The 72,089-nt window shown below is 36.1% G+C and overlaps 1 long non-coding RNA gene across 1 annotated transcript; it reads right to left on the reverse strand.

Moving 5' to 3' along the window:
• Positions 1–41,140: 41,140 nt before the first annotated feature.
• On the reverse strand, positions 41,141–51,637 carry LOC145681907 (uncharacterized). The gene is made up of 3 exons (XR_014130870.1): positions 51,514–51,637; positions 48,682–48,802; positions 41,141–41,244 (listed from the first exon to the last, which is right to left on the reverse strand). It is a non-coding gene; the product is annotated as an uncharacterized LOC145681907 (long non-coding RNA).
• Positions 51,638–72,089: the final 20,452 nt, after the last annotated feature.

Raw genomic sequence — 72,089 nt, forward strand, 5'->3', positions numbered from 1 at the left:
AACTTAAAAACTCATATTATTAGTTATATAATGTACCGTCAAATAATATTAAATTTTTAAATCTCCAAATTCATTAAAACCCAGAAGTAAATCATAATATATTAAAATAAAGGAATTAGTCATATGGTTCTTATAATTTGGAAGATAAAGTATAGAAATGGAAATAAATTCCTTCCCGGGAATTTATAGGCCAGGGAAAAAACCCGGGAATATTCCCATTTTTAAATTCCTTTCCACCGGGAATATTCCCACTGCCCATCACTATGTGTGACGCGATAATACTCTTATTTGAGAAAAATGATGATGATCTCAATAGGATCATAGGAATCGTTAAAGGAATTAAACAAACCAGTTGAAAATAGCCTAACTATAATCACTTTCCATGGTGGTAGCCGAACACAAATCATCACATTTCTCAACCCAAAACACATTGTTCTGTTTTCGAAGTTTCTCTTTGAATTTCTATCGGATTCGATTAAATAGAACTTCGAATAGAGACCACGTTGAATTCATTTATTGACTAAGCCTGAAATTCTGATAAAGGTATAGCTATGATTTTATTATTATTATTATTATTATTATTATTATTATTATTATTATTATTATTATTATTATTATTATTATTATTATTATTATTATTTAAAGTACGAAGTTTCAAATGAGGCGATGGAGTATTTACGTAAACAAAATGATAATTTATTTGATAATATTCATTAGTCCACTATTCATTTGCGAAGTTTTGCTTTGGGACATGTAGTGTATACAACATTGAATTGTAAAAGTATAACAATAAAAAAAAATTATTAAAAATATTGATTAAGTAATTGGAGTTAAACATACTTTCCAGTAAGAATTATATATAGAGAGAATTTACTTTAAAGTGCGATGCAAACGAATATTCGAGTTTTAATCTGATTAGAAATCGATAACTTACACAAGAATATTTACTTCATTAGTTCTATAAATCTTTATGCTTATCATATTATAATTCACTTTAAAATTATGATTTTTCCATTTCAAAACGTAGAACGAGAAATAAATGTAAATTCTATTTGTTAAGGAAACCTTTCAAACTGATGATTTCAGGGCATGACCTGTGCGAGAATTTGAGACTCTGTCGACATAAATTTTCACCTTCGTGAACATAAGTTATCTTCGATCATGCTCAAAGTAGACTAATAATGTTTTATCAGTTTTCTCTCATTCATATATTGACCCTTACCGGGGGAGAATCTTTTGAAATCGTCAATGCTTATAATTAGTTTTTCATTACAAATCAAACGATAACAATGAGATATTGAACATAATATTTTGTTCTCAGCTGTGGATTTTAGATTTGCAATTCATATAATGTTCCCTTCTAATGGAATTTGAGAGAAAAGTAGTTGCCAAAGATTTATTTAAAGAAATGTTCTCAGACCTCTGATGAAAATAGGAACACAAAAAAACAAAAAAACTAATACTCCCTTCAGGGTTTGAACACATAAACTTCTAATTGATAGACTAGTGACCCAAAGCTCTCGACCAGTTTTTTTTAATAACTTTATTTCCATCAAAATACAGATAAATTTACAAGGATATTTACTATTCACAGCCTCACTGAAAGTGTAAAATATTATTCAAGATAAAACATTATTCAAGAAAAAAAAACTTACTGGTTCAGTTCATTTTTGTTTGTGGGTTACATCATAAGAAAGTGTGGGAGCTATTGCAGATAAGTAGTTGGCAAAATACTTTCGTTTACATACAGGAGAGAGCTTCATAGAATGGTATGTTAAATACATTTCATACATTTCAAGACACAATGCTCGTGCTGTTACAAGAATAAACATGATAGTTTGTACAGTAAACCAGATCACAGCATTATGTTTATAGCTAGGAAAGTAATGAAAATCTGGAAATAATATTACATTATGTACGCTAAAAACAGTTTGTGAGGTACGACATATTCTACTAAGTATAGTGCTAAAAGCCTGCTAAATGGGTGGTATGTCAAAACAGTTATGGAATCGATGTTCAAGAGTGTCTATCTGATTACAATAATAGCATACATTTGTAGAGGAGATTCCTAGATTAAAGAGCCTAGCAGACGTTTCATATACAGTATTAACAATAAAATACCACATTTCTTTCTGTTTATGAGTTAAAAACTTGGCAGTTCTGTTTTTTCAGATGTTACTCCAGTTTTTGCATGGCACGTGAAGCATGACGTGTGGCGTAACAGATACGCACGTGCTCTGATAGTGGCAGTATATTTCTGTGACTGACCTAATTTCGATCTGCTGTCGTGCGACTATTGCATACGGCATATCAAGTACTACATCGCGAAGGTGAGGGAATTTAATCGCCTAAGGAAAGATAGGAATCGGAAGCACAAGGTCAATACACTGAAAACAGACATTGAAAACCGTAGCAGTAATCGATTCGGGGTGGGAACAAACCATACGACAACTTCTATGCACAAGGTGAGCACGTGACTGAATTCCAATATCCATAAACTCTATTCCTCCTTCTGCTGCAGGCAAAACTAGTAGTGTTTGACCTACTCTTAAAGCTTTATTATGCCAGAGAAAAAACAACGCCTGACTGTTTAAAGACTTATAGATAGGCTTTGGTAACGGGAAAATCTGTGCAGAATGCCATAGTAAGCTAAACACAGTAGTTTTAAGAAACAAATTTCTATTGAAAATACTAAGATTACGTGATTTATGCGTTATTAAAAGACTTCGGATCTTAGAGGCTATGACCTCATATGTTTTCGTGATAGTCTGTTGTAAAGTAGGATACCATACAATACCAAGTATTTTGATTGATGGAACAGTTTCAAACGTTCTACTATACAGAGACTGATATTGTTCATGCAAACACAATATTTTTGTTTTTGCTTTATTAAGTTGCGCGCCTGAGGCGTGTTGATAAAGGCTTAGTAACTTCTGTATACATTCCAGATCTGCGTCATTGCGTAATATATAGTGTGTGTCATCAATGTATGATTGCACTGCTAGACTGTTGTTATACACAGGAACACCAGGGAGTAGGCGGTGTGCCGCATATACAAGAGGCGCTAAAGATAAACTAAATAAAATACTAGACATTGTGCCCCCTTGTAGAATACCATTACAAATAGAGATGGGAGCACTTAAACCTCCATTTAGCTTTGACCTGGTAATTCGTTTCGTATATATTCCTTTGTTAAGAGAAATGAAAAGGTCACCAAATCCATATTTAGCTAAAACTTGGAAGAGATAATTGTGATTAATTCTGTCAAAGGCCTTGGAGTAATCGGTGGATAACATTGCTACCGAAGAAGGATCAGCGGACTCATGAAAGGAAATAAAATCTCTGAGATTGGATAAGGCCTTACAAATAGGGTTATTGTGGCCAAGACCGTATTGGGATGGACTTAACAGCTTCTCAAGGTATGTTTTCATTCTGATCGTCAGACAACGAGTTAATAGTTTTAGGTCCGTGCACAAGAGACTTAGTGGCCTGAAATTTGTAACACTAGATGCTGATGAATGTTTGGGGACCAAAACAGTAATGCCCGTTCTGAGAGACTGGCCTAAACCAAAATGTATGCGGTATTCATTAAAAAGGTCAGTGAGAAAAGGAGCGAAAATATCTATAAATGTAACATAGAATTCTAGTGGTAGAGAATCAATACCTGTGGACTTTCCTAGTTTGCCTAATCGGATGGACTGTTTGACCTCGTCTACTGTGAACGGACCCGATAGACACTCTCGATCATCATCCTTTAAAACAGAGGGAATATACTCTAGTATAGAAAAATCAGTACAACAAGTAGGAGGTTGAGCATATAATTGTTTATAATAATCAATAAAACAAGTCATGACGTTTGCGCCCTCATACACACGGCCATAGTCGCCCTTAATTTTAGAAATCAATTTTTGTCTGCCTCGTGTGCGCTCCTTGCGTATTTGATGGATACTTGCCTGTTCAGTGTCATCATATTGACGTGTTTTGCTACGAATCATAAAACCTTGCATACGTCGTTTATGCAGCGCTAATAAATGAGCTTTGATCTGCTGAATTTGAGGTCGTACTTGACCCCCGCGTTGTTGTTCTATCATGTAATCTCGCAATAGACCAGTATAATAGTGATATTGCTGATAATGATTGGCGTTTCTAGTTCGACAATATTGTTTGGTCACAGAGCAAAAAGTTTGTTTAACACGGTTTTCCCAAAATTGCATGAGAGAACATTTGTAGCGTTGTTTGACATGAAGGAGGCCTTTCTATTCAGCATGTATCAGAGCTTCATATTCGGGCTCACGTAAAATCGACGTATTAAAGTACCACAATGGGCTACGTTTGAGAAATTTGTGGGCTGGTAGTTTGATGGTCATGAGTACAGCATGATGATCACTAAAACAGACTGGGACCACAGCCATGTGTTGAATCTGATGTATAAGAGTCCGACTGATATAGAATTTATCCAATCTTGCGGAACTCGTCCCTGTAAAGAAAGTATGGCCAGGCGTGGGTGGAAATAAGTGTCGCCACACGTCGACTAGATCATAGGTGGCAATTAAATTGGACAGGCTGGCTGAGAAGGTATAATTTGGGGTCATATCTATTGGTGCCAAAACAGCATTAAAGTCTCCGGCTAATATACAAGGAGAAGAACCATTATGTAACGCTTGAGCAAGCTCAGTATTAAAGAAACTATTTCGCTCTCGTGCATGATTCGAACCTCTTGGAGCATATGCTGTACACAGGCGTATATTTTCTAGTGCTCCTAAGGTGATACGTTCAGTAGGCATTTGGAGAAGCGCTTGAAAGTCAATATCACTGTGGTATAGAATAGCAGTTCCTAAACCATTTTCAGTGAAGCGTGAAACACATGAATAATTAGGAATGTCTGGAAAATCGGGTACTGCCACCTCTTGAGCAAACAGAATATCAACTTCTTCCTGATATATAAAATCTCGTAGTGCGTGTAATTTGACCGGAGAAGTAAGACGATTTAAATTGACTGTGGCAAAACGAAAACTAAACATTACAAAAAATATATAAAGTAAATACATGAAAGTAAAGCAATGCGGGAATAAGAACATGTGTAAAGTAGAAACAAGGAAGAAATATATAAACAATATAAATTATTGATACCAAAGATGGGCAATGCACTATTCGCCGTCTGATTGAACAACAGATTTCAAGTTTTTGGTCGAAGCTCGTGTTTTCCTAACATTGTGACCACTTGTTGTTTCATCACTACGGTTACCTTTAGAATTTTTAGACACTGCACTACTGCTAAACTGAAGTTGAGTTAACTTGCGCTTTTCGCAGGATGCTACACTCAGATCGGAATCACTTATGGTATCACTAGTAGCATCTTCAAAACCAGTGGTGTCAATGGAACCAACTGCGAGAGGAACGCTTGAAGGGGTAGCACTGTGCCCCTCTATTGTATTTTTATCACCTACCTCAGAGTTTAGTAGAAGTGGCTGGTCAGTCACAGGAACTGGAGATGGAACACCTGTCTCGTCAGCATCGGGAGTAGGTGTCACTTCCATACTATATGAGCTGTCAGCAATGGAAGGGTGGACGGTATGAATGTCGGGAACACTGGATGCAGCACTTGCAAGTGACAAAATCGGGGACGACGCGGGTATGTGGGTATCCTTCTGTAGAACAGGAAATGCACTGTAACAACCGGTATCGGGAGCTGATGTTTCCACTGGAAGGTTGCACGGCATGCGAACACCTGGAGACACAGAAGTAGACCTGGGTAAAGGTGGAGTTCTCTTCTTAGGACAATCCTGTACAAAATGGTCCTGAGAGTTGCAAACCGCGCAGGTCTGGATTTGACCGGCGTAACTGACAAAAAGACGTAAACCACAAACAGTAACAAAGGATGGAATGTTACGTTTAACAGTCATTTTGACTAGTTTGCGACATGTGCGGGTAAGATAAATATGATCAGTAGAGTACTGTTCATCAGCAATATTCTGAATATCCCCTTACTGGGAGAGTACACGACTTAACTGGGTATCACTAAGTTCCATTGGACATAAAGAGACTTTTGCAACAACAACAGAGTTGTCTGCCAAATCAATGGGTAACACATGATCAGTATTGGTATAAGTCACGGTGCCGTTGGTACCATAAAGAATACGTTCACATAGCACTTTACTCACTAGTTTGATATATAAAGGTTTACGAATAAAGTCCAGTTCTATACTTAACACTTGGTCAATTGTTAACTTGAAAACACTTCGAATCCATTCATGAATATGAATAGATGTAGGCTTTTGACGCACAGTTACCAAATTAATTCGGAGCGTATTAGACCTCATACAACTCATATTTCTTACATTCGACGTTACACGTCAACTATAGAATATATATATATATATATATATATATATATATATATATATATATATATATATATATATATATATATATATATATGTTGTTGCTCACAAGTGAAACAAAAGACTTGTAGTACACACTTCATCAAATCACTAACTCACAGAAATAAAAAAAAATCAAATGTACTATTCGACAAACAAATCAGAAACAATAGTACAGCACGGACAGAGACGCGATGTTATGCGCCCCGTGTCTCAACGCGAACTGACCAGTTCGTATGTGAGTATCTTTTGACTTTTGGGTAAAGTAGTTTCCTGCTCCACACTTCCTTTTGTTTATGTCGATACGACTATAAGTTTGTGGTGAATATTTGGCAGTTACAGGTCTTGCAATACATAAAAGTCTTTTTCGTATAAATTATGTTCAATTTTACGTTCTAATAACTTATATGCAACAGGTTGAATCTCGAAATGATTGGGGTTAGAGTGATCGTAAATGTTTTCATAGTTAGGAGCCTGGATATGCAAGCCCGCTTAATGTGGGGATTTACTTTTGAGAAATTTGGTACACTGAGAAAAATCTGTTATCCGGACATATATTGAACAAATATTAGTGGTATATTGAACAAATATTCGAGATTCTTATGTTTACTACACAAATCAGTATGGAACATTCTTTATCCATATGCTACGTAACATACATACTGGCCTCTTTTCCGTTTATATGGTATACCATGCCGTTACAAGATATCTGACATCTAATATTATCTTATGTAACATAGTATCATATATACTATGTTACATATGTCAGCTACATTTGTATGTGAGATCCTGACTGCCTATATATAATTCTTTCCTTTGTGCGGAAAGTGCGTTTAATCGAACACTTATACAGAAAGAACATATAAATCATACCTTTTGAATTATACGCTTGCTGAACATTAAGTCCAAAAAAAAAAAAAAAAAAAAAACTACAGGATTAACATGTGTAACCTACGATTTTACATACGCTACATACGTTTTCTTCCTCAGTGTATACGGCACATTGAGTTTTTAGCAATATAACATTATACAACAATAGACTAAATAATCCATATTCACAAGTGAGAGTGATTTTGTGAAGTTATTTCAAATAACTTGTAATTTGATGCCGCTATTTTGTACTTCTAATTTCGGTCAAAAGGTTTATATAAATTAAGTTTACACAAAAGACATGGACAGTTGAGTCGCTTTCAGTTTTCGCTCAAATTATTCTAAAATATTAAGATGTTTGATTATAGTCATTATTATTTTATTTTTTCTCTCCCTTTTTTGGCCAATATTGCTAAATATATCATCATCCTCATCATCATAGCTATTCTGCCATTATTGGCAGGTCACTTGGCGCAAAATGTACGGTGGTCCGTCGATAGTTTCTTCATCTTGACGTAGCATTTTCTTCTTTTAATACTTTCCTTTAACTATAATCTCTTTCGCCCCCTCCCTTTCTTTCCTTCCACCACACCCTCTAGCACAGTTCCTCCTCAACCAATGTCCCAACCAGTTCCTCTTTCTCCTCTTAATTACATCTAAAATTCTTGTTTTCTTCCCTACTGCTACTGTTTCTACCACCTCATTGGTTTTCCGTTCAACCCACCTAATTCTCTCCTTTATCCTCCATGCTAACGTTTCGAAAGCCTTCATTTTTTTCGCTTTTGCGTGATGTCCACGTTTCTGCCACATAGAGTACGTATTTGAATCAGTAAAACAAAGTCTTAATATTTTATTGAAAGTTTGTTCAATAAAGATTAACCAATCTTGGTTGAAAACAGAATAAAGGGTCTTTCCTAGTAAGATAGTGAAATCGGCCCTTGATCCAAATTGGGTCGCTATTGAGCCAAAAGGTTACTTTTGATCTAAAACTACATCAAAAAATCTTTTTACCCCCTCCCCTTTCAAATTATCGTATCATGCATGCTTAATATTGAATACTTTTTTAAACTTTGGTGGGGGTGGTCGAAAAATTTTGAAAGTTTTACAGATTGTGGACACTATCTAGTAGTAAATGTTTATTTTTTTATCATCGATGCATATTTTCATTTTTTTTTTTTTGCGTGTTGAAAATTTCAAAAAATTGTAGAAAAAAAATTTGGGGGAGGATGGTCGCTGATTTTTTGGTCAAAAATTTGTTATATCCTTAGGTACAACATATATTTTTTTCGGGGTCTGAAAGTAATGGCAACATTGTCAAAAAGAAATAAAACGGAAAACAATCATTTTCGAACAGTTTTCTCACCATTTTACAGCCCTCAAGGTGAGGGCCCCTTCAAACAATCCTTTGCCAAAGTTCACAATTTTCCTTTCTCTTGCCTTCATTCCGATTCTATCGTTCTTCTGCTGCTTCGATTATGTCCATTTCGGAATAAAAACACCAAATATATCTTCGTAACAGTGCTTCCACTGCAACCGACTCTTGCACAACGAAGTTAGACACACCTCGCGTCGGCTCCTCGTATCTCTCAGTGATTGCTTCACTGGCCGCAAACAGTTGTGATCTCTATCGGTAGCTCTCTCTACCGCAAGCTGTTTATATATATGGGAATATACCGCGCTTCCCATACATGGACGTATATATACATAAAATGGACGTATATATATAAAGTAAACAAATATATATTTTTTTTAACTGAAATATGTACCACTTTCGTTGCAAAATGTGCACACTCCTCTGCCCGTGTTGCATTGTACATACAAAGCAAATCTTTTGTTCAGAATAATAACCAACGTGACAGATAGGCAGTTAAAAATTCTTTAACACAATTATACGGACTGATCATCAGAAGACTGTGCGTGCAGAGCCTCTATATCTTTCAAAAGAATGAGTACAGCTGGAGACAGTTGCTTTTTCCTATGCTTCTGTGCCATGGGTTCGCGAAGCGTCGAGATTTTGGGATCACTTGTGACCAGGAGACGCAGAAATACATCTCGCAACGTGTCCCCTCGTGTGCACTTACTAGAATGATGTTCCCTGTACTGTTTGATATACTTGTTTCGGGCCTCCTGGGCCTCTTCGGACATCTGCCCAATCGGTAATATCCAATGACTGATAATGCGGATCCATGAATAAGAACTTTATGCACTGAAGCGGGCATGTAGAACCACGAATAGTGTTGAAGGTACAGTTCCAGTATATCATTTGACCAAGCATCAAGTTTACGTGGATCTATCTGCAGCCCACAAGATAAGGCGTGAAGCAACACAGCACATTTCTCGATAAGATCCCGGTTCAGACCTGTTATAAATGCAACCTTATCGGAATGTTGAAAGAAACGACGGGCAGTGTTTCCGTCATTTGAAGTACCGCTTCCGCCTTTCCTTGGATCATCGATGACCAGCCCTAGCTCGGCCTTCTTGGCCTTTTGGATGTTGGCTTGCTTCTTCTTCATGATCGGTTTGTGTTCTTTACGAATTTGCCATCTTCGAAGATCCAAGCGGTATGCAACATGAAGCAGCCACTCCATAAAACGGATCCATGTATGATGAGGAGACAGTCCGAAGCCAAGATTGTTAGGTTTTACTGGCTGAGGGCCCTTTGTCAATGTGTCATCCCCTTTGGCGTTGCGCCATACACATAGCAGGTCTGTGCTTATTTTGTGTGCGTAATCGCGTTACAGACTTTGCCGTCAACCATTGTGAAATGCAGGCTGTGTGTGACCTCAAATACCTTTCCTGCGATGGTGATTTGGCTAGGCGTCAGTTCTCGTATTTGTCCCTGCATACATTCAAATTCTTCTCGTATCAGTTCAGTTGTTTCCTTAGTAAACTATGAACTTATGGGCCGGCAAAATCTCGGGGATTATGGCCACTGATTCTGCCACACTACGACTCGTAATCCCTTCTTTTGACAGAACAGTTGAATTGGTATAATTGTCGTGAACACAATGTCAGTGTCTGTAAAGCCCTTCTCTTTTGCTGTGGGCGGGGGATTAATTCCTTCTGCACAAGCACCACATAACGGAAACAGTAGTTTTTGTTACATCGATATGGGAGGACACCGCGATTGAGGTGCTGACATGGAAGGATAGTCATTTTTATCCGACAATTTACTCTACTTATTTTATTACATTAGTATATTTTCATACCACTGGAGATAAATTCCTGGGAGCCTTACGAAATAACGTCCCCACCTGTCGGTGAAAAGATACATACTAGCAATATCCAGATCTTTTTTCTCCATTTTCGTCGACTTCATGGTACAGTTTTATACAATTGGACCTGCCTCCATCCTCCAGGAGTTTTTTATATTCACACTCCCACATTCCATGACCAATGTATCCCAATTCACGCAATCGTGCAGTGTGTCGTTGGGTGCCTCGTTCAAATTCATCGTGTCTTTAGGTTTGCCGTAGATAGGCTGATAATGTAGATAGGCTGACGTAGCACACACGGCTACGATTTTATAGAAGAAGCTACACGTCATACCACCAACCTTAGGTAATTTTACATTACCCTCAATCAAACCTAAGGGCATTTCCACAATTATCGTCAAGACCAAGATTTTTTTCCAGTAAAACTATGAATTTCATCAATTTTCGCCCACTCTCCAGGATGAAGACACGTCAAGCGGCTTCCTCGAGCCAGGAATGCTCGCCCTCATTGGTCAGTCAGAAGCCATAGGTCCAGTTCAAATTTCTCCAGCTTTCTACACACTCAGCTTGCAGGCCATTGGCTTCTCATCTTGCCCAATCAACGGCCTTGGATTTGGTTTCAATACAAACAACAATCTCCCAGTTTCATTATACATTCAAGCTCTACGTGTCATCGGATGCTCAGATTTCATCTTCATCTACAAAAACAAAACCATTCAAAACTTTTCTCTACAAACAAAGTAGCCTGACGGCTAGACGTTCTGGCCTCACTTCGCTGGGACGAACCAACACTTGTCTTATTTTTTTTTTCTGAGCTAAACTAAATTATTGTTCAAGTAAATAATTTCATAAACATTGAAACAAGTAGTATCTCCTTTTCACATATGATATACTAATATTGCTAGTTGTAGATTTACGTATATACAATTGCATATTGATATGTACCTTGTTTATATTTTGCTTAGTCTGTTAACTTTCACGCACTATTTAATTGCTATTCATTCTGACTGCAAAATCTGTATTAAATTTTTGAAATGAAATAAAAATAGTATGTTTTTTTATTTGGAATCCCAAGATTTGTTTCTAGGTGGATGCTTAATGATATGAAGTGTTTATAAAATTAAATTTTGTGTGCTCTCCAACTGGGAATCGGGCTCGAGACTATGTACAGCCTGTCTCATAAAGCTCGGCCCCACTCTTTATTGTTGTTTTTGGGCAAATATTTTGTAAGTCCAACTTCGGGTATCTTCGGAAGAAAGTAAACAAGGTTCGAACTTCCAAGCCAACTTTTGCAATCGGGAAAAAATTTGCAGATGTGTTTTTCTTTTAAATATAATAAGACTTGTTACCAAGTGTAGAAAAAAACATTGATTGAAATACTAAATAATATAATATTTCGAAAACTTGTATTAGTGCCAGCACATGCTTGTTTGTCATTTAGCTCTCCATACGTAGTGCAACATTTAGATATGTATACGAATCTTTCCATATGTAAAAGAATGCTGAAAGTTAAGACATATAACATGTCTCGCCTGAGTAGTAAAATAAAAGACAAAGTAGAACAAAAACATATCATCGTCTTGAGAGTCCGTTATACATCGCTAGAAGCATGTTACGAATAGTGCTTTTGTTAGCTCAGTGGTTAGCCGTTGGATCTCAAATCGTAAGGTTGTGAGTTCGATTCCTATCTGGGTAAATGCTTTTTTAATGAAATTCTATTTTCCGCAATGCATGAAAAATTATATAAAATACGTACATTAAAATACATTATGTATATATATATATATATATATATATATATATATATATATATCCCAGAAAATAGTTGGGAGAGTGTGAAATAGCCCAGTCACTTTAATGCGTCCTACTTCTCAACAAGAACAGCATTAATTCTTGGAAATCATTCATTAGTAAACTCGAGGTCAGCTCTAGTTCCTAATCGTATTTTCAAGATTTGAATGCATTTGCAATACATACAATATGAGGTAAAAATACATTCTAAGTGGGAAATGGCTAAAGGGAGTGACATTGTATCCGGGATAGAAGTAATACAGCTAGAAGCCACAAACACATATCTGACGCTATTTCCAATTTATATTTAGCTTTTATCAGATATCACCTTCATAGTATTTCTTTATTAACTTACAATTATCTTTTTAAATTTACAAAGCACTTTGCTTCATATTGTGTATTGTAAATATTCAATTTATTTATTTGCGCATATTTCTTGGCATCACCAGCATCTATGAAATAAACTAACGCTATCACTTTTCTAGCGAAGATAATGCATTATGGTCTTTTTCGCAGCCGGTTCGGTTTTGGCGATTCATTGTATTGATTTCTGTATCGTTTCCGGGATATAATAGAGTATCCATGTTTCCTTCATTGTTACAAAAGACACAAAAACTTTAGTTAATTTTCTGTACCTCAAAAGCATTCCAGACGTTTAATACGCTTAATCAAGCCTTCAATGCTAAGCTTCTATGTTTGCAGAAGCTTGAATTTGCATGCCTGCAGACCTGATCAAAGCTGCAGCAAACTTGTAATTTTCGATTGCAACATTGTCTCAAACTTCCCAATAACTTGTAATATAAGACTATCCTTAAATCCTTTAAATTGATACATCTATTAAGTACGACTTAAAATTTACAGTTCGTAAACCCATTCCTAGAGAGAGAAGCTCTAAGGGTAAGTCTAACGCGCATGAGTTTTTGTAGAGTCTTCATTCTTAATTGGCAGCATGAACTAAAATTAAAACTTGGCAAAGCTATACATGGAAAGAATCTCTAAGGTTAAGTCTATCAAGAAAAATTAAGGGCAAACAGCCTCGCGGTAGATGCTGCTGGACAGACACTCACAAATTTTCAGCAGATCCAGATGCATATAGTTTTGCTCTAGAATGAGCAAACGCGGCACTCATCTCAAACAAAGTGTTTTCATATTACAGATATCAATTTATTACTTAAATTGAAGTGAACCCGCTCAGTTAAAAGGCTCCTGGCTTCTGGTAACCCGTGCATTTTCAGTCTTCTGTTGGTTAAAACAAAATAATGAAATTTATGGATGATTTCTTGCATCGCGGCTGACTTACGTTCTGCAGTACGTATTCATCTTCAATGTTTGTTGCACCACGCTTAAATTCGTTCACCCATAATCGAACAGTCTCTGAGGAGGGACGTAAGGATTGGTGTAGGCAGAAGTTTTTTAAAAGAGCCCAAGACTTTTTCAGGAAGGCCGGACTACTGTATGCTCAAATCCTGTTTCATAATGCGAATGCACTATGAGTTTCATAGTTACTCACCATGAATAGAATACGTTAATGTAACACTTATAATAATAATAATAATATTAATAATAATAATTATTATTATTGTTATTAATTATTATTATTGTTGTTATTATTATTATTATTATTATTATTATTATTATTATTATTATTATTGCTGTTGAAAAATGGATTTCGATACCCTGAGAAAAGATTTTTTAAAAATTCATTTAATTTACTTCGACTATGTGAGTGGAGATAAAATGTATGAATCACCGTACTAAATTTCCTCGTTGTAACTTATTGAGAAGTTCATTATTACTTAGAAATTCATTTGTGAAATGCGAACAAAATTGTAACGTGATTTCAAAAATTTCATCCGAGGTAAACTCAGAAGTAAAAATAAACTACTTTTGTGGACTATTCAAAGAGCACAACAAAAGTGCATAAGTCGTATTGGAGGAAATAGTTAATGTTAATTAAGCTCCCTTATAAATATAGGGGATATAGGAAAATATGGAAACACTTGGTATAAAAGAGATAGCCAATTTAATCACGATTTGCTTCTGAATGGTACGTTTCACTGTGATTACCGACACATCCTGTGAGGTATACAACCTGGCTAATCAAACTTAAGTTGCCAGTTACAGATCAGCGACCGGTCCGTCCAAGTTATCGTGAATAATGTCTGAGCTTGAATAAGTTTCAAAAAGTGCAAGTTGTGGGTGCGTGTATGTTGGGAGCTTCCGTGGCGAAAGTACCGGGAATGTTTGTTGTATCAAGAGGCACATTCTCGAAGATCATAACTGCCTACGAGCATATCGGTTAAAACGAATTAGCGAAGCACCAACGTGAACGCAAGTGCGTGTTGCGTGACAGAGACAGACGTACATTGGGAAGGGTTGCGACCAAGCAGAATATCAACTCGGCACTAAAAGTCACAGCTGAGCTGAATACAATCTGAGTTTGCGTGAAAACAGTCAGAAGAGAACTCCACAAGCAGGGAATTTATGGCAGACCTGCAGTTTTCAGACCACTCGTGACTGTTGGTCATACTGCTGTACCAAGACTATGGTGCAACACCCATAAGAACTGGACAATGAAGCAGTGGAAGACGATCATTTTGTGAGATGAGTTTTCGTTTAGATTGTTGCCAACTGCTGGCTGAATTTACGAGTAGGGAACGCCAGAACAAGTATACGATATAGACTGCCTGTTACCGAGTGTGGAGGTAGCGGTGTTTCAGTGATGATTTTGGCACCCATATCCTGATATTCCGCAGGACCCATCATCACCCTGCATGGGCATGTCATTGCCACGAAATATGTAACTGCTTTCAGTGACCAACTGCATACCATGGTACAAACTTTGTTCCTACTTGGTAATGAAGTGTTTCAAGATGACAGAGCCACTGTTCATACGGGTCGCATGGTCTAGAACTCATTTGATGAGCACGAAGATGAAGTGTCACATCTGCCATGTCTTCCACAATCGCCAGATCTCTGTATCATTCAGCCTTCGCACTTAGATTTGGAGACGAAGATGTGGGTCTGCTACCCACCACCGTCGTCCCTAAAACAACTTACAGGCGCTTTGACCTAAAAATGGTACATCCATTTGATAATCATACGTGACCAGTATTTCTTTATTCTCTGTTGACTGCAGTCTGTTCTTCGTGTTATAGGTGGACCTACTCGCTATTAATAAAGCTTTTGTGCCTTTTTGAGATGCTTCCATCTCATGTCCTACCCTTGCATATTCGTGGAAAAATGTTTGAGAAAACTTATGAATGAAATACAAACTAAATGGTTTGAGTCGTTTCTCTTTATTTTATTTTTATTGTAGACAAACTTACATTCAAGAAGAAACTGCCCTTTGTTATTTTTTTAGAGAAAATAAGTTATGTCATATCGTTAGGTTACTATTAAATCATATATTAATGAAATATGAACGAAATCGTCTTAATTCTTTTCTGAGAAAATAGTACGGGAACTAGACGTACATAAACTTAGATGGTTATTTCGAACGTACTAGTTTTCGAATTGTGGACAGACTTCCATGTGAGTGCCTGTCGGGGATACGTCTCCTGAGGAAAATGGAATCAGTAATTAATTATACGAGCGATATATTACTATTGAATAATGGCAGGAAAATAATTCGTATAAATTTCCATAATGTGGTGAAAAATAAGAAAAGATGGTGTAAATCTGGTGGAGTGGGTGACCATTTTTATAATAGGAATGGAACCTCGAACTTACCACGGTTTTCAAGTCAACGATCTGAAATAAAATCTATATTTATTAAAGAAGATTCGGATTCACTGGGTTTTTAAAATAAATAAGTCCAATCCTATCTGGATTACAAGTATGTGGAATCCATATTGTTAAATATTGATCATCCATCTTTGTCACACTCGAATGAATTGCATGTTGATGATGAAAGGGAATGTAGGAGTGATGCTAGAGAGACTTTTTTGGAGTCTGCTTTTGAGATCTGCAAAGACAAGAAAGACTTTGGGTGTGAACGAACATCGATTCAGAAAAATAAATATTTGGTGCGAATTGATTTAATGCCTGAGTCAACGTCGATAAGAAGAATAGAAATAGAAATTTCATCTAATCTTACGAAGAATTTAGCAAGTTTTTCGACGGGTGTTAAGGATAGTCTGAGTGATGTGCAAACTTTGACAACTTTGGATCATAGTGAACATCAATTCCTTGTTTAAGGTGAAACACATATGAAAGAAGACTTTTCTTAAGTTCCAAAGGGTCTGATTTTGAAACCAGCCAATACGAATAAGAGAAAGCTGCGGAAGAAGAAAGTACATAAAGATGAGATTGAGGAGATTGAGATGAATAGTGAGAAGGTGAAGCCTGAAAAACCAAAGGGAATGGCCAAGACTTCTGATGGTCATCCAGTGGTGATAAACAATGATAAGCATAGAGAACGAACGGTTAAACTAAAGGATGGATGCTTAGTCGAAAGTGATTCAAAAGGTTTGAATGTGGATTTAGAACAAGTGAAAATTATCCATGCCCTGCCTAAGCGTAATAGAAAGTTTTTCTTCCTGATAATTCGGCTCTGTGTGAGAACAAGAATAAGATGCTGGAGAAAACTATTTGGGCACACAGATTGTAAAACCAAAAATGGATCGAGACGACTGTAGATGTCAGGATTCAGATACTTATCTTTCATTGAAAAGATGAGCAATAATTATTCTGATGTTATTACAGATAGAATAGCTTGTATAAAAGACTTTGTATGCAGTAACTATTTAAAAGTGAATAAGAATTTAAAGAAGAAACCTATCCCAGTAGCGCGTAATAAAGAGAAGATATTTGAAGAGCAAGTTGAAGAGTTTGTTCAGCAATTGATCTTGATTGCGGTGGACCATTCAAACAATACGAATAGTTGTTTTCTGGTTGGAAATAAGAATAATACTTACAGCATCGTACGAAAGTATATAAGCCCCAACGAGCTGATAGTTAACGATGTGTATCATTCTCCTAAACTTGAAGACAGTTTAACAGCTTTGGCATATAAGCTCGTGCATTCTAAGCTGGACCTCCGAAACGCTTATAACCAAATTTATTTACATGAGGAGCGGCGAGATACTACAACAATCGTTACTCCTAAAGATTGTTATGAATATACGAGGTACCGTTTGGAATTAAGATAGGAAGGAATATTGAAAGTAGATTTATGAGAAAGATACTAAAGAAGCTATAATCGGAAGGTGCAAAGCTATATTTTGATGATAACCTAATCCCATCAAGATCATTACAACATAAAAGAACAAACGAAAAATTATTAGATTTCGCAAATTTACTTACACAATATCACCAGATAAATATTTGACGTTCTAAAGAAAACCTAATTACTTACGATTCATAATTATTGGAGGCCGGATGGAAATAGATCCAGTGAAAGTGTCAGCCATAAGGAAAATTCTCTCTTCTAGAAATAGAAGGAATATAATGAAGATATTAAAATTATTTAGTTATTAGTCTAAATTTGTTCCAGAATTACAGGATATTATAGGTTTTGAGTTCTTTGAGGTCCTTTAATACGAAATTTGTGTGGACTTAGAACATCATACTATCTTGAGTACGTTAAATAATATCTTGATAGATAATTTAATCTTTAAAACTTGCGATTTGAATAAAAGCTTCGTCGTGAACGTCGACTGAATGGAAAAGAAATCTCGGGATGTGTCTCGCAGGAAAATTGAAACGGGGAGCTTCCACGTGTTTGTTTCTATAGTAAGAAATTGTTAGAGGCCAATAACCACAAAATGTAGAGTATGTATGAAATAGAATTCGTAAGCTTTACGAGGACTATTTATTTCTAGGTTTAAACATTTAGTTAACGAATTCGATGTCTTAACTGGTAACATGGCTCTGACTTGGTGTTTGGATAATTGAAAACGTCTTCTGAAATATGGACCTTTGGTTAAGACATTGTGCCAATTTAATTTTAAAATTAAACATGTTCGCTCTGGGGAGAACTTAGTGGCCAATGTGTTAACCAGTTTCAATGGTCCTATTGAATTTAATATTCAAGATAGTCGTCTGGCATACCTACCTTTAATAATAATTTAAGGATAGTTAATACTTGGAGATTACCTTTAATTAAAACACTTTAGATATATGAGAAACAGAAGCTAATCAGTTGGCCGAAATAATTGGTAAATTAGATAGTGTGAAGTATGTGCTGGTTGTATTCTTGGTTTTGATGAAAAAAACACAATCAGCGATAAACCCATTTAAGATAGTTAGATCTGTAAACTCTAGGAGAGTGATGACTAAATATCACCATGATGTTTGCCTAGATGGTGGATATTCAGGTACATATAAAACACTGAGAAACTTATGAAATGATTTACATGAGATAATACGATGAAAGACGTGAAGGAGTACGTTAGACCTAAAGATTTACATGAGATAATACTACGAAAGACGCGAAGGAATATGTTATACCTTGACATGTCAACTTTCGAAAGAAGATAATCGCAGGAAATTGAGACAGCTGTTGTCTAAATTTAGTAAGAGGGTAAATTCCCCTTGATTTTATTTTTTTATTGGTGCATTACCTGCCTCTAAGGTTTATAAGTTAATTCTCATTGGTGTTGATAACGCTAGTCGTTGTCTAATATTGGAGAGATTGAGGACGATTAACTCGATTGTTATCGCCAACAAGATGTTAGAATTATTAACCCATTAACGCCGAAATTATTTTTTGTTTTTATTTTCGGTGAAATCTGTAATTTTGAGTTATTTAGGTGTAAATACCATTTACGAGAAATTTTGACTTCGTGACGTAAGCGGTTTTGTTGGGGTGCCTCGTGATCATATGAACACGCTAGGCGTTTAAGTACTTTCGTATATCATAATTAAGTGGATGCCCTGTTAAATTATTAACACATATGGAAAAGAAAAGAGACATTTATTGTCTTAGAAATTGTTACACTTTAGAAGACAAAAATAAACACAGTATTTGGACTATGGAATTGTCAGGTTATGGAGCCCAATATCTATGGGACTTTATGGAAATTGAAAAAAAATGGTAGGCGCACAAACCCATGCTACATTTGAAACATTTCGTAGGTACTGTGTTTGAACACAGTGTACTTGCACAACGTTTACGCTTAGACCGAACAACTAAGTGGTTTCTCCCATAAAGACAAACGTCATCCCTTACATGGTGTTGTTGACTGCTGGACTCAGAAATATCTGGAAGCCCTGCATCTAATAGAATGGCTTTATAATTTTGCAAAATTAGTTTCTACAATATGACTTGCAAATTCTAAGTGTAGATGCCTATTTTGGCTTTTCTCAACATTAGCCATGCGATTCCTGCGATACATCAACCATCCAAGAGAGAGGCGCCCACCACCATATTTTGGACTTGATTCTAATTCTAATTCTATGAGATATCCTGGTCCATTTGATCAGTAAGTTTCATGTGCTTGCTAATATTCTCCGAATTCATACGAACGAGTACTTTCTATTTTCATTTTGGAAATTTTGCTCATTAAAAACAGGTTGAACTCCGTTACACGTAATGCAGTTGTAACGACAGAGTTGTTACATCATCTTCACCAAGTCGAGTATTACCTGTAAAAACAACTTCAGCATGACTGGTAAGTTGGCGCCCTGTAATTTTGTCCATTTCCATACCCCTTTCCCGAATCTTCATCCGAAAAGACGTTAGGTCTCGGAGGTTCAGCATGTCTTGCATGTCATGCACGTCATCCGATTTTAAAATATCAAGAATTTGTTGAAGTGAAAGACCTGTGTATCTAAAGGGAAAACCATACAATTACCAGTAACAGGAGTTGCAAAATAATAATAATAATAATAATAATAATAATAATAATAATAATAATAATAATAATAATAATAATAATAAAGTAAAAAGAATAGAGTAAGTCAACTGAAAGCATGTACAAACTGTTCTAAATCGATATACCTACAAAATTGTACTGTATTATTAACACCTATACGTACGTACGTAAGAAAGAAGAAGCTACTTAAACGCCTTGCGTGTTCATATGATCACACTGATGGAAAACGTCAATGGCCATCACCCAAATATTTTCAGATGAGTGAAATGTAATCTGTAACAACTTTTGGCATCTCTAAAACATAAGCCAGCCGAAAATAACTTGAAAGAATAAGATATAAGATTGTATTTTAATACTTACTGCGAGGACGATGCCATTTTTCTTGTATTTCTGGCGCGTTGCGGGTATCTGTACCTCTTGGTTACATTCACGCCGCAATGTGGAATTTGTTTTGTCTGTATATCGTTAACAGAACCTTCTCCTAGTAGTCAACACACAAAGCGTAAAGAAACTACTGAAAGTATGTTATACAAGGCTTATTTTCATAAATACTAACTGTTTTGATCATATGATCACGCACGGCGTTAATGGGGTAAGGGACGAAAAGACATGAAAGTTTCGAGATGAGATGAAAAGATTTCAAAACTAGTGCAGAAGAAACTTCCTGAGAATCGAGATGAGACAAGAAAGAACCCTTCGAGATTCGAGACGAGACGAGACTTCTGCAAAAAAGAAAGATATGAAAACTCGTCTAATCTCGAGGGCAAAACTAGTAATTAGTCAATCCAGATAACACAGCATAGGTTTCTACAATAATTTCAATACAACTCAATCCCAAAGCGCAAACGAGAAATTACATCAAAGCACAAATGTAATAACTCGTACCTTTAATCAGCTCTTCAAAAAGCATCGCGAATATATCAATATATATTACTACTTTACACAACTCGCTTGGCTTTAAAAAGCAACCTTCAAAACTCGGACATAAACAAGGGTCATTTTGAAATGGCAAAAATATTAGAATCCACCCCGGCATCCTTCGGGGGGGACAAATTGAACATTTATATAGGTAGAAAGATAGATATATAGGAATTCTGTACTCTTAAAGCAAACTTCCAAATTTGCAATTTTCACAAACAGTAGTGCATTTTCTTGGACTTTGTCATGTGTCCACACTTTAAGCGAAAAGGAAGTACATATTAGATTACATGCGTAATTTTGTTGTTTGTCCGAATATTTTTAATATCCGCCTTTCCTCCTAGAGTTATACGAGATAAATGTATGTTTTCAAGTTCCTTAACACAATTCCTATCCCCTTTTCCTTTCAATTACAATGTGAAAGAGAAACGTAGTGTGCAACTCGCCGTCGTACGCAAATACGAAGTATTACTTGTTTACTAATGATTACTGGTTGAAAATTAGTTGAAGTCAACTGCTTGTAGTTTGCTTTTAATGTTTGTTCTGTATTATTGCGCTTTCTTCTTTGACTATTTTTCTTCGAAATTAAACCCACAGTTATTGTATACGGCATGAAAAGTAGTCAATCATGTATCCAAACATGGCCCCGAGTTGAACATAGCTGTGGATTTTGTATGTATTTAAAAATAAGCCTAAGAAATTTGACAGAAAGCCCCTATTAAATGCTTGTAGACGGTGCCCATGAGAAAGTGAAATCAATTTATAGGTTCACTATATTTTTATTTACGTTTTGCTACAAAGTAATGTAAGCAAAATGAGCACCACTTTTTATAAGAACTTCATGTAAGGAAGTAGACCAAAATTCATTACCATTTTTTTAAATCCCAGTTTGAAGAGCACCCTGTGGAGTTTGCACGTGTCTCATATCATATTTTGCAAATAAAAAATCACGAGATGTACAAGACACTAAAATAATAACATGCACACGATGTCGACATACGAAGTTTCATTTTGTTAAATATACACAATTTTCTGTAATCTATATTTCTTTATATATAACACATTTGCAGTTGTTGTGTAAATAGTAAATGTATTGTTATATAAAGAATTGATTCAGTTATTAACAGCACATGTGATTAGACTTTGTAACAACTTTCTGCTGTGGAATCACGGACAAGAAAGAGTGAAAAGGTTTTGTATGAAGAATAAAAGGGATCGGTGCATAAGGATGAAAAGTTTCTTCTGCATCCAGAGTGAATGAATGGGTCGTTGGCAAGAAGATGAAATATGGTTTATAAAACCTATTTGTATGAGTGGTTTACTCAATAGCTGAATTCCTCGGGGAGTTTAATTATTTCTCAAATTGCCTGTACATTATTCTAACCCTCAAGAGATCCGAAAGGAATCGCAAAAGATCAGTTTCGCAACACAAAACTGCCATTTAGACGAAAAGACAAGGATGTTCTATAGAAAAACTACATCAAAATAACGAATATTCAGCCAGTTAATTTCAGTATAGTTAAAACTAAGTTGAGCAAAATTAGTATACCGTTGCCAACAATTATATATAACCTTTCACACATCCGAATTTCTTGGATCTATCTGATTGGTTTACTTCCAATTGTAAAGTAGAAATTACCTAGTGTTTCCTTGCTTTCATACAAAAACCTCTAACAATGCTTCTTGTTGGTAGGTGAGAAATCACGATGAATCACATTTGTGTAAACTATTCACGCACATTCATTGACATCTCTCACACAATTTGGGTCACGTGATAGCGGCAGAACGTATAAATAGAGTCCTACAATTCTGAAGGAGATCAGTCCACTCGGAAGTTGAGACAAAGAAGATCGTAATATAGTGAAAGGAGGGGAATACACAATCGAGGTGTTTCATTAGTTTTCTAGTTTATGTGATATTGTTGCGGTGTACCGGAAAAGTGATTATATTATATGACAACTGTTCCATCACAAATTTTGGACATAGTCTAATTTTCACTTGGCACAACTGAGAGATAGCTGCTGACAGATCGGTTTCGTCAGGACTTGTATTTTCAACAGTTTTCTTGCTTTTTACTCTTTTCTACTTTTTATTCCTTTTACGAAACTCTTCTAAACAGAATAAGTTTCTTTTAACTGGACTAAATCAATATAAGAGATTTTAAACAAATCATATAGTTTCTAACAACGTGTTGTATTTCATGTAATATAGCAAACGAGGACTTGCTTTCTAAAACTATTGCTTTCCAATCATGATTAATAAACTATAGAAAAAACCTTAACTGGATTTCAGTCATTATCTTCTTTGTAATTCAATATGAAATTGGAATGTAAAATATGTTTATCTGAGGGTTGAAACTGCCGAAGGGCTGAAGACTGCCGAATGTATACTCATTTTGCCTCAGTAACTCATAATTAAGCTGAAATTGCCTTATTCCCAAATGTTTCGATGTATGCAGAAGCTTTGCTACAGAGTACCATTGTAATTATATCTAAAAGGCATCTTTGTGGAGCGTATTGCAAGATCTTTGGCGATTATTTTCAGATCCCTTCGGAATCTCCAAGGAATTATCCAAGATAATCTCCGAAGAATTTGCAAACACAACTAATAAATCGCGCCAAGATTTATTCATTGATTAAGCTCCGCATCTCAGAAAATAAATTATGTACATTTTTGACGAAATTTACATTGCTACATTAATTACTACATGTATCCTTAAAATGTATTTAAGCAATTTCAGTTCCCACTTTACACTTAGGTGAATATGACTATAACTTGATTTAGATGACTATGACTACAATCATAATATGAGTGAATGCTGATAAAGAGTGAGTCCTATTTTGAGGTAATTGGACTGTTCCCTATATTTAGGGAACTGGAAATCTGAAACTTGCATACTATTCTATACATTTCCCCTGTGGGAAAATCTAATTGCGAATCTCCAAGAAATTGGCAGACCATCAATGCCAGGTCACAATTTCAATTTCACACGTCGTTAGGAGTTTTGTTAGTGATCGTTAGTGCAGCAAACCACATCGTTAGTGCTACAAAAAATAAATTCTCAATTCTCAACAGTTACTATTGGCCTGCTAATTCCATGCCAACAGGCCAACATATCAAAATCACCCCATTAATAAATTTGCCGGTTCGAGCAGTGTTAGTGTTCGTTAATGCTACACACATTATCATTAGTGCTTCTATATACAGTTTTTAGGGTAGAAAATTGGATCCGTTTTATGAAGCTGACAAACCACCTATGGCCGACCACGATTTCGACCTCACATATCATTAGTGCTTCGTTAATATATATATATATATATATATATATATATATATATATATATATATATATATATATATATATATATATATATATATATATATATATATATATATATATATAAATCCCTTTTCCCATCTAATTTTATATCAACACGCCACACAAAACTTACAGCAGATTACAATATTGTCTTCACCCATCGTTATTAAATTGTTAGTGGTCGTTAGTGCCGCATGTCTCATCGTTCCGTAAATAACGCCTGCAATTTTGAAGAAAGAATTATTTGCCTGCTAATTCAGCCAGTAGACCAGACGCGAAACCTACTCCAGAGGACAATTTCGATTACCGTCATTAGAACTTCTTTAATGGTCATTACTGAACCATATTCCATCGCTAGTGATCTACAGATAGCAGCTACATTTTTTAAAGAAAGCCATTATTTGCCTGCAAACATCGTGCCAGCAGGCCAGGCACGAAATCTACGTCAGATGACGCCCGTCATTAGTGTTTCGTTAGTACTCGTTACTGCCAAATATTATGTCGCTAGTGCTCCATAGAAAATGGCTACATTTTTTAAAAAAGCCATTACTGGCCTGTTAGCCTCATGCCAGCATGCAACGGACGAAACATACGGCAGACCACAATTTCAACGACAAACATCATTAATGTGTTGTTAGTTCCGGTTAGTGTCGCATCTTTCACCGTTAATGCTTCAAAGATGACGGAAATATTTTTCAAGAAAGTCATTCTTGCCCTGATAACTTCATTCCAGCAGACCAGGGACGAAATCTACGGCAGACCACAATATTTATTACACCCGCCATCAGTGTTTCGTTAGTGGTCGTTAGTGCTGTATATCCCATCATTGCTGGTCCACAGATAACGGCTGCGTTCTTAAAAAAACAACTATTCGCCTGCTAATTTCATGCCAGCATACCAGGGACGAAATCTACGATAGTCCACAATTTTTATTACATGCATCATTAGTGCTTCGTTAGTGCTCATTAGTGCTGCATATTCCATCATATGTGCTCCAGAAAAAAATGGCTAAATTTTTTAAAAAAATCCATTTTCCACTCATAATTTCATAGGAGCACGCAAGGAAAGAAACCTACACGAGACCACAATTTTGATTACGCTGGACATTAGTGCTTCGTGAGTGCTGGTTACTGCCGCACATCCCACCGTTAATACTTCACAGAAAACGAATATATTTTTATAGACATTATGGCCTGCTAACTTTATGCCAGCAACCAGGTACTAATCTATGCAGACCACAATTTTGATTACACCTGTCATTAGAGATTCCTTAGTGTTAGCTAGTGCAGCGTATTCTATCATTAGTGCTCCACAACTAAGGGCTACATTTTTCAAAGCTGCATTTCCCTCTCAAATTTCCTGCCAAAAGGCCACCCACTAAACCTACAACAGGCCACAATTCTGATTACACAAGTCATTAGTGCTTCGTTAGTGTGGCATATCCAACCGTTTTTGCTTCACAGAAGTAGTAGAAAATGGATCGATCTGGGCCATACTAGGCCATAAGAGGCCAACTCAGGAGCCCCTGGGAAATCGAGCACCGTGCACCGTGAGCCCACGGTCTTTTACGACCTCAAATTTAGGGGTGAATTTAATCCCTTTTATGAACACTTTTAAGGGGGTGTATTCGTTCTCTTTTATGACCACTTTTAAGGGGTGAACTCGTTCCCTTTTACGAGCCCCCCTGGGAATTGACCACCATACAACGTGAGCCCATGGTCTTTTACAACCTCCATTTTAGGGGTGAACTCGTTCTCTTTTACGACCTCCATTTTAGAGGGTGTACTCGTTCCCTTTTATGAGCATATTTTTCAACCCTTATTTTAACATAGCAGATAACACATAGAAGAGCAGATAACACATAGCACTATTTTAGCATAGCAGATATCATGTAAGATTAAGAGCAGAAGACTACATAACATAGCAGGCCTCCATTTTAAGGGTGAACTCGTTCTCTTTTATGAGCATATTTTTCAACCCCTATTTTAACATAACAAAAATGACATAAGAATACGTAACATAGCAGGGTATACTCGTTCTCTTTTATGAGCACTTTTTCAACATAGCAGACAAAGAACATAGCAAAGGGGTACGAACACATAACATAACAAGGGTGAACTCGTTCCCTTTTATGAGCACTTTTCCAACCCCTATGTTAATTACGAACACATAGAAGAGCAGATAACACATAAGAGTACGTAACACACAGCAGAACAGATAATACATAGCACAGCTAATAAAAGAACATGGCATATTTTCCAACCCCTATTTTAAGATAACAGAAATTACACTGAGACTATGAACACACAGCAGAACAGATAATACATAAGAATACGCAACATAGCAAGGGTGAACTCGTTCTCTTTTATGAGCATATTTTTCAACCCCTATTTTAACATAGCAGAAATTACATTGAGACTACGTAACACACAGCAGAGCAGACAACACATAAGAGTACCTAACATAACAAGGGTGTATTCATTCCCTTATTTTAACATAGCAGAAATTACACTGAGACTATGAACACACAGCAGAGCATAAGAGTATGTAACATAAAAGAGCTAATACAAGAGTATGGCATATTTTTCAACCCTTATTTTAACATAGCAGAAATTACACTGAGACTACGAACACATAGAAGAGACTACGTAACATAGCAAGGGTGGACTCGTTCCCTTTTATGAGCACATTATGAACACACAGCAGATACATAAGACTCGTTCCACCCCTATTTGAACATAGCACAGCTATAACGAAACATAGCGAAGATTAAACATAGTCTATTTTAAGGGGTGAACTCGTTCTCTTTTATGAGCATATTTTTCAACCCCTATTTTAACATAACAGAAATTACACTGAGACTATGAACACACAGCAGAGCATAAGAGTATGTAACATAAAAGAGCTAATACAAGACTATGGCATATTTTTCAACCCTTATTTTAACATAGCAGAAATTACACTGAGACTACGAACACATAGAAGAGACTACGTAACATAGCAAGGGTGGACTCGTTCCCTTTTATGAGCACATTATGAACACACAGCAGATACATAAGACTCGTTCCACCCCTATTTGAACATAGCACAGCTATAACGAAACATAGCGAAGATTAAACATAGTCTATTTTAAGGGGTGAACTCGTTCTCTTTTATGAGCATATTTTTCAACCCCTATTTTAACATAACAGAAATGACATAAGGATACGTAACATAGCAGATAATTCATTCCAAGATTACAATCGAACACCCCACGGTCTACAGATAGTCATTTTAGAGGGTGTATTCATTCATTCTCTTTGATGACCATTTTCCCACCCCTAATTGAAATTACGTAGCAGAGCAGATAATACATAAGATTCGTTCCCTTTTATGAACACTTTTTAGCAAAGGTCAACATACTTAAAACCTAATAACTCGAAAATGGATCCACATATTGAGGTGGTGTTTCCACATTTAGCAATTGGTCATCAACTACTACAATTTCCAAAATAATGACCATCGCGGTCAAAGGTTAAAACTCGAAAATGGATCCACATATTGAGGTGCTGTTTCCAAATCTAGTAACTGGTCATCAACTACTACAAGTTCCAAAATAATGATCATCGAGGTCAAAGGTCAACATACTTAAAACCTAATAACTCGACAACTGAGCCACATATTGAGATGGTCGGTCCGCAACTACTACAAGTTGCAAAATACTGATCATCAAGGTCAAAGGTCAAACTCGAAAACGGAGCCAAATATTGAGGTGGTGTTTCCACATTTAGTAATAGTTCATCAATCACTGCAAAATCCAAAATAATGACCATCGAGAGCTTGTAAACGGAGCAAGGGATAAATTTTGTACAAAGCAGAAAAAGTGAAGGAGGAATAAATTTGAGTGGCCTATTGAATTTTGTACCAACGAGAAATGTCATTTTTTCTAGACCATGTTCTAATATTTAAACAAACGAAGGGGTGAATTTCAGTGACCTATTCAATTTTGCATCAACGAGAAATAATTGCGTATTTTAAACAAACAATCGGATAAATTTAACCGGCTCAGAAGTTCAATACTATTTTGTACTCTTGAGTGAGCTTTCCAATTTTGTAGCAAGAAGGACCATTTTTTTAAAAACTAACTCAGAATTTCATTTCATTTTTGTAATACTCAAATTTGGATGAAGTGTTTAGTTTTGTACGAACCAGAAAAACTTGATTGGATTATTTCCTTAGGTACCAACTGGAAAAAGTGAAGGACCATTATTCAAATAAACGAAGGAATAGAGTATTTTGTTTTTGTACCAACTAGAAAAAAAGAAGTGAAGTATGAATACAATTTAGGTGGACTATTTTCTTTAGTATCAATCAGAAAAAAACGAAGAAGAGCCATTTTAACAAGTTCATAATTTCTGTAACGAAAGAATAATTTCGATGTTCTACTTTTTATACCAACGAGAAAAAAATGAACTAGCTGAATAAACGAAAGAATAAATTTAAGTGACCTATTCAATTTTGTACCAATGCTGAAATATCATTTTTAACTGGTTCAGAATTTTACTACTCAAATAAACAATGGAGTATTTAGTTTTGCACCATTTTGGAGTATTCAAATAAACAAAGGATTTATAATTTGTGTCAACTCTAAAATCAATTAAACGAAGTAATGCATTTGAGTGAGCTATTTAATTTGAAAAACCGAAGTTGAGTATTTTATAGAATTTTGTATTATTTCAACAAACAAAGGAATAAGCAAGAAAGGATCATTTTATATCATTTTAAAGTAGTCTATTTAATTTTGTAGCAACCAAAGGATTTTCACGAAAGAACAAAATTGTACTAATCAGAAAAAGCGAAGAAGACCCATTTTAACTAACTGAGAATTTCTGTACCTTTTTGTACTATTTAAACAAACGATGGGATACATTTGAGTGGCCTCTTTTTTGTACTAACCAGAAAAATCGAAGGAGGTCCAATTTAGCTAACTCAGAATTTATGTACCTTTGTACTAGCCCAATGAACGAAAGAACAAATTTGGGTGTTCTACTTTTTATACCAAACAAAGAAGAAAAATTTTGTACTACTCAAATAAACGAAAGAAAAAGCGAAAAAAGACCTTTTTAACTAGCGCAGAATTTCTGTAACGCAAAAATTAATTTGGATGGAGTAACAAGAAAGAAAGTAAAGATATGCCATATTAAATATTTAAATAAACGAATGGATAAATTTAAGTGATCTATTGAATTTTGTACCAACGAGAAATGTCATTAACTTAGAATTTCTAGTGCATGTTGTATTATTTAAACAAAACGAAGGGCTAAATTTGAGAAAGCGAACATGAACCATTTTACTCAAATTTGGATGGAGTATTTAGCTTTGTATGAACCAGAAAAAAAAGTAAAGAAGAACCATTTTAACTAACTCAGATCTTTATACCATTTTGTACCAATCAGAAGAAAATCAAAGAAGGGTCATTTTAACTAGCCAAGCAGAAAAAAAGGAAAGAATTAACACTTTGTACTAACCAGAAAAGGAGAAGAAGGATCAGCATTCTATACTTTTTGTGCCATTTATTGGGGTGTCCTATTTCTTTTTTTACCAACGAGAACCATTTTTAACTGACTTAGAATTTTATACCTTTTTGAAAAATTTGTATCAAATCGAAAAAAGCAAGGAAATACCATTTTAAATAGCTCAGCATGTTATAGCTTTTTGTGTTTTTGGTCTACCCAATTTCTTGGCCATGTTGTACTATTTAAACAAACGAAGGAATAAATTTGTGTGACCTATTCACTTTTATAGCAAGCAGAAAAAGGAAAGAATAAATTTGAGTGGCTTAAGCAAAGAAGATCAATGGTAACTAGCCTTTTTGTGCTATTAAATTTGAGTGACCTATTGAAGAATGAATAAATTTTGTTTGCAATTAAAAAAACGGAGGTCTATTTTATGTATATTTTGTACTACTCAAATTCTACTTTCTGTACCAACCAGAGAAAAACAAAGAAATACCATATTCTGCTACTCAAACAAACGACGGAATAAGCTCAGAATTTCTATACCTTTTGTGTTATTCAAATAAACGAAGGAATAAATTTGTGTGACTTATACCAACCATGAAGGTTCATTATAACAAGCTCGGTATTTTTATACCATTTTGTATTACTCTATTTCATTTTTGTAACAAGCAGAAGAAAACAGCTCAGAATTTTATACCTTTGTGGTGTTACATTTTGTATATGTTTGTGTCATCCAGAGAACAATTTAAATTGACTCTCACGTCACTAAGGCTCATAAAATATTTGAACATAAGATTTAACAAACCAGAGGTGCGTCATAATTGTGTAGAACAGACTCCATAGGAATTTGCGTAACATCATGCATGGCCATTTTTGATCACAGCAGAAGAAGAGATCATATCAAAGTAAGAAAAGTTTTAAAAGTTCCATGTTGCTGCAGATATTTAAACAACGTTACGAATGCGTTACCTAACATTTGTATTGCTAAGGTACTGCCTATTGTTCAACGATTCAATTATTTATAGACTTTCCTTCCTCGTCTAAGTCAAAAAAGACAAATATATATTTTTGCATTTATGTATTTTATTATAATGGAATATAAATTTATGGGGTATATTTGGAAATAATAGAACACACATTATGATGTTTTATATTGCTTGAAACATATTATTAAACACGGAGAATGCATAGAATGCTTGTATGGTAGATATATAAAATTATTTATTTGATTTGTTTTTTGCTGAAGAGCAGAAAAATGACTAGCACGGAGATTGTTTTTGTTTCACCTAGAGAAAAAGAAATTCAACGTGAAAACGAGAAACCTATACTGTTAATCCAACCGTCTGACCCCGATTTGCCAAATGAATTATGTGATAAAGTGAGAAATAGTAATATCCAACACAAGAAATAGAAGAAGTGTATTATTTTAGACGCTATAATAGATATAATGATGAAATACTCCCGGAAAGTGATGATGACAGTGTTTCAAATATTACCTGTTTTGAACTGGAAGCTAATGAGTGCGAGTGTACTAGTGAAAGTATTAGTGAAACATGCGTTATACAATTATTTAATGAGTATACACCAAATTCAGTCTTATTATGCGAAGCATGTTCTGAACATAATGAAAATAAAAAAGATCACAACTGTTTGCTGCAGTATGATTACGAATTATTACAAAAGGTGTGGACGATCTTAATTAAACGGGAAATGAGAGAGACAATATATAAACTTTATATAAAGAAGCATTTTAAAAGTTGTAATAATAAGAACACTTATACTTTGGAGAAAAAATTTAATCTGGTATGTGAATACATTACAGAGTGTGATTATTATATCAACAAAATAGTAGAAATGTTTTTAGAGAAAGATAAACAATTATTTAATTCTGTAAATTAACACTGAGCCCACTGTAGCATATGCATTTGATTGTGTAAAAATAGAAGAACTTGAACTGTTAAATGGATCAATTTGTAGTATTGTAATATTACAAACATTGGACTCTGGCAACTGAATTGTCAGTGAGAGTCAATTTAAATTGTTCTCTGGATGACACAAACATATACAAAATGTAACACCACAAAGGTATAAAATTCTGAGCTGTTTTCTTCTGCTTGTTACAAAAATGAAATAGAGTAATACAAAATGGTATAAAAATACCGAGCTTGTTATAATGAACCTTCATGGTTGGTATAAGTCACACAAATTTATTCCTTCGTTTATTTGAATAACACAAAAAGGTATAGAAATTCTGAGCTTATTCCGTCGTTTGTTTGAGTAGCAGAATATGGTATTTCTTTGTTTTTCTCTGGTTGGTACAGAAAGTAGAATTTGAGTAGTACAAAATGTACATAAAATAGACCTCCGTGTTTTTTAATTGCAAACAAAATTTATTCATTCTTCAATAGGTCACTGAAATTTAATAGCACAAAAAGGCTAGTTACCATTGATCTTCTTTGCTTAAGCCACTCAAATTTATTCTTTCCTTTTTCTGCTTGCTATAAAAGTGAATAGGTCACACAAATTTATTCCTTCGTTTGTTTAAATAGTACAACATGGCCAAGAAATTGGGTAGACCAAAAACACAAAAAGCTATAACATGCTGAGCTATTTAAAATGGTATTTCCTTGCTTTTTTCGATTTGATACAAATTTTTCAAAAAGGTATAAAATTCTAAGTCAGTTAAAAATGGTTCTCGTTGGTAAAAAAAGAAATAGGACACCCCAATAAATGGCACAAAAAGTATAGAATGCTGATCCTTCTTCTCCTTTTCTGGTTAGTACAAAGTGTTAATTCTTTCCTTTTTTTCTGCTTGGCTAGTTAAAATGACCCTTCTTTGATTTTCTTCTGATTGGTACAAAATGGTATAAAGATCTGAGTTAGTTAAAATGGTTCTTCTTTACTTTTTTTCTGGTTCATACAAAGCTAAATACTCCATCCAAATTTGAGTAAAATGGTTCATGTTCGCTTTCTCAAATTTAGCCCTTCGTTTTGTTTAAATAATACAACATGCACTAGAAATTCTAAGTTAATGACATTTCTCGTTGGTACAAAATTCAATAGGCCACTCAAATTTATTCCTCCTTCACTTTTTCTGCTTTGTACAAAATTTATCCCTTGCTCCGTTTACAAGCTCTCGATGGTCATTATTTTGGATTTTGCAGTGATTGATGAACTATTACTAAATGTGGAAACACCACCTCAATATTTGGCTCCGTTTTCGAGTTTGACCTTTGACCTTGATGATCAGTATTTTGGAACTTGTAGTAGTTGGTGACCGAGCATCTCAATATGTGGCTCAGTTTTCGTGTTATTAAGTTTCAAGTATGTTGACCTTTGACCTCGATGATCATTATTTTGGAACTTGTAGTAGTTGATGACCAGTTACTAAATTTGGAAACAGCACCTCAATATGTGGATCCATTTTCGAGTTTTAACTTTTGACCGCGATGGTCATTATTTTAGAAATTGTAGTAGTTGATGACCAGTTACTAGATTTGGAAACAGCACCTCAATATGTGGATCCATTTTCGAGTTATTAGGTTTTAAGTATTTTGACCTTTGACCTCGGTGGACATTATTTTGGAACTTGTAGTATTTGATGACCAATTACTAGATTTGGAAACAGCACTTCAATGTGTGGCTCCGTTTTCGAGTTATTGGGTTTTAAGTATGTTGACCTTTGAACTCGATGGCCACTAATTTTGGGACATGTAGTACCTGATGACCAATTGCTAAATGTGGAAACACCACCTCAATATTCGGCTCCGTTTTCGAGTTTGACCTTTGACCTCGATGATCAGTATTTTGGAACTTGTAGTAGTTAGTGACCAATTGTTAAATGTGGAAACAGCATCTCAATATGTGGCTCAGTTTTCGTGTTATTAAGTTTTAAGTATGTTGACCTTTGACCTCAATGATCAGTATTTTGGAACTTGTAGTAGTTGGTGACCAATTACTAGATTTGGAAACAGCACTTCAATGTGTGGCTCCGTTTTCGAGTTATTGGGTTTTAAGTATGTTGACCTTTGAACTCGATGGCCACTAATTTTGGGACATGTAGTACCTGATGACCAATTGCTAAATGTGGAAACACCACCTCAATATGTGGATCCATTTTCGAGTAATTAGGTTTTAAGTATGTTGACCTTTGCTAAAAAGTGTTCATAAAAGGGAACGAATCTTATGTATTATCTGCTCTGCTACGTAATTTCAATTAGGGGTGGGAAAATGGTCATCAAAGAGAATGAATGAATACACCCTCTAAAATGACTATCTGTAGACCGTGGGGTGTTCGATTGTAATCTTGGAATGAATTATCTGCTATGTTACGTATTCTTATGTCATTTCTGTTATGTTAAAATAGGGGTTGAAAAATATGCTCATAAAAGAGAACGAGTTCACCCCTTAAAATAGACTATGTTTAATCTTCGCTATGTTTCGTTATAGCTGTGCTATGTTCAAATAGGGGTGGAACGAGTCTTATGTATCTGCTGTGTGTTCATAATGTGCTCATAAAAGGGAACGAGTCCACCCTTGCTATGTTACGTAGTCTCTTCTATGTGTTCGTAGTCTCAGTGTAATTTCTGCTATGTTAAAATAAGGGTTGAAAAATATGCCATACTCTTGTATTAGCTCTTTTATGTTACATACTCTTATGCTCTGCTGTGTGTTCATAGTCTCAGTGTAATTTCTGCTATGTTAAAAAAAGGGAATGAATACACCCTTGTTATGTTAGGTACTCTTATGTGTTGTCTGCTCTGCTGTGTGTTACGTAGTCTCAATGTAATTTCTGCTATGTTAAAATAGGGGTTGAAAAATATGCTCATAAAAGAGAACGAGTTCACCCTTGCTATGTTGCGTATTCTTATGTATTATCTGTTCTGCTGTGTGTTCATAGTCTCAGTGTAATTTCTGTTATCTTAAAATAGGGGTTGGAAAATATGCCATGTTCTTTTATTAGCTGTGCTATGTATTATCTGTTCTGCTGTGTGTTACGTACTCTTATGTGTTATCTGCTCTTCTATGTGTTCGTAATTAACATAGGGGTTGGAAAAGTGCTCATAAAAGGGAACGAGTTCACCCTTGTTATGTTATGTGTTCGTACCCCTTTGCTATGTTCTTTGTCTGCTATGTTGAAAAAGTGCTCATAAAAGAGAACGAGTATACCCTGCTATGTTACGTATTCTTATGTCATTTTTGTTATGTTAAAATAGGGGTCGAAAAATATGCTCATAAAAGAGAACGAGTTCACCCTTAAAATGGAGGCCTGCTATGTTATGTAGTCTTCTGCTCTTAATCTTACATGATATCTGCTATGCTAAAATAGTGCTATGTGTTATCTGCTCTTCTATGTGTTATCTGCTATGTTAAAATAAGGGTTGAAAAATATGCTCATAAAAGGGAACGAGTACACCCTCTAAAATGGAGGTCGTAAAAGAGAACGAGTTCACCCCTAAAATGGAGGTTGTAAAAGACCATGGGCTCACGTTGTATGGTGGTCAATTCCCAGGGGGGCTCGTAAAAGGGAACGAGTTCACCCCTTAAAAGTGGTCATAAAAGAGAACGAATACACCCCCTTAAAAGTGTTCATAAAAGGGATTAAATTCACCCCTAAATTTGAGGTCGTAAAAGACCGTGGGCTCACGGTACACGGTGCTCGATTTCCCAGGGGCTCTTGAGTTGGCCTCTTATGGCCTAGTATGGCCCAGATCGATCCATTTTCTACTACTCACAGATAACGGCTACATTCTTCGAGAAAACGTTTTTTTTGCCTCCTATCTTCATTCCATCAATGAGTAAAATAAGAAATATCCGATCTAGGTAGAAAGCTAAGCAAATCCAATTGAAGTTGGAGAGCCTATAATGCTTTTTTTTTTTGTAAATATATGCGCCATCTACGGGTCACTTTCGATGAGATGCATCACCAACAAGCACGAACAACATTAATGATATGTGGAATCCAAATCATGCTCTGCTATAGGTGTTATGCCAGCCGGCCCTTTGAAGTTAGTAGGCCAATAATGAATTTTTAGTAATAATATAGGTGCCCCAGCTGTTGAGCACTAACTATGAAATTTGCGGGACTAACGATCTCTAACGAACTACTAACAACGTGTAAAATTGAAATTGTGGTGTGAAGTAGGTGTCATTCCTGGTCTGTTTGCAGGAAGTTAGAAGGCCAATAATGTTTTTTTAATATAGGCATTATATGTAAGTACTAATGATGGTGTATGCGACATATCAGAGCAGTAACGCCCTAGACGTACTCGTTATCTGTGGAGAAGTAAAGATGCAATATGTTCCACTAACAAGCACTAAGGAAACAATAACGACGGCTGTAAATTAAATTGTGATTAGCCGCAGATAATTATCGTCCCTGGTCTGTTGTAAATAAGTTGGCAGACAAATAATGGATTCTTAAAAATTGTGTCATTATGTGTCGAGCACTAATGATATGGTATACAGTTAATGAAATGAAATCTTTAAGTTTTACGTCCCACTATTATGCTAAAGCTAGGCTATTCTAAAGTAGACGGTTACAGCATTAACGCGTACTAACGAAGCACTAATAATAGATAAAATCAAAATTGTGGTCTGCTGTAGGTTGCGTGCTTGGCTTGTTGGCATGGTTTTGGGAGGGAAAATGGATGTTTTAAACATGTAGGCGTTATCAGCGGAGCATTAAGGATGAGATATGCAGCACTAACGAGCACTAGTAATGGATGTAATACATAACTGTGGTCTGCTGGCTTGAAGTTAGCAGGGCAAGAATGGCTTTCTTGAAAAACATATCCGTTATTTTTGACGCACAAACGGTGGTATATGCGGCACTAACGAGCACTAACTAGTAATACAAAAAATAATCAAAATTGTGGTTTGGCGTAGATTTCGTCCTGGTCTCCTACCATTAAGTTAGCAGGCCACTTACAGCATTCTCAAAAAGTGCAGATGTTATCGGTGGATCACTAACGGTAGGATATGCGACACTGACAAGCACTTACAAAGCACTAATGAGGGATCTATTTAAATTGTGTTCTGCTGTGAATTTCGTCTCTGGTCTCCTGGCATAAAGTTAGAATTCCAATAATGCCTTTCTTAAAAATATAGCAGATATATGTGGAGTACTTAGTATAAGATAGAGCACTAACGAATACTAACGAGTGGATATGAGGACTAAAGAGCACAGACGTAATCATAATTGTGGTCTGCCATAGATTTTGTCCCTGGTCTGCTGGCATGAATCTAGCAGGCAAAAAATGTCTTTCGTGAAAGATGTAGCCGTTATCTGCGAGGCACCAACGGTCTGATATGCAACACTAACGAGCACTAATGAACAAGGGACGTACGCAGGGGGGGACCTGGGGGTCCGGACCCCCCCCGAAATTTCGACTTTTTAAAAATTTAGCCTAATTTTAGGGGCAATTTTAGGAATTTTAATATAAAATACCTTCATATTTAGTTTGGACCCCCCCGAAATAAATTCCTGGGTACGCTACTGTAATGAACCATTAATGACGGGTGTAATCTAAATTGTAGCATGCCGTAGATTTCGTCCCTATTCTGATGGCATCAAGTTAAAAGGCCAATACTTGCTTCTTAAAAAATGCAGCTGTTATTCGTGAAGCACTAACGAGCACAAGCGAAGCATTAATGACAGGTGTAATAAAAGTTGTGATTTGCCCTATATTTCGCCCTCGGTCAGCTGGCATGAAATTAAAACGCCAAAATGTCTTTATTTAAAACTATATATGTTTTATGTGAAGCACTAGCGGTGGGATATGCAGTACTAACGAAGCACTAATATCGGGTGTAATCAAAATTGTGGTCTGCTGAAGGTTTCGTGCCTTGCGTGTTGGCATGAAATTAGAAGAGGAAATGGATTTTTATTTTAAAATGTAGCCGTTATCTATTGTGCAGTAAGGATGGGATACCCAGCAATAATGAGCACTAACGAAGCACTAATGATGGGTGTAATCAAAATTTTGGTTTGCCGTAGACTTCGTCCCAGGTATGGTGGAATGAAGTTAAAATGTCAATAATGGTTTTCTTAAAAATGTAGCCGATATATGTGGAGTACTAACGATGGCATATACAACACTAACGAACACTAACGATGAGATGTGCGGCACCAGCGACCACTAATGAAGAAGTAATGACAGATGTAAAGAAAGTTGTGGTCTGCCGTCTACATCGTCGCTGGTCTGCTGGTATCAAGTTAGTAGGCCAATAATGGTTTTATTGAAGAACGTAGCCGTTATCTGTGAAGCACAAACGGTTGGATATGCGACAGTAGTATGCTTTTTATATTTCAGAATGAATAAAATTCGCTTCGTAACGTCGCCCGGTGACCGAAACATGAGAATATTAATTAGTATATTACCGCAGGCTGCAAACAATGTAAATAATATAGCAAATTAGTTCACTACAACTTTGTCCTAAGAAATTCAAGTATATTCAAATAATTGGTAATAAATAAATAGACAAATAGCTTTCTTTTTAAAAGAAACCTTAAGTCCTGTTACTTTTCTTATTCTTTGTGTTATTAGAAACATCTTACATATTTGAAAGGCATGCATTTTATCTTTCGCTAAGCCGTTTTCGTAGTGAGCGGCGCAGACCTTTTCCCTTGTACCGACCTGTGACGTACGAACATGGTGCTCATTGTTTTAAGCGGACGAGTAGCAGACCGAAATTCAATCGCAAATTTCAACCAGTTAGAATTATCGCATGATGGAAACTAAGTGTTCTCCATAATTAGCTAGCCGTGAAGTTTTTTAAAGAGCACTAACAAAATAAGTGGAAATATCCATTGTAGGCATTATTTATGAAGCACAAACGATGCAATATGCAGCATTAACGACCACTAACGGTGTAATAACGATGAGTAAAATCCAGATTGTGTTTTGCGGCGTATTGACATGAAGATAGGTGGAGAAAATGGATTTTGAAGAATATATATCAGTTGTCTTTGGAGCACTAACGATGGGATATGGGGATAAACGAGCGTTAACGAAGCACTATCGATATGTGAGGTCGAAATCGTGATCTGCCATAGCTTCTAAAAACTATATATAGAAACATTTACGTTAATGTTTAAGCGTTAACGAGCAATAATGCTGCTCCAACCGGCAATTTTATTTATGGGATGATATGTTGTCCTGTTGGCATGAAGTTAGCAGGCTAATAGTGACTGTTAAGAATTGAGGCGTTATATTTGTAGCACTAACGATGTAATTAACGGCATTAACGAGTTCTAACGAAGCACTAACGATGTGTGAAATCGAAATTGTGTCCTGCCGAGTTCATAAACATTATTTGTGACATGTGTCTTATACCTTGTAGCCTAAAGTTCCTGTAAATAAAACTTCCCTGATTGCTAGTGCAACCGCTCGCTTGGAGTATTATTTGTTTCCGGAGCATTTTCTAAACGTAGTACCTGTGCGTTTTGACATAGGGGAACAGGTAGTATTGTGACGGCCACAGGTCTCGCAAATATGATAGTGTAACACAAGCACAGTAAACCATATTTACGTCAATTTCGCTATTATTTCGCTTACTGTATGTGATGCGGGATTGCCATGTAAAATAAAAACATCTTTGGAAAACTTTCTTCGACGTTTCTCCTTGGTGTTATCACTCAACTTTGCCAAGTAATGTGTTGCATTTATGTTTGAGTTTTGTTAAGGTCACTAACAGAACCCTCTTCTTACCCTAAAAGACTGATGTCATTGTTTCTGAGCTGGTCTGTGCACACTGACCTCCTTTGGCCTAGGGGACTACTGTGCTGCCATTCCTAGGACAACTTCTTGATCGGAAAATTGTAAGGGTAGATCCGTGTCTTATTACCACTTAGCCGTATTGCTTTGAGTTGAGCACAGAAATATATCAACACTTTTGAAAATTTAGTTTTGGTGTAGTGTTACATACTTGTTTACATCTATTTGACAACGTTGTCATGTGACACTTGTCTTGATACTTTTTACCTTCCGTGACATAGTAAGTTCTTCTTCTGCCGATCACTCCATACTTTTATTTTCTCTACACACACACACAAAGATTCCGCAATTTTTAGTCGGAATGCATTATTGTCTTAATGTTTCCTGTTCATTTAAATCTAATTCGAAAAGAGTTTTCAGAGAGTTGTGATCTTGTAAAAAAAAAAAAAAAAAAAAAAAAAAACTTCAAACTGCAAGTTACGTATGTTCTCGATCAAACATGTATCTGCGCAATACTGCAGCTCCACTAACATTCATTGATGATCCAGAATATGATCTGTGAGAAATCGTTATCCACATACGCAGAAAAAAATACCATTAAACTATCACCTCTATCAGAAGGCAATTTTCATTCTGTTAATGAGATTTTCCTGGAACGTATTGTCCTTCCATAATAAACACACAATTGTTTATTCCGATGAATATTTTGTTTTTGAATATAAAGAATCTGTTTGTCCATATGGTCGGGAAACTTATTTTATGTTGTTTCCTTGCGCCTATATTGATATCGTTGAGAGCTTTAATGAAACACGAAACAAGCTGAATGTAATAAAATATAATAAAAAGGAAATAGCAAATTTCATGTACTTTTGTAAAATTCTAAGTCTGAATTTACTATTAAAGAATTTCCGTACAAAAATAAATTAAACACCGAAGTAGAAAATTCAAGAAACTATGTCTATTTCTTTTCTCTCTCTCTCTCTCTCTCTTTTTTTTTTTTTTTACATCTATTGTATAAATGCAATGAACTGATTTGCTGCTTAAATATAGTCAAACATCACTAAACAATGGCAGAGAAACTTATTTATTTTATTTTTGTCTTTATTATTATTATTTTGTTTGTGGTGACAAATGCTGATAATTAAAGTGAAAAACTTGTAGTATGGTAGAACAGCAGCATTGTTTCACACCACAGAAAAAAGAAATAATTCTGGAAGAGTTTGAGTTATGAAACTATCATAGCTCGCTATACAAACGCACATCCTATTTAGGCATATTTCAATAAAACCAAGTTGTGAAAACCAAATATTTCCAAGTTGTGAAGCAAGTTACAATCCAAGTTGAAAAATTTAACGTTAATTAGAGATCACTTCCTGTGTGAAGTACGGTTATTACCCACGTAACTTGATTTAACTGGCTTTTTTAGACGTAAACCTTATTGACATTAATTGTGTTATTTCTAAATAAAGTATAATTGCGTAGATACGTTTTCTTCAAAGAAAATTTCAAATTGAACATATATGATCTTTTTCCTATTGTAAATAGAAGACATTAAGATAAGTAGCAAGTTTAAGCAGAATCAAACACATTTATCTATGTACATATTGTGTTTATCATAAAACTAAAATTTAACTCTATTACAACTTACACTACGTTTAGAGGAATTCGCCATTGATCCTAGTTCAGATGCTCCCTCGTGCTTTTTAATGGGTACCTAAAACCAAGTAAAAGTACAAATATTATCATGTGAAACCTAAGGATTTAATGTTTGATTATTTAATACTAAATGTAAATCTAATTTTTCTCTAAATAGTATACCAAAAAATGTATCTGATATATAAACCACTGGTATTATTTGCTTTCCTCAAAGAAGAGAGAGAGAGTATATTGATCACTTGTAATAGGAAAAAATCAATTGTCTTTTAAAATAATATTCCATCATTAACAATTCTCGAAATAGTACCTGTGTCACTCCTAAGATTCTGATTTTATAATGGTAAATAAGAAAGTTCTGTCGCTTTTTCACCCATTGCCTTCGAACATCGATATGCCACCTAACACGTATCCGGAAGATCAACAATAATAGTCTGCATTAGCATCGACTACTTTTTGCCAACATTCTGGAAGGCCATGGATTCCATCACGTTAGAACTCTGTAGGCTGTGAAATGAAGAAAATAACTAGTGAATTTTGCACCTTTACTAGGGATTTGAACTAGCGTCCTCTAAGGTTATTGTCAAAGGAATGTAATAGGTGATAATCGGATGACGCAAAGTCCGGTTATTATGGCAGATGCAATAGTATTTCTCATATAAGGCGTAGAATGGTGTAACGGATCATCCTATCCACGTGGGGCTTAGCGTTGTCCAGTAACAGGAGGACTCATTTGCGATTCAGAAGTACTGGCTCCAGAGTTTTGACTTTTTCTTGAACACGGCCTAACTGCTGACGGTACACATTTGCATTGATACTCTGACCAGCTGGTAGCAGTTTCCGATACACGAAACCGTGAGCAGTACACCAAACACACTGAAGGACCATTCCTGGTACAGTGCTGGTTCCGGCTGTTTTGGAACCGGTTCATGAAGCTTCGTACAGAACCCACTTCTCATCACATGTCAACATCCTGTCCAAAAATGGACCTTTTCTCAGGCGAGACATCAAAGAAACACAGGTGTCTGCTCGCATTGCCTCCTGGACCGAAGTCAAATCATGTGTTACGCATTAACCCTTTATTTAGTGCTTCCAAGTTGATGCAGGTGCTGCCGAATCTTTTCTTCACTCACACTGAATTCTAGTCTCAGTTGCTCATATGTCTGGCCACTGCCAATTCCTGCCTGAAGATCATCATTTTGTACATGTGTTGTTGTTCCGGCACGAGGTGCATCTTCGAGTATTTCGCCACCGTCCTTAAACTTTTTAAACTACCGCTTTACTGTTCGCGTAGTCACGATACCCTCACCAAAGGCCTGGCATATCTTCCGCTCTACTGCAGCGGCGTTTGATCTCATTTTGAACTCGTACAGCATACACGAACTTATGACTCTCTGTGGATGTCCAATGTTCACTCTGCCTTATGCAAGTTCACGCTTTAACTGAACTGCTAGAAGCAGATAGTGTGTTGGATATACCCACACCAACAACGGGCCTTCGCTTTATCTCCATTGGCATTCAACTTACGGTGTGAGGAATTGAATACAAACTTCCTCAAAAAGGTACAAAACTTTCTTTGTTACCTTTATAAAAATGGCTCGTACACATCTGATGATTTGAAGTTAGTGGGGAAAGGAGAATACAAAACTAAGAATAAAGAAAAGGAACTGTGAAATTATGAAGCCTTACATTCCTAGCCTCTCTAGCCCCAAGTAAATATAACGGTGTCCTATTGGTATGTTCTCAATAACGTATGACAGCAGTATTTAATAAGATACACAGCGTGATGATGACATCTATAAAAAATTGCTTACAGCTTACGGAATATTGAAAAGATATGGAGTTATATTCAAATGATTGTAGATCAGGCCCTAATCAACGTAGGGTAACGAAAGGTGGAGTAGTTATGGCGAACGAACCTGCTGACCGTACACTTTTCAAACCATTGAGGACTAGCTTTTACCAAAATGTGCCTGAGTTGGTGCGTAGTTAGGGGGGCAATCAGCAAACTTGCTTTTGTGACATCTTTACTGAAGATTTGAATGATTCCTCTACAATCTCACTTGCTGTTAATGGCTTAAAATGCACCGGTATCTTTCCCCTTAGAGAAGATGTTCTCCCAGATTACGTCTTCTCAGCTGAAGGTGAAGATATTTACAGATATCAAGTACGAGTAACATCTACGTCCTCGTCGTCATCAAAAGCTGTTGACTCACACTATTACTAGTACGAAGTGTGAACTAAGGTTTGTAAGGTGCAAATGAATTACCAGTTTCATCGAAGAATCAGGTTTGATGTTCGTAATCTTCTGAGGTACAAGTTTCATCGAAGGACCAACATCCATGTTCATATTCTGCTCATGGCACAGGCCAGCAGACCACTGCTTCGAGAAATGAAAGATGGCCTTAGCGAAAACGGACGCGTCAAATTACACCTGTCTCTGTTCTTCATAAGCTATTTCAGGGAAAAACTGTAATCAAGGACATGCTAAAAAAGTGACATCATGTGATCACATTCAAGCAGTAAAGAAAAATGTTTTGTCCAAGGAACGCTTGCAGAATTCTGTCCACAGAAAGCGAACTGGATTTTTATATTATGATTGACAATGTGGAGTTTGCAAACTCTCGTACCACGAAGACAAAGAAGTTCAATTGTGGATTTACTGCTCGGAATGTTTTAATTAGTACAGCACCAAATGTGTCGGTATTGATAATGAAGATGATTTTTTTGTCCAGAGTGCGAATGAACAAACCTTTAGGTTCAAGACTAACTTTTGTCTTTCCACTTTCGATTTTGTGACCCTCTGGAAGAATATACAGAAATATCTACCTATTTAAAGGTGTGGGTGTGTGTTTATTCTATATGCTTCATGTTACTTAAATTATTATAAACTATTATTGTTTTCAAGTGCAAAATGTTATCTATAAACAAAATGTCAGTGTCGATATTACCCAAAGAATAACCCATTTTACCCCAAACTAGTTGAGGTTGCAGTGCATCGCTTTAGACAAAGATAACTATAAATTGTATTTATTGTTCACATTTATTATGTGTGCTATGACAGTGCGAGGATCGCTGTACACTATAATAAATTCTTATGTTGCTATGATAATAAACAATTGATGCTCTTGTTGTTTTTTCCTTAAGGTGGCCATATTCCCAACAACTTACTCTAGGCACATGGATTGAATATGAAGTGTTGTAGAGAGGGAAACAGAATCCTTAAAGGCATCTTAGGAAAATTTGAGTTTATCTTTCACCCCCTGGCCCTAATCAAATTTCGTGCACAGAGAATGTACATTGAAATGTTCTTTAGAATGTTCGCAACAATTTACTGGTATAACAGAAGTGTGATCGTAGGATATATTTCGAGATGTCGATACCCATCTAGACGTCACTAGATACTGTTAGGAAATTCCAGAAACAAAATTATTTTCAAATGATTGTAGTTTGGAACTTGATAGGCGTGGACACACGAAACTTGCATGCTTTTACGCGGAAGAGTCGATAGTTTCTATGGTTTAAATGGAATGAAATACACGCATTTTGTACATTAAAAATATGAATTTAGTGTGTCAACAACAATGCATCATGTTCGCCTTACTTCGTACACCACGCCTTATATGAAAGAAGTAGCCAAAAGAGTTACTCCATCTCCAAAATAATAATAGAATATAAGTATAATTTGGGGTATCATCATAAAGCAAACAGACGAACCTGGCATTACGTATAAACATCTCAAACTTTTTCTGCATGTAGTGGTCTGTTTTCTGTTTGTAGAAAAGTTATTCGGGCTTACTCTAAAAACAAAAGAGGAATATTAGCCCGACATCAAATTATGAAATTTTAATAATCTTGTAAGCGTAATATTGTCAGTTGTTTTACGGTATTTTGCTGATCAACATAGATGAACGATATATGATAAAATCGTTGTTTGTTTTTGCTGTGGTAATACACAAGGGATATAAAAGAGGAGAACAAATAGCGAACATTGTTTCAGTTAGCCCAACTGTGACAATAATGACCATTTTTTACACCTTTTCCCACATTAGTTTCATTTATAATTTCTTTCCCGTGTAAGTAAAAGAACATTTGTTTGAAACAATATTGTAGCAATTCCATCCAACAATAAGAAGTAAGCACCTCTTAAGATGGTACTTAAGGTTTATGTACTGTATTTCGCATGATTACCGTTTTCTACTTTGAGATATACAATTTCTCAAAATACACTAAACTAACAGAAAGTTGAAGTTCTTAAAGATAAATAAATAAGCCCAGAAGGGTGTTCAATAATTAAAGATGCGAATTCTCCAGAAAACGTTCTTACAAAACTGTGATTGTTAAGCTACATGCAATCCTTACAGAAATGTATGACTCTTATGCATGATGATTTTCAGCAAATTATTTAGAAATGATTATCGTCGTTGTTTCCATATAAAAAAAACAAAGTATCGCAGGCCAAAATATCGCTATCTAAAATTGCCTAGGAAAAAATTTCGTCTGGGCAATATAACATCGCGGGACAAAATCTTGCCTAAAACAAAATTTTCAAAATACTACTGCATGTAGTTTATGTAGCTCTATTAAAAATAGCATGTATACAGTAATACCTCTTTTAACGGATATCTCTCAATAACCGATACCGCGATAAATTGTACATATTTTCTTACCCGACACATGGTTTTATTTCACGGGCATTCTCAGATATGAACACGGAATGTCTCCTTTCCCTCACTACATATTAATAATGCACTTCATAACAGACATGGAAATATCCACTCTTCTGCAAATACTTAGCAGCACAGAAAACATTCCCTGTTACTTGAAAAATAAATCTGAGTACGGTAAAAAGATAATGCATTTTAAATGGTTCAGCCGTTTACCTGTAATTATTAGAGATATAATGTCGATTCGAATGTGGAGAAAAAACACTATATGAATCGCTCGCTTTCTTCTAATTAAGAAAGGAATTTCCGAGAACGCTTACACACGTGACGTTTATCTTTAATGTGGAGTTTAATTTTCTTAACTTAAAGGATTCGAATGTTTGGTATAACTTATGAATCACCGTTAACATTTGCAAATGTTTGTCATAAACTAAGAATCCCCGCTAAAATTTGCAATTGTTCGGCATGAATTATGAATCCCTGTTATTAATTAGAAATGTTTGGCACAAATTATGATTCTCCGTCAGAATTTACAAGTGTTTGGTATAAAGTATGGACCCGAGTTAGAATTTGCAAACTTCTAGTCATCACACACATTCACACTCACTAAACAATTTAACCAAAATAAATACAACCAGAGGCGTCATTTGGGACTTCATGGGAACAATTTCCCCCTAAGTATATGAATATATATTTTATTCAAATATTATAATAACAAAGTTACGGAAAACCTGATATTCTATTTATGAGAGTGTCTTTACTTCCGAAGAAAAACCTAGAATGATGATGTTGGATTTGGTGGATAATTTTTCACATAATTGGGGAATATTTTGCGATTATTATCCATTCTTTCTATATCGGTCAAATGTTTAAGCTTCTAGTGCAAAATAAGAATGTATAGATCTCATATTTACTTACTATCATTATTATTATTTATTATTATTTTGGTCCTAAACATTCTTATATGTATTCTTATGAAGAGTTTTTTTTTCTGATGCTATTTTGTCTTGTGAGTTTTGACTCCGCGAAATTTTCTAGGACGAGGTTTTGTTCAGGCTAGATTCGAATTTCGAGTGGCGATGTTTCAGGTGCTATTTTTTTTCCGTAAACCCAGTTTACGAGGAAATTTGTTAAATATCCACATAAAGTTCACATCAGCAGAAACATTCGAATATAAAAGGAAAGAGCTTCGTTTCTGTTTTTAAGATTTAGAAAACATTAAAATAATAAGAAAGGGAATTTTTAATTTAACATGTCATAACTGTGTTCTTCAGGGTAAACGGAAGGATGAATATTGGAGAGATGGTGGGACGAGAAACTGTGGGGAAATAAAAGAACCGCGAGAAAATCCACGAATATCTTTCTTAGTATAAACTCTCATGGTTTGGCATCGAACCACGGACTCGTACTAGTAGTGATCGCTTTTCTACTGAACTCTCGTAAGAAGAAAGTGTTCCTTTGAAGAAAGTGTTTCACGATTTGTGTAAGTCAGACATTTCGTGATAATGAAAGCAACATTTTTTTTACATATGTTTGAATTTAAATTGTAGCAACCAGATTGAGCCTTCGAGCATCAGATCTGAGTTCGAATTTCTCTGTAAAAAATGAGATTCAATCCCTTTGTAGGTTTCTTGTCTTTGTTCTACAGGTACATATCCTCCATTCTGAGAGAAAGTGTTAAGTTTTAAAGATCTTTCAAGGATAAATTTATGAAATGAATTGCATGACAGAATATGTCGTTGAAGATAAAGAAAAAGAAAACTTTTCCATGAGGAAATCATGAGGTGTTGAATTCGTTACGTCTTAGCAAAGAAATGTGTGTTCTTTCTTCGTGAATAATTTGCAATTATGTTAAGCTAAGTGGTTTAGCATTTTTAGATAATGAAGAATTTGTTTGCGCGACATATCTGTGTAGTGCCTAAGGTTAAAATAAACAAAAAAGTTAATATTAGGTTACAGGACACCTCATTAACTAAACACTAACAATTTTGTGATATATTTCACGTATGTTAGAGCAGTTGTAATAATGATACTGCTTTATTTTAAGGTTAGCTGTATAAATAGCCCCTTTCTTATAAGGTAAGATTAGATTTTTATTCTTTTTATGACACTACAGGGTTACAGAATGTCTGTCAATATGGAAGTGGAACTGCACATTCCCAAGATCACAGAGGATGATATGATGGTTAATAGTAATCAAACTATTAATGGATCTGAGAATGATTTAATGGAACTTTTAGAGGAAAATAAAGGTGATTGTCATTTTAAAACTATTCCAGAAACCCAAGGGAGAAATCAAATGAAGAAAAAATCTACACCCAGTTTAGACGGAATACATTACACTGAATACACTATAGAAACTGCAGATAGCTACCGTCCAATCGCATTAGTTTCGTGCATTCAAAAAGTATTTGAACAACTACTATTAAACAGATTAACTTGGTTTATTGAACACAATAATCTGTTTCCCAAAATAAATGTGGTTTGAGAAAAAAGCATCAACCTTAGATATACTAGGATACTTAATAATTGATAGTTGGTCAGCATTCAAACCCGACAATATTAGATATTCTATCTATTGATTTTTTGGCCACCTATAATATCATACTTGAGAACCTCATTTTTTATATGGATAAATTTAACATTCCTAAAAAATGTATACGTATAATTCATAAACTTCTCATAAACAGAAAGACATACATAAAAGTTGGAAACTATATTAGTACACCTAGAGAAACTTCCCGGGGGACTCCGCAACGCAGCAATTAAGTCCTACGCTGTTCAATAATTACATTCTCGATTTAATTAACACTCTAAAACAATATACTCACCAATAATTGAATATCTTCGTGGATGAACTTTTTTCTTTTGAGAAAACCCACGATGTACAATCAGGACTTCAACCTTCAAAAGGGCCATAAACTTCTAACTGGTTGGAGTGACCAAACTGGCCTGTCAATAAATTGGTAAAAATCCAGTCTAATAAATTTTACACGTAAAAAACATAATCCACCAATATAACTCCAAAATAATGTTGTTACTTTAAAACAAACACATCACATCAAATACTTAGGTTTACATCTCCATGAAAAGCTGAAATGGGAGCTACACATAGAACATCTCAAAAGTGAGGCTTCCAAATTCTTTAAACTTTTCATTGCATTAACTTTATAAAAGTGGAGCGTCCACCCATCAATTCTGTACACAATATATAAACAGTTTAGAAGCGAAATTAATATACGGTTCGGTATTCTTCTCTCCCATACCACAAGATAACATTAAATCGTTAACTGACATTCAATATAAAGGCCTAAAACTTATTTTTTCTCAACCGCGTTTCTGCCCTAAAAATGCATTACTGGAAAAAGCCCAAACTATTCCATTAGATTTAGAAATAAGGCATCAAGCTTAAAGTTTATTCTTTCGCGACTTGCTCTAACAGAATTACCTCTCATAGAAAAGTTACATCAGTTTTTAGATAAAATGACATTAAACGATTACCTTGTTATAATAGACTCCTATGGATTTTTTAGGCTTATTTGGATTTACGACAAATACATGATCAAATTTCTAAATATCCATTATTGCCTTGTTTTTGTGTCTCGTTCACCACTGTTTCATCAAAAATTTTTGCTAATAGGCAAGTACTACTATACATGAAAAGGAACCGAATTAAAAAAGCATGGATTTGAACTGACGCCCTTAGTGTTCTACAAAGTTTATCATCAATACATTTGAAAAAAAATCAACTTGGCTTCAGTTACAGATTAAAAGCATAATTCTTTCTCTGAATTATAATGGTGTAGAACAGGCCCGTATCCAGGGGGGTCTAGGGGGGCCGGGCTTCCCCTAAATTTTGGCTGCCCCCCCTAAAATTTTCACGGTAGGCTTGCAAATGAATGTATGGTAATATGGTTTGATCGCCCCCCCCCCTAAATTTTTGGGCTGGCTACGGGCCTGGTGTAGAAATTATTTTTTTTATATACAAAAGTCCATAATAACATCATTTTTAATGAAATAACTGACACAGCCTCCAAAGTAGCAGCTAGAGATGGCTCACCTGCTGACATAAAATTCCCATATGATAATTTCATGTCTATTATTAAAGATAAATTTAAAACATTCTTAGATCAATATAGGCAAACACTCAAGAAGGCCCCCGGTAAATATTATTGGGGCATATCAGATCCACGAAGTAGAAAACCTTAAGATCAAGTCCAACACTGGAAACGTTCGGACATTATAAACCTTTGTCTACGCACTGAACCTAACCCCAGCTCAATTATTTAAAATAAATAAAACAGAAACCCCCAGATGTTGGTGTGGGTAGCAAAAGGCTGATATAGACCATTATCTTTAACTGTCCTACCACTAGTAATTATAGAAATATTTTATTGATGTAATCAAGAAATATCACGGCATTGGCCCCCATAAGGTTCAAAATCTTTTGTCTTAAAAAAATATACAACTCAATAAAGCTCAAATAATATTCTTACAAATCAACAATGTAAATGTTTGAAAGAAAAGAGTAATCAAGAAACTGATAAAGAAAGTAATAATAAAATAAAAAAAACAATAATAAGGAAACTACAATAACGACACGTATGCTATATTTTTCCTGTACATTCCGTCCGATGAAGTGACGCGGTAGGTAAGTGGTTAGTGCGGTGGCTCAGTGGTAGAGCGTTCACCTCCTCTGCTTGGGGTCCCTGGTTCGATCCCAGCTCGCGCCGTGTGAACTTTATGGTGGACAAACACCATACTCGTGGGTTTTTTCGGGGTTCTCCCGTTTCCCCCCACTTTCTTCATTCCATCATTTAATTCATTTCTCATCATGACCGTCTCTTTTAGTCTAATCGGCATAAGCGTAGGACGTACAACTTAAAGAGTTCCGTCCGGCTAAAAAAGAAATTACATAAAAAATCTTGTAACAGCCATAACAATAAATCTTGGCAATTTCAATATTTTCACCAGATACTCGTCAAGATTATCAAATTTCTTGCAAATTACTGGAGGCACCTTTCTAGAGTTGTTGGCGAGGCGGATTTGAACATCTGCGCCAGAATAAAATACCTCCTTGGAGGTAATCAAGTCAAGTCAAGTCACTTCCTGTATCTGTTTAGTAGAACTGTGGCAAATTAAAGGAATAATAATGTCGTGAAACGCTAACTAGTTAAGCTAGAAACTTTTCCTCTTAGATATTATTCCTGCTACGTATAAAGGTTATGCTTTAATATTTAGTATTTAGGCTATGAAATTACTGCTATTTACCTTCTGAGAGTTATTTGCTAACTGAGCTAACAAGAGTTACTCCTGTTATTACTTCATAACCGTTTCTTTCACAATGTTTTATTAATCGTTCCACAAACTGTGCAATTCTGTACAACAGCTTTCCCGGTTCTTTTAATCTTTAGCGTATATCATTAAAACTACGAACTCGTTCCTCAATGGCTATACTCAAATCAATACCTTACTAAAGTACAAGGTCACATTGATTTTACTGTTTTGATAGAAGCCATATACAATAGCATTGAGTTAAATGTTTGTTAGCAGATTCAGTGGGATAACTAATAAATTGACGAATGTCTTCGAAAAAAAAGTACTATGACATAAATACTATTTGTAATGTTTAATACTGTAATAATGAATTGTATGTTCCTTACCTTGCAAACTGATATCGGCAGGAGCAATTTCTTTGTAATCAACTCTCAACTTCCTCTTCCCTCAATGCTTTAATATTCTCTGACAAACAGTGCATTTTCCTCCCAGTATTTTCCTGGTTCAATTGATTTCTGTAATCAATAGTATGATTCAGTGAGACTCCTTTCTCATTGGCTGTGTGCAAACCAAGTAAAGGTCACATTGATTTTTTTCACGTCTTCATGTACAGTGAAATAAAATAAATTATTCGTTAATGGATGCAGCGTCGTAACTATAATTTAGGAGTTCCATTTCAGACAACAAAAACATTATAAAGTTGAATATTTTATATTATATTATAGTTTATTATATTATATTTATTATATTATATTATATTATTCTATTATATAGAAGTTTATTATATTATAAAGTTGAATACAATAAGTTATAGTATAGGCAAAGCTTCAGTCTGGTTTTGAACCATAGTAATACAGAATTCAAGCATTCTGTTTGTATAATAGTTGTGTTTTGCAGTGCAACAAGGAAATAAAAGGAGTAAATAAATAAAATAAATAATTTAAATTAGAAAATTTCATAATTTAACTTTTGACCAATTTTTACACCAATCAACAGCATTCGTTCCTAAGATCTCAACGGAACTCAGCATCTCCATAGCGACCTCCTTCCACAAAATTCACAGGATCGTCATAACATGTCCTTTGTTCCTGGCAGATGTACAGGCGTCGTAAATCACTCTCCAGACTGAATTGAAACTCATCACTGAGGAGCACTCCACCCGATTTGTTTGAGTACTAACTAAGAAAACGCCATTCATAACAATTCACTACCAAGTTTCCTTTGAGAAAATTTTGAATTTTGAAAGGAGGAGGAAGCAAACTGAACATGTGAGGGTTCTGCACTAAAAAAAAAATATTTGATAAAGACCATGCTTTGGACAAGAATGACAAGCAATCGGAACTGGGAGATATGTATTACAAATAGATTACAAGTACACAATCGTAGGCAACTCACACTTTGTGCTTAAATTTGTATGCACTTTATAGTAAATACAAGAGTGTGTTAAAAAGTAATGCATCATCTGGCAGAGACAGTGTATTAATGAACACATAATAGCCAAAGGTATTACAGATCATAGCCTGATCTGTCCTATACAGAGAAATACCGTTCAACATAGTCTCCATGATTTGAACACATTTACCCCATCGTCGAACCCAGGCATCAAAACCATTTTGGAAATTTCAGGACTATGCTCCTTGACACATGATTTTAAAGCTGTTTTAACTTGCTTGGTAACCCACTTACCACACAGTATGTGATATCCAAAGTCAGCAATTATTCATTAGGCAGAACCATGTGAGCCGTTAAACGCATCAGCAACATTCTGAACCGTAACGTGCCTCTCCCCTCGAATCAATTTATCAGCACGTTCTCGATTTACATTTGTGATCTTCCAGCCGATTTTTGGTTGGTATGCAATTTTTGTATCTCCGTTTTCAAACTTGTTCACTCAACGCCACACATTGCTGCTGTCCATTGCAGCGTCCCTTATAATGATGAAAGCAAAAGTCTTGGTCTTGCAGTTTCTGTAAGAGTCTTGCATGCAAAACCAAGACCTGAAATCCCGACGCAAGTCCAAGACTAAGACCAAGGGGTGCAAGACCAAGACCAAGACCATACCTGCAGGACCAAAACTTTTGCGTAAGAATCTTGCACAAGTACCGGCTCAGTGGTAAAGCGTTCAGGTCTTGTGCGTGGGGTCCCAGGTTGCGCCATGAGCTTTTTTACTAGACAAACGCCGGGTGCATGGGTTTTCTCGTTTTTTTTTCCGTTTGTTCCTTCTTTCTTCATTCCACCATTTCATTCATTTCTCATCATCATAGTTTTCCTTAGCCCCGGTGAATAATCGTGGGACGTTAAAGTAAGAGCAGATATTTCATTTCATTTCAGAACATATTAGTGATGTTCTTCCAAAACTAAAGGGAAATGTGGTATTGAACATCGGCAATTCCGCACACCATAGGTGCCGACTACATGGGTATGGCCTTGGCGCCGAGGCTTAAGCATCCGTTGGTAATTTTTAATGTGCCCCCATAAAATTAATATCGAAATAATATTTTCATGACATTGACAGAAACTTAGCGCATGTAACCGCAAGTTTGATTTCATGGGTGGATGATTATACGTTGAATAATTGTTTTTCAATATAACTTTTAGCCTCCTTAGGTACACTGAGAAAAATCTGTTATCCGGACAGTGGTATATTGAACAAATATTCGAGGTCCTTATGTTTACTACAGAAATCAGTATGGAACCTTTGTTATCCAAATGCTACGTAACATACATACTGGCCTCTTTTCCGCTTACATGTTACACCATACCGTTGCAGGATATCTGACATCAAATATTGTCTTCCGTATATTACGTACATATACTATGTTACATATGTCAGCTACATCTGTATGTGAGATCCTGACTGGCTATATATAATTCTTTCCTTTGTGCAGAAAGTACGTTTAATCGAACTCATACAGAAAGTAGGTATAAATCATACCTTTTCAGTTATACGCTTGCTGAACATTAAGTCCAAAAACTACAGGATTTACATGTATAATCTACGATTTTATATAAGCTACATACGTTTTCTTTCTCAGTGTATACGGCACATCGAGATTTGAGCGATATAACATTATACAACAATAGACCAAATAATCCATATTCACAAGTGAGAGTGATTTTGTACAGTTATATCAAATAACTTGGAATTTGATGCTGCTATTTTGTACTTCTAATAAAAGTCAAAAGGTTTATATAAATTAAGTTCACACAAAAGACATGGACAGTTGAGTCGTTTTCAGTTTTCGCTCAAATTATTGTAAAATTTTAAGAGATTTGATTATAGTCATTATTATTTTATCTCTGTCTTTTTTGGCCAATATTGCTAACCATATCATCATCCTCATCATCATAGCCATTCTGCCATTATTTGCAAGTCTTTTGGTGCAAGATGTACGGTGGTCCACAGAGAGTTTCTTCATCTTGGTGTAGCATTTTTTCTTTTAATATTTTCTTTTAACTATAGTCTCCGTCTCCCCTCCCTCTCTTTCCTTCTACCACACCCTCTAGTACGTCCCCTGTAACAGAGTTCCTCCTCAGCCAATGCCCCAACCAGTTCCTCTTTCTCCTCGTAATTACATCTAAAATTCTTTCTTCCCTACTGCTACTATTTCTACCACCTCACTCGTTCTCCGTTCAATCCAACTAATTGTATCCGTTTTCCTCCATGCTAACGTTTCGAAAGCCTCTATTTTTTTCGCTTTTGCGTGATGTCCACGTTTCTGCCCCAGAGAGTACGTATTGGAATCGGTAAAAAGAAATCTTAATATTTTATTGAAAGTTTGTTCAATAAAGATTAACCAATCTTGGTTGAAAACAAAATAAAGGGTCTTTCCTAGTAAGATAGTGAAATCGGCTCTTGAACCAAATTGAGTCGCTATTCACCCAAAAGGTTGCCCTTGACCTAATATTACCTCAAAGAAATTTTTGACCTCCTACCCCTCTCCTTACCGAATTATCATATCATACATGCTCAAAATTGAATTTTTAAATTTTGGTGGGGGTGGTCGAAAAACTGTCAAAGTTTTACAGATTGAATACACTATCTAGGTGTAAATGTGTATTTTTTTTCAAAACCATCGATGCATATTTTCTTTATTTTTTTGCGTGTTGAAATTTTCAAAAAAATGTAGATTTTTTTGGGGCGGGGAGACACTTCGCTGATTGTTTCGGTTAAAAATTTTTATACCCTTAGGTACAACATATATTTTTTCGGGGCAACATTGTCAAAAAGAAATAATAATGAAAACAAGCGTGTTTATTCGCATAGTTTTGTCACCATTTTACAGCCCTCAAGGTGAAGGCCCCTTCAAACAATCCTTTGCCAAAGTTCATAATTTTCCTTTCTCTTGCGTCCCTTCCGATTCTATCGTTTTTCTGCTGCTTCGATTGTGTCCGTTTCGGAATAAAAACACCAAATATATCTTGGTAACAGTGCTCCCACTGCAAACCGACTCTTGCACAACGAAGTTACTCTTGCACAACCTCGCGCCGCCTCCTCGTATCTATCAGTGCTTGCTTCACTGGTCGCAAACAGTGGCGCTCTCTATCGGTAGCGCTCTCTACCGCGAGCTGTGTAACTGTGATTTTCTTTCAAGCGTTTCAGGGTAGCCTCCCCCTTTTGGGGACCAGTGGAGTATTGGAATTGTTAAAAATATAAAAAAGTTTCGAAACGTTGTGATTTCTCTTATAAGTAGTGAACAGTGGGCAACAATTAAAAAATGTCTTCGCCTATGTTGTACACTATCATCATACTCTCACGAAACTAAGCAATATTACATTTAGAAACGTACATTGTATTTCCGTTACTGTTGGTGCATTGTAGAATTTATTATTCCTTATATCCAGAGTAAAATTTACCTATGAAATCGTAAGATTTCTAAAGACTTGCAAGACTTTTGCAAGCAAGACCAAGACCAAAGTTTCAGTGTGCAAGACCAAGATCAAGACTGGACGTGCAAGACCAAGATCACGCGGGTCTTGGTCATGGTCTTGTACGTGCTCATCACTAGTTCGTTAAAATTTGTTTTCAAGCGATTATGAATTTCCTCAGGTGGACAACCTTCTTTTGCCAGAAATCCAATAACAACTGTTTCTTTTAACCTGACACATATGGTAGCAATCTGATAAAAAAAGACTACATTAGTGTAGTAAACTTCTGTATAATATCATACATAGATAGTTCAGTAGGTGTACGGTAATAGAAACAAAATTATAGGAAAGCAGGCATTACTTTTTGATCCACCCTCACACATAAATAAAAATGAATGTAGCATGATAAGCTGGAAGCTCCTCCTAAATCGCAGAACCCATATCGATGATTTTTAGTACAGCTGAACTGATATTGATGATTTTTTGGCACAGCGGAACCGATATTGATGATTTTTTGTAAAACTGAACTGATATTGATGATTGTTTCGTACAGCGGAACATATATTACTGATGATTTTTGCTACATGAATGCACCATAGCCTCCCTTAGGTTTTTGTTTCGTTAATTTTCCCGATGGGATTTGCCTGGAGGGAGAAACTGGCATAACAGTAGGGGCCAATGGTAACATATGGAGTAAAGTCTAACGACAGTGTGTTCATTTTGTTTCATTGATTTCCGGAGCAACTTTCCTTCTAAGATGTTAACGACACTGATTAGATTATAACGTACTGCAATTACCATTTTCCTTTAGATACAATTGTGTGACTGATTGAGCTTTAATGGGGACGTCAGCATCGAGGCTATTTGTCCCCGTCACGATCAACATGGTTGCTCAAACACGGACTGTCGGAAATAAAAGGTAAAAGCGAACATAAGAGTAGAGGAATATAAGAGAAAAAACTGATGTGAAATAGGAATAAAAACTGAAAAGGAAATACAATAATAAATATATGAAAATAAACAAGTTATAACAATAACAATGAATACAGAAAATCAATAAAATGTCAGAATAGAAGTGCAGCAACAATAAAGAAAAAGAGCAAAGGACTAAAAACCCAGAGGAGGTGATCAATGTTACAAGCGTTCATAACATCAAGTACACGCTTAACAATATGAATATAATTGCCCACGTGTAAACAGCAGTCCGTGACGCTTTATGAGATCTGAGTATTCAGGACATTCGACATATATGTGCCGAATACTCAGATTGAACATTACATTCCTCACAATACTAACCATTCAAACAATGCAAAAAATAACTACGCCAGATGAGAGTGTACAAGATTATCACTAAAAAAAGTAATAATGGATTTGAATTTTCGCAGACGAGCTCAAGTCGAAAATTTTGAAAAGAAACGTCACATATCATCTTGCATTTGTATTTTCGAATATAGCCAGTACTTATCTCAAGCTGGATATCTTATTATGTTACTTTCATTAAAGGGCATATATTAAGTGGGAAGAGAGGTTTTAAAACAATCATACCGAAAACGAATTATCTTATTAGGGGTTAATTTCTATACACCTATCGTCCCCGTACAGAGATGGTTATCCTCCCTCATTTTGCCCTCATGAGGGCCGCCCTCACCCTCACCTCACCCTCATTTTAGTAGTTGAGGGTGAGGGCGATAAAGTAATTGAGGGTCAGTGTGAGGGAGGGTGAGTGTGAGAGCGTCAATGGAGGGTAAGTGTGAGGGAGGGTGAGGGGAGGGCGTCAATGGAGGGTGAGTGTGAGGAAGGGAGAGGGTGTCAGTTGAGGGTGAGTGTGAGGGAGGTGAGGGTGAGGGAGTCAATTGAGGGTGAGGGTAAGGGCTCATAAAATTAATTATTTTGCAATTCTTCATTTCTGCAAAATATATTAGAAAATGTAATGTAGTTTTTTCTTAGAATTAATCGTCGTTTACAGAAAATCGTCATATCAATATTCCATCAGTTTCATATGTTTTTCATGCGCGAAGACTATTACTCTTCAATATTTATATATTTTCACTTTATAGAAATAGTAATTACGAAATATATATAAAATATCTACTGCAAGTTTTTGGCTACCGAAAATTTCAAAGTTTAACGAAAGTAACCATTAAAAATACTAGAAATTCTCAGGAAATAATGTTTTTTGTTTCATTTATTCGTTCAGAAGAGAAACTAATAAATATTCATATATTCATTCATTCTGAAATTGTAACTAAGAAAAAGCTTTATTTCTTCTTCTAAGTAAGAGAAAAATATATATAAGAAAAGTACGAAGCTGCAAGCTGCAATAAATAACTTTATATTTAATTATCAAGTAAAAAGATATTTCCTGCTTTTGGCTATATACGTACTTTTAGACTTCCAAAGTACGCTATGCATATGAAAGGGAAGTCTTATAGAACGGCTGTGTCCGTCTGTGTGTCTGTCTGTTAACAGGTATCACATCAAAATCGGTAAGAGCTATTAACAAGAGGTTTTCGGGAATCGATCCAGCATCCCAATAATAGGTTGCATCTCCTTCAACAACCTCCTATTTAACAGGTACCCTCAAATCACCTTGGCAGTCAATCTGTTAAACCGGAAGTAGTAGAAATCGGAAATTTCCGGTTTCAAATTAAAGACCACGAGTAAAAAACGGTAATAGCGATCGGCAAACGGTTTTCAGAAATATGTGGATATGAAAGGAATCACCTTAACTAATGCATTTCTACTAAAACTGGGAGTGGTAGGATCCATTACTACTTCAGTTTTTAATATTTATTTTCATAAACTTAAAAGGGTAAGAGCAATCGACAAACGGTGTTCGGGAATCAATTCTGCATTGCCAGAATAGGTTCCATCTCTTTCAACAATCTTACTTAAACGGGAAGTGGTAGAAGTCGACCATATCTGGTTTCAACAAACACATCCATAACTCATAAACGAATATAAAACATAGCTAGCTATGAAGAGTTTTCAGAAATCGATTTAAGGTCTTAAGGGTCAAACCACCTGTACTCCTGTATTTCTACTAAAATCGGAAGTGGTATAAATTCACTACTACTTCTGGTTTCAATATTAATTTTTCTAGACCTAAAGCGGTAAGTGCTATCGACAAGCGGTTTTCGAGAGTCGATTCAGCATCCCAAGAATAGGTTCCATCTCTTTCACCAATCTTCGAGTTAAACCAGAAGCTATATTGAACCACTTCTGGTTTCAACACTATTGGTCATAACTCAAAAACGGTAAGAGCTATTGAGAAACGGTTTTCGGGAAACGATTCGTCGTTCCAACAATAGGTCCCATCTTCTTTAGCAACCTAATATTTAAACCGTAAGTGGTAGAAATAAACTACTTCCGGTTTCTACAATTTCCAGTTTTACTATTGAATTTGTATAGTTTGGAAGTTTTCCGTAGTTTCATATTGTAGAACGATACTCGCTTCTTCTATCATATAATTCTTGTGTTATCAAATACTAGGTTTATTACCAGGTACTCAATAATATTTATATATTTTCCCATTATAGGACCTAGAAAGTTGGAAGATTATAATTTGCTGTAATGTCATATTTCTATTCGTGGATTCAATCAATATCATGGCTTAATGTGGAGTTAATACTTGATAGTGAATATTTGTTTAGAATGGAAAATTTCAGAAATGGGAAGTTTTAAGCGGAAAATTTTCCACTTCACATCACTAGTTGCAGGGATGGTTTCAGTAGAGCAATTGTTAATATGTACATTTAATGGACGGAACAATGTAAAGGAGATTCTTTCTTCTAGGGTAGAAAATGTTTTATTTGTAGCTGTACTTTATTTGAAGGAGCGCCAAGTGAAATTCGTGGTAGACAAACATCGTATGCGGTGGTTTTCTCGGGGTTCTTCCGTTCCCTCCCACTTTCTTCATTCCACCATTTGATTCATTTCTCATAATCATCGTCTCTCTTCGCCTCGGAGCATACTCGTGGGACGTTAAACTGAATATTTCATTTCATTTTATTTGAAGGAGAACATTTCGAACCAGCGATTATCTGAAGCAGAGATCCTTGAGTTATCCGGATTCGATTCCGTGCCAGACATTAGTTCCGCAATAGGGAGAAAAGCTCAATTAAATATAAAACATAATTGTATTTATAATGATTTTCATATACAATTATAGTCCTAAATTTACACAGTTCAACTTTTTCATTATTATTAAATTAAATATTTCCCTTTCTCTTTCGTGACTGGTGGCTTGTTGGCAGTGGCGTCACTAGGTCTAATTTGGGGTTTTCAACCCTCCCCAATTTCTTACAAGCCCAGCTAAATTTCACTATGTTACATACTTTTAGAAAAGAGGATACTAAGAAAATCTACCGAAATTACAGTATTGACGAATTTTCACCCAAATGCAGCAGAAGGTGCACACACACCTTAAATTTCAGCATCTTCACAGAGTAATTGATCGTTGATTATTAATATTCTGTTACTATATGAATAGCCCCCTTAAAATATGAACTATTTCACAGGGCAAATCTTAAATAGGTGACTTTTAAGGTTTGATTACTTTATAAGGTAATTAATATGTTCTTTTTTTTTTTTACTGTATTCTAATATTATTTCGTGCAAATAGGGATGCGCACGAGACAAAATTAGAGGTTGTCTCGCCTCGAAAATATGTTGTGTAAAGTGATGCCTCGAAAAATGTATCTTTTTCTGTTGGAAAAACCCTGTCTCGTCTCGAATCTTGTCGAGTTATTTTGAGAAACAAAAGCTTTAATTTAATGAAGAATAAAACAAACATGACTATGTTGGTAAAACTGGGCAAGACTGAAATAGTAACCACAATTCTTTTCCCCTAAATGCTCGCAAATTGTGTTATGTTCTTGATTAAAGATAAACCTAAAATACCGAAACAATGGAATTTTGGAGTGTTGAGTACCTTGGCCCCAAAATGGTTTTTCAGTCCCCTTTTAAAAATCCTAGTTACTCCACTACTTGTTGGGTGCAAACAGTCAATGATCGTACAGATCACGCCCATACCCATGGAGCCTGAGCTTCCCTGAAATTATGAGTTTGAGAATGAATTTCGTAATGAAGAGTAATTGCCTTCATTCGTCCTTAAAGTTGCTTGTATCCGAAGTATGTTCCGTCCTTCATTTATAAATATGGTATTATATAAAGTCATAACTTCAATATCTTCTGACTTCAGACGGTGTTTGTTCATCACTAAGCTCACTTGGCGCGAGCTGGGATCGAACCAGGGACCCCAGGCGCCAGAGGTAAACGCTCTACCACTGAGCCACCGCGGTTCCCTTAATTTCTAAAAAAAAAAAAAAAAAAAAAAAGTGGATATTTTGTGCGCATAGCCAAGGTCGTACGCACCGGGCGGGTCCTTGAGGTCCGGACCCCCCTCGAAATCCGGACTTTTTTGTTAATTTAGTCTAATTTTAGGTACAAAGTTTAGTATAATTTAGCTTGAAATTGTGTTTGGATCCCTCCGAAACGCTTTGGACCCCTCCCGAAATAAATTCTTGCGTGTGTCTCTGCGCATAGCACTCAGAGCGGATTAAGGCTTTTGGGACCCTGGAGCCGACTATTTCAAAGGGCCCTATGTTACGAATAATTCCAGCGCATAACTTTTCTTTGTTGTCTTCCCCAGCCTCATAGGCTTATCGAAACACCGAGGAGTATGCTGTAACATTTTAATGTGATCCAAGTTTACAATAATTAGTTTAATTACATTCATTATTAACAGTTAAATGCCCATATACTTCAGTGTAACACATAAATGCCGAATACGAGCCAAATGGCCAACACTCCCATTGGCCACTAAAATGGCCAACACTCCCATTGGTAAAAACACTAATAGTGTAAAAGGAGAAAAATCATATACAAATAGTAAACCTGTACAAGGTTACACTGTGAGAAAAGTTCCGAATTTAAAGGTCTTCTGTGTGAATGATGTTGGAATTTATTTGTTTATTCATCACATCAATCAGTTTATTTATCCACGCCCGGCGGTGCCACGAAAGTCTGATGTTTGCAGGCACGAGCCCAAGCTGGTGGAAGAAAACTCTAGCGATACCGCAAATCTAGCGAGCGGGAAAAGAAGTTAGCATGGATCTGAAGCCTATAATATAATAAGTTGATTGATGTATTTTAGTATTAAAGAGGGGGATTTTGGGGGACCCCCTGAGCCTGGGCTCCATTAGCTCCGCCTTTAATCCGCTCCTGATTGCAATCCAGGTTACTTAAGTTGTTACAATACCTATAGGCCTATTCACTGGGTCTATTAAAAGCAATTGTGTCTGAGTGGTTTGATTCAACAACTAATTATTATTATTATTATTATTATTATTATTATTATTATTATTATTATTATTATTATTATTATTATTATTATTATTATTATTATTATTAATATATACAGGCTACAAAATAGATTTACTGCTATACTGACACAGACTAAAGCTAGTTTTAAACAACGAACTTGGCTTAACAACAGAGTCATGGTCAATTTTTCCCATTGGCTATACTACATTCATTCTTTATCTTTGTTAGCCCAAACACTTGGGATGGGACGGGAAGGTACAATGTAAAGAACCTTTACCTCTGTATGTCTAATTGAATTCGTCATCAGTGTATTTTTAGTTTAGTTCTTCCTTTCAATGCCACCGGAATGAATCACTAGGTCTTCCTGTCGGCAAAGAAAGAATGAATCACCAAAAGCTCTTGGGCTTGTGGTATGTTTATCGTATTTATGTTAGATTAATACTACGATAACGTTACTTTCAAGTACTTCTTTCTAGATCTCAAAGGTTTATACTCCACCAGACAGAACAATACGTTATACTGCGTGCTCATTTCTGGTATGAAGATAAAAATAGTTTTCTTTTCAGAACTTTGAAGGCTCTTTATGACAAAGACTGCGAGCAAAACAATGCCCGCCTCGACTCTTAATCCAGTGTCTTCTGTGACTGTCTACTAAAATAAAACTTGCCCTTCACTAATGTTTATATGGAATATGAGACTCTCGACTATGACTGCCTGCAGCAGAGAGCAAGAGGGGACAGTTCACCCCACCCTTGTATTTTTGAAATAGGTTTGGTTCTTTGAAATCCTCAAAAAATATTCGCTTTGTTATTTGCACATACTACCCAGCTTAATATACAATGTGTCAAAAAATCAACCTACTAAGTTTGGAACGTTATTTCTCATATCAAATGAAAAAAAAAAGTTTTGACTAAAATAGGTCAAAAAATGTCGCTTTTCAGCAGGGACGGCGCCAGGAACGCTTGATGGGGTGGGCGGAAAGAGGCGGACCTAGTTCCTGGGTGGGCGGACAATGAAAATGAGAACTGGGCAATGTAAACATTTTTTTCACAATAATTAAGTTTCAATTTTTATAGTCTTTAGTTAGCTAAGGCTCAGACCGAAATTGGGGAGAAACAAGGATGTGGAAAACAGTTGTCTTGGCCTTATAGAAGGTACAATTCCGGCATTCGCCTGGTGGGACTGGAGAAATGCAGGACTTAGGATGGGCTATAGGCTCGACCTACAGAATTCCGCGTGGCAGACACATTACCTCAACTTCCAGTTTTTTTTTTTTCAATAATAACGGTGTGTACTGTGTAGTCGATGAAGTTCAAGATAGCTTTAACTCCTCTCCCTTCAAGAATGTACATGAATGCATAGAAATGAAAGAAGGTTCCCACAACACAGACTAACAGATAATACTCTACTTTTCATTATTAACATAAAATACACAACAAGTAGGTAAAGTAAACCAAGGATAAAATAGGCTACTGCAAACATTTTTATCTTTGAGGGATTTATTACAAGAAAGCAAGAGACATAAAGTATAAATCAGTATATTCAGAAGCAGACTTACTGTCATCTTCGCTCTCTCCAGCATCTAGTTCATTTTCACTTTCTTCGTAATCGAACACTTCAAATTGAGAATCCTGGTTGTCCCATGTATTTGTATTTTTGTCTTTTTTTCTATTGAAGAAGAATTATCACTAACGTCAACGGATTGAAAATCGCGTTTCTTTGAACACAAGGAAGACACTGAGCCTGAGAAGAGATCGCTGATAAGTTTTTTCGACATATTAGCTGAACAAGCACCGAACACAGAGACTTCTGAACGCAATAGAGATCAAATCAACAATGCTGTAATAAGGATTTTTTCAAATCTGTTTAATGCCACACGGATAAGACATGTGGTAATTGGTACATTGCTGTAAACAATTGCAAGTTGCAACCCTTTTATAAAAAGCTATCGCGCCGACACAAAGCACTCTTCCCCTCCCCCTCTTTCTGAAATGAGACAATAGACAATACTGGCTACCTGTCCATTATTTAGTCGGCTTTTTAAAATATACTTTTTTTTTCAGTGCAGCACATACAAACACTGGCGTTTCAATAGCACGATTGTGTATGTGTGTGTTAAACTTTAATTCAATTATCACGACTTTTGTCATCATTATATTACTATAAGTATCTGTCTTAAAATAGGCCTAATTGTTCATTGCAGAGTTAAACAGAGTCCTAGAACCTACCTATTGCTTTTGAAGTATAGGATGTCACCTTCAGTGCCAGATTTACGTATAAGCTTGGGGGCCCCAAAACAATTAAAAGAAAAATGGCTGTAGTCATTTCCAAATAATATGAAAAAGCAAGCAAGATAAAACGCACATACAACAACGGTGTTCTGTACTATTATGTATTAAGCTCTCATGAAGCAAGTAATAGGGCCCTGTTTTCCAAACCGCCTGCAATGGGATCTCTGTTGCCCAGCCCCGCTTATAATGGAGCCCTCGTTTCCCAACTCCGCTTGTAATGGGGATCTTGTTTCAGAGCCCCATTTGTAATCGGGACTCTGTTTTATAGCCATTACACTTAACTATTTTAATAAGACTTCACAGCATAAGTGATACAGTATCTTGTATGCGGATAGAACTCTAGTACTACCCTTTCACGTACTGTTTGGAATTCGACAAGAAATTGAGTCTGGTAACAGTGGATGCATAAGAAGAAGACATGAAACGACAAGCTGGCGAAATAATAGTAAAATATATTGGAATTACAGCCCTAAGCGGCAATAATCTTTATATCGCGAAATTATAGATATTTCGCTGTACGTAAGTATGAAAAGTAGTGTGCAGAAGTATTTTCATAACTTTCAGAACTTGGCACTGATTTTCAAAGTGATCTACAGAGTTGAGTTGATTTTGAATTTAATGTCTCTTTCAGCAGCGAGGCTATATGAGACGGAATCTACTGATTAACGTGGAATCCGAACCACATGAGCTCTCTCCAGGAATCGAACCCGGGTCTCCCACTCCAAAGGTGCGTACACTAACCGCTTAGCCACGGAGGAGCTCATATAGTGATCTATAGAGTGCAATAATGGATCACTAAAGGCAGGGGCGGATCCAGGGGGCGATCCTAAAAATAAAACCAATCCTAAGAATTTTCACCTTTGTATTATAAACGTAAAATAAAACCTATTGACTTCGAGCGACTGCCTCTCCAAACATTCAGAATTGATCCGCCCCTGACTAAAGGAAAGGATAGGAGCACAAATCATAGTGATTTCCTCCATTCGTTATAGGCATATGAGTCGTTCGTTTGTATATATTAACAGTATTTTATGTATTGTTACGTTCAGAACTGCCCGAATTTACGTTGTGTAAGTTAGTATGCAGCAGACTGAATGCATTAGGTTATCGGCACTAGTTACTACATAGCAAGGGAAGGTACCAACATCTTTTCACGTCGCAGTAAAAAGATGCTACCCACATTTATAGGTCTTTTAATAATTTTATTGCAACAGGTTTTTCAGCCAGAGACGTATCTAACCAGGGGCCGGAGAGGTCTAAACCCCCAGTTTTTTGAGTGACAGAAATTATTGAAGCCATTACTTACACACTTTTGAAAGTTTATAGTAAACTCACAATATATCTATCATAATCTGGGTTTTAGTTGCCCCTCCTCCAGTTTTAACCTTCTAGATTCGCCTCTGCTTCCAGCGAATTTGTGTCGTATTACACCTTGTGTAATCTTCAAGAGTTGCATTCCATTTTGAGTTACTCTAGTAACCTGGCCTAGTAAAAGCTTACACGATTAGTTGAGCTTCAGGCAGTAATTACCTACCCTGGATGATATTCAGATTGTGTTTACTTACATCGGATCCCTGGAAACGTTTCAAACTTTACCCAACTGACTAGAAACAATTTGAAATGAGAAATGATGCGGCCTCCACATATTGTAGAAGCATGGCGTGGAGCGTTGATCATAGTTGGTGCAAAAAGAAAACAGAGAAGATCGGCAAGGGGCTTTATTGGGACCAAATTAAACTACCGCTAATTTTATAAATTTTACAGTTTTTCTGTAATGTATCCAAAACTGTAAGTTAAGATAACGAAATATATGCGAAAACGTACTTAGATATGTATTAGGTCCATAAATTACCATATAGCATACAATATATTCAAATAAAAAAGGCGAAATTTTGTCACTGAAAAAGAAAGCTAGAAATACAAAGAGCCCCATTATCTTCAATAGCTTAGGGTCCCATCAAACCTAAATCCGGCACTGGTCACCTTCATTATTCTACTTCTGTTGGGGTGGGCGGATGGGTGGGCGGTCGCCCACCTTCGCCCACCCTTAACGCCGTCCCTGCTTTTCAGATTTATAATTCGCCAAAAATGAGGAAAATCACGTTTTAGAAACACTCTAGCACAAAAGTTATGGAGTCTATCGAACGTGATTCGACTGATTTCGCAGGAACTCGTATGTGCTAGTAATAATTATTTGTGTGTAACAGTCTTTTGGTATCCACGAAAAGAGTACCCAATTAGTATTTAAAAATGTATCCTCGTACACTAAGTTACTTTTTACAAATCGTTACGTCGATATCAAGGGCTTGTGAAACGTGGGTATTTAGATAAGAGGGAATACTAGGTATTGCCTAATTTTTTCAACCTCTTGCGAAAAGGTCCCATTATTTTTAAGCTAGGGCGTTTTAATTCTTTTTCGGCTTATAATACTTGAAGAACTCGTTTTAAGACTTATATGTATTAAAACGGTTTTACTTTCATTTGATATAAACACTCATCTCCCGAAGTTTCAGTTGATTTTTTGACACCCTGTGTTAATACTAGGCTTGTATACAAATTTAAAATAACACTGGCACATTAATTCACAGATATATATGGAAACCTCATAGATGATATAGTAATTAATGTGAAATATGTAAGCATCTCGTCAATCCATCTTTGATGCTCTCAAGTCGAAATTAATTTGACAAAATTACAGAGGTACATGAAAAATTAGTGTTAGAGCTGAGGGGAGTGGAGGAAGAAAATAACACATTTCTTGCAAATTGCCTGAGGGCAGGGGCGTATGCTGTGTTAGGCACTCGGTTTCTCCTCCTCGAAATCTCGACTTTTCTGTAAGTTTGGCCTAATTTTAGGGGCAGTTCTGCAAATGTTAATACAATCTGTCCTCATATTGAATTTAGGCCCCCTCCAAAAACCCTCGGACTGAAAAAGACGAAAGGAATTTTTTGTGGAAAAAATTAATGAAATTGGTAGGTGGAAAGGTGAAAAAAAGCACCATTTTTGGTTTAAATTTTTGGTTTGAATAACAGTTTCACAAGGGTCATACTTTTGTAATTATTCACTACTCTGAATTCAAATCTGAAATTAGAATTTCGCTACCAAGCATAGTTTTTCAGTAATACAGGGTGTCCCATAAGTACATGACACTGCTAAATATTAAGAATATTGACGGCATGTACGGTATGTGTACATATATACAGAACACAGCGTATATTTAGAAAAGGAAATTTCCAATGTAGTATCTGGCAACACTATTAGTTTCGATTTTCAGAGATTAACAAGATTTTCCACCAGTGTTTTATTCTTCCAATGAACCGAATCTGATGCTGACTGTGATTCTTGTGAGGTTAAGCTGTTACTTCTACTTACTTAAAAGTCAGGTCTTCATGAATGAGAAATCAAGAAAAACATGAACCAGTTATTTTATCAGACGACTGCTTCTGTATCAGTAGAGATAACAAAGACACCCACTACAAAACATAATATAAACCAGTAACTTCTTAATCACTATTTCATTCTCAGAGAACTTTTTTGAACATGTGTCTGTACTTATGTAACACCGGGTATTACTGAAAAAGCAACAATGATAACGAAATTTTGATTTTAGACTTCAATTCAGCATGATGAATTACTATAGAACTACAGATCTAGAACTGTAAATCAAGAATGCAAGGGACATAAAACTCTGTGAGTTGATAATAGCTTAGTTACTTCAGAGACGTAACTAAGCTATTTTGCGCCCGGGACGAGATGTTGTTTTGGCGCCCCCTTTCTTAACGTAATACATAAATATATAGCTACAGTAAAAAAGATTCTTCGTTTTGTACCCTCTCAATCCGGCGCCCGATCTTTAAGATTATTTGTGTCGTAAAAAAAACGGAATACTCGCTGTAATGTAAAAGTTGCTGAAACCTTTCTCTTAAAGCTAACACAATCACGTCTAGAGATTTGTAATAAAAATCGACCTTTTATCTTGTTTGTGGATCTTCAATAGCTTCATCCCCTGCCTCATACTGAAAATATCTCTTCTTGTTTGGACTTCGAGCTTGCACTGTATTACCTATCCGTAGGTCATCCATATCTAATGCTGATGCCAACTCCATCGCGTCAACTAAGTAAGACTGAAACTTTGCATCATTTCTGCTCCTCTCAAAGTACCCAGATATATTTTCAAGTAACCTGACTGCATTCAACACATGAGAATCAATGCTTTGGAGATTTTTAATTACTACGTTTATGCGGAGTAAAAGTCATGCCAGATAACGAGTGAGCAAAGTAAAGTAAATTCACGTAGCTGGTTTGCTATACACAAGGCATCATGGGCGAACATTCTATCTGTTCGAAGTAAGACATCAAAAAGATCACCTATTTGATATCTAAGTGGAGTCAGATCATAAATTCGGCTCTCCCATCTTGTGGTGCTTAATGGTTTTAACGTGAGACAGCTAACATGTTTTTTTCTTATTATGGCCAAACGCTGAACTGACGCAGGAAAAAAATCATAAACTTTTTTAACTATGCAAAAGGATGAAACTGCGTACTGAGATGCTGTGGCTGCAACGTTAACGACTGCAAGGAACATAGAAGGTTCGTGAATTTACTCGGGAAGGCAGCTCATTCTTCACGGAGTACTGAACTGACGAGAGGTATTGAGGTAGGTCGGTGAGGCCTGGCACGAAGTCGGCGTTCCAAAACATTCCAAAGGTGTTCTATAGGATTCAAGTCAGGACTCTGTGCAGGCCAGTTCATAACAGGGATGTTATTGTCGTGTAACCAATCCGCCACAGGGCGTGCATTATGAACAGGTGCTCGATTGTGTTGAAAGATGCAATCGACATCCCCGAATTGGTCTTCAACAGTGGGAAGCAAGAAGGTGCTTAAAACATCAATGTAGACCTGTGCTGTGATAGTGCCACGCAAAACAATAAGGGGTGCAAGCCCCCTCCATGAAAAACAGGACCACACCATAACACCACCGCCTCTGAATTTTACTTTTGGCACTACACACGCTCTCAGATGACGTTCACCGGGCATTCGCCATACCCTCATCCTGCCATCGGATGACCTCATTGTGTACCGTGATTCGTCACTGCACACAACGTTTTTCCACTGTTTAATCGTCCAATGTTTGCGATCTTACACCTAGCGAGGCGTCGTTTGGCATTTACCTGCGTGATATGTGGCTTATGGGCACCCGCTCGACCATGAAATCCAAGGTTACTCAACTCCCGCCTAACTGTCATAGTACTTGGAATGGACTCTGATGTAGTTTGGAATTTCTGTGTTCTGGTCTGGATAAATGTCTGCCTATTACCTATTACGACCCTCTTCAACTGTTGGCGGTCTCTGTCAGTCAACAGACGAGGTCGGCCTGCACGCTTTTGTGTTGTACGTGTCCCTTCACGTTTCCACTTCACTATCACATCAGAAACAGTGGACCTAGGGATGTTTAGGAATGTAGAAATCTCGCCTACAGATTTGTGACACAAGTGACACCCAATCACCTGACCACGTTCGAATCACCAATCTGCTCTCTCACGATTTTTAATGACTACTGAGGTCACTGATATGGAGTACCTGGCAGTAGGGGACAGCACGATGCATGTAATATGAAAAACGTGTGTTTTTGGGGGGGTTCCGAATACTTTTGATCACATAGTGTACCTGTGGCTAGTAGTTTGATAATTAAAAATGAGGGGGAAGCTCTGAATTTCCTGATTGAGTATTTTCCTGAATGTGAGTGAAATAAGTTCAATTACATTCTCAAATAACACAATTTTATTTTTCCATGTGGGCTTATTACGAAGTATTCTATTTTGATAGTAGTCTTTTCTTTTTCTCAAATTTTGCCGCCCTGGGCGGTGGTACGGTTCGACCCCCATCGCGCCGGCCCTGCTACTTGGTAAAAAATGAAAGGTTAACTACACGTTAAAAAAAGAAAGATTTAATTAAGATAAAATGACTAGCACCTGTTACAACACAAAGCCAGTTAGCTCTGTTCCTCAGTTTAAAATAAATCAATCGAATTCAATGAGGCTTTTTCCTCGCCTATTATTTTCATTCTTTTTATTTGAGTTAGCATCCCGTTCAGGGTAACATGGGATCCGAACCACATGAGGTCCCGTCGGAAATTGAACCCGTGTGTCCCGCGCCAAAGGTGCGTACGCTATTCGTATAGATACGAGAGATCTCTCCTGTTGACCGCCAATCACTTTTAAAATAAATAATCTTATCAGATTTATCCTAGGGTCCAGTGGTTCCCATCGTTTTACCTGGCGCTCCCCCTTCGTAATTCCTACATACTTTCCCCCCTCCTTCATCCCCGCTTGTTTGTCATACGTACTTTTTGTCTGGCCTTTTCTGGGATTTCAGATGCAGCATTTTATTTTCAAATCTTCAGTAATAATAACATTATTATGCTATTATATAGAACAGTAGAAGTGAGTGACTCATTATCAGCCAGACCATATTTCTATAGGGAGGAATGTGCAATTTGCATAAAATGTTCCTTTTGTCACAAAAATGGTAGTTTTTTTTCAAGGAACTGTATATCCCAGATTTCTGAACTTAGGAAGATAAAACTTGGAACACCAATTTACCATAAAAGTAACTCTTTTTTATAGTTTTTTTTTTTTTTTGAAAATTCCACACCTTAGAATGGAATTACACGTACGTACTATTTTACACGTACTATATTGGGCACATTTAAATTTGTCGTGTCCTGATTAATTCAGTTGCTTGAGGGTAAGTGTGAGGGCGTCGATTGAGGGTGAGGGCGTTAATGGAGGGTGAGTGTGAGGGAGGGTGAAGTTAAGGGCGTCAATGGAGGGTGAGTGTGAGGGAGGGTGAATTTGAGGGCGCCAATGGAGGGTGAGTGTGAGGGAGGGTGGGTGTGAGGGCGTCAATGGAGGGTGAGTGTGAGGGAGGGTGAGGGGAGTGCGTCAATGGATGGGGAGTGTGAGGGAGGGTGAGAAGCGCCAATTGAGGGTGAGAGTGAGGGAGGGTTAGGAAAAATGACCATATCTGTGCAGGAGTGCAAGCAAATACTCCCCCTGAGTTACATATACGTTTGAATCAACAGAATAAATAATATAATAATAAAATATGTGGAATTTTTTGAAATTTATCTCCCTCCACCTCAAGCAAATACTCCTCCCTCCACCACCAATTTTCCTCTTCCCTCCAGGCAACTTTCCACCAGTAAAGCACTTCACTTTAGGCATCTTGAAATATTTATATCTTCAGTGTTAAAGAAAAAATGGTGACTATAATTAGCAGAAATGATTACATGAGATAGCCTGGAGGAAAATACTTAAAGGGTTACATCTCCCATCTCCGGTACTCTAAGTGGAAGACCAATACTTTCGAACTACTGCTCTCATTTCTCGTTCGTTAAACTATTCCACAGATGAGGATGAAAATACATATTTCTCGACCTATATATATATATATATATATATATATATATATAT

The sequence above is a fragment of the Thermobia domestica genome, chromosome 3 (genome assembly GCF_964235325.1).
Source record: "Thermobia domestica chromosome 3, izTheDome1.hap1.1, whole genome shotgun sequence".
NCBI lineage: Eukaryota > Metazoa > Arthropoda > Insecta > Zygentoma > Lepismatidae > Thermobia > Thermobia domestica.